This window comes from Nicotiana tabacum, chromosome 20 (genome assembly GCF_000715075.1).
Source record: "Nicotiana tabacum cultivar K326 chromosome 20, ASM71507v2, whole genome shotgun sequence".
Taxonomy (NCBI): Eukaryota; Viridiplantae; Streptophyta; class Magnoliopsida; order Solanales; family Solanaceae; genus Nicotiana; species Nicotiana tabacum.
The window spans coordinates 89,437,573-89,491,808 of NC_134099.1; the positions used below are offsets into that span (position 1 = coordinate 89,437,573).

Genomic DNA, 54,236 nt, shown 5'->3' on the forward strand with positions numbered 1-54,236 from the left:
ACTATATCATCAGCGAACAACATACACTATGGCACCTCTCCTTGAATATGGTGTGTTAACGCATCCATTATCAGGGTAAGTAAGAATGAGTTGAACCCTTGGTGCAACCCAAGTCACATTTTTTGCAAATACCATTTATAAGTCCAATATTAAGTCACATTTAGGTGATGCAATATAGCAATGTATAAGTCGCATTTATATATTGTGATATTTGTGTTTATACGTCGCATTTATCTGTTGTAATTTATAAGTCGCATTTTGAATTGCAATTTATATGTCATATTTATTTACAATTTAAGTTATGATTTATAAGTTGCAACTACATTTGTGCCTATTGTCAATTAAGATTTATAAATCCTATTTTTTCAATTACGATTTACAAGTCGTATTTTTAATGGTGATGATAAATTTTATTTTTTATTATAATTATAAGTCCCATTTTCAATCGTGATTTATAAGACGCATTTTTTAATTGTGATTTATGAGACGCATTTCTTGAATATGATTTATAAGTTGCATTTCTCAATTTCGATTTATTCACAAACTACACGATTTTAAAAGGCAATTTAAGTTAACTCAAGACGCATGTAAATCGCACTTCACTTATGTAATTTGCATATTTTTGGAATTTTTACAAAAATTACCCACTAGAAAAGAATTTTTCAGCCAAATATCTCGCGTTTGGGGAAAAAACTCCATGTTATTATAAATGAGATGAATGCATGTGATTGAGATGAATGCATTTATCTGCTCATTTAATATATTTTGTATTTATGTACTCAATTAAGAAGTACATTAACTTATAAACTTTGAATGTATTTGTACCTTTATAAATAGGGAACTTTTGACATTATAAAAAACACACTAAGAAAAGAAATATTAGAATCATTCTCCCCTCTGTCTCTTGTCTCTATTGCTTGTTCAATATTATTATATTTATCTTTTATCTTATAACACGTTATCAGCACAAGGTTCTAACCAACTGAGGTTATCTGCTTCATCCGAATTTTATCTTCTTCCAAAAAGAGATAGTTAATTTCTTTTCTGAATGTATACATTCTTATGTTTATAAAATTTCTATTAGGATCTTCTTTAACCTGCAATTTAATTACCATATGCATAGCTTGTTTGATATGATTATAATAATTGCCTTGATATGAAAAAACAATAAGCTTCAGTTAAATTGTTATTTAAACTATGAAGAAGTTTAAACCTACACATAAATAGATAAGTATTAAATTGAATTACAATGATTAAACTAATTAAGCCCACATCCAAATATTCTAACAGAACATGCATTTAGAAGGAATTCTTGCAAAATTTTCAAAAGGTTTAAACATGTCTTCAACTTTAGTTTATGACCTAAGTGTACAAACTAATTAAGGACTTTAAAATTAAGGACTTAACTTATTAGATGAATAGTATTCAATGTTAAAACTTGGCAGAGTTGATATCATCTAGTTTTATGCCTATTTAACTTATTGAAACATTTTCTAAGTAGAACAAATATGCCAATACCTATTAATGAGATTACTTCAAATTATTTATTCCCTGGTTATATATCTACATTTCTAAAGTTCTTGTGTGTAATATTAAGCACTAGCTTATCATCACACTACACATACTTGTTTATTCTAACAATTATATATAGAAAATACTAATACACGATTATATTCTACATTGAAATTTTTTTCATTAATAATAATTATTATCATTCTCATTCACTTTTTTTCTATGATAGCTTTCACTATGTCGAATTGTCAAAACTTGAATTTGTGGCGCTTGACATCTCTAGAAATAATTATCTATCATGGGCACTTGATACTGAAATTCATCTTGACGCTAAAGGTCTTGGTGACACTATTAAAGAAGGAAATGAAGCATTAAGTCAGGATAAGGCGAAAGCCATGATTTTCCTTCGCCATCATATTGAAGAAGGGTTAAAAAGTAAATTTTTAACCTTAAAAGATTCATTTCAATTATGGACTAGTTTGAATGAACGATATGACGACCTAAAGGCCACGTTATTGCCAAGAGCCCATTGTGAGTGGATGCACTTGCGGCTACAAGATTATAAGACTATAAGTGAATATAATTATGTTGTATATAAAATAATTTTCCAATTAAAATTATGTGTGGAACCTATGAATGATGAGGGCAAGTTGAAAATACTTTTTTCACTTTTCATGCTTCAAATATGGTGTTACAACAGCAATACCGTGAAAAGGGCATTAAGAAATATTCTGAGATAATTTCATATCTTTTGGTGGCTGAACAACATAATACCCTTTTAATGAAAAAATATGAAGCCCGCCCAAGTGGATCAGCTCCAGTTCCAGAAACGAATTTGGTAGTGATAGATCCAAAGTGTGAAAGAAGACAAAATAATTATCGTGGCAATACAAATATACGTGGGCTTGGCCATGGTGGTGGTCGTTATAAACAAGAGAACAATAAGGGTTCTCAGAATAATCCTTAAAAAGGCAAAGATAATATTTGCCACCGATGTGGTATGAAAAATCATGGGGCACGAATTTGTCATACGCCTGAATATTTTATCAAACTTTATCAAGCCTCTATAAAAGAGAAACAAAATAAAGTTGAGACTTACTTGACCTTTCAAAATGATGTTGAGGCGGGTCCTATGAATAATCATGATAAAGTTGAAGCGAATCTTGCATGTAATGATGAAATTTTTGAAGGTCTTGCACATATTATTCATTTAGAAGCTGAAGACTTCTTTGAGCATCATAACTAAAGACTTATTACTGGAAAAAATTATAAGAATAATTATTTTTTAATGAAGTTCATATTTTGAATAGAACATTTAATGTTGTTAGCATTTACTTACCTAAGTTTAGTTTCTTTTGTTCTTAAATTTTTCAATATTACTTATAATGTATTTTTTTCTTTTTCTTTATGAAGAATATAAAAACTTTCCAGTTTTCAGTTGGCCGTATGAATAATAAAGAAGAAATATGTCTTTTGGATAGTGCTATGATGCATACCATATTAAAAGATAAGAGATAATTCTCTTGTTTAATTATGAAAGAAGACAATATCATAACAATATCTGATAGTACAAAATTAATTGAGGGCTCTGGAAGAGCGACCGTGTTACCTAAAGGAACTATATTGGTTGTCAATGATGCATATTATAGTAGGCCTCAAAGAAACTTGTTGAGTTTTAAAGATATTCGCTAAAATGGCTATCACATTAAAACCAGCACTGAAGGAAAGGTTGAATACCTTTATATTACTACAATAAAAGCGAAAAAGAAGTATGTGCTTGAAAAACTTCCCGTATTTTCCTCCGAATTATACTACACTAGTATTAATTTAGTCGAATCGCATGACATAGTAAACAAAGGGTTTACTAATGATTTTATTATTTGGCATGACCGGTTGGGTCATCTCGGTTATAATATGATGCGCAAAATAATTAAAAATTCACATGGTCATTTATTGAAGAACTAGAAGATTCTTCAAACTAAAGAATTCTCTTGTGTTGCATGTTCTCAAGGCAAACCGATAATCAGACCATCAGTAATTAAAGTTGGAGTTGAATCTCCCACATTTTTGGAACGTATGCTAGGTGATATATGTGGGCTCATACACCCTCCATGTGGACCATTAAGATATTATGCATCTACAAGATGGCCACATGTGTGCTTGTTATCAACCCGCAACTTGGCCTTTGCGAGGTTGCTGGATCAATTAATAAGATTAAGAGCACAACTTCCAGATTATGCAATTAAGACACTTCGTCTTGATAATAATGGTGAATTTACGTCCCGGACCTATGATTATTGCATATCAACTGGGATAACAATTGAGCATCCAGTTGTTCATATTCATACTCAAAATGGTTTAGCAGAATTATTGATCAAACGCCTCCAATTAATTGCTAGACCAATGCTTATGAGAACAAAACCTCTCATCTCGATATAGGGGCATGTTATTTTGCATGCAACAGCTCTTGTGTGGATCAGGTCCACACGTTATCATAACGTCTTCCCATTACAATTAGTTTTTGGCTAGGAGCCAAATATTTTCCATCTTAGAATATTTGGGTGTGAGGTATATGTTCCAATTGCTCCACCACAACGCACAAATATGGGTCTCTAAAGAATATTTGGGGATATATGTTAGGTATGAATCTCCTTCTATTATAAAATATTTGGAACATATAACCGAAGATCAATTTATGGCAAGATTTGTTGATTGCCATTTTGATGAACCAATATACTCAATATTAGGGGGAGAAAATAAGCAGTTGGAAAAAGAGATAGGGGTAGGGGTGCAGAGACAGCCAGAAGGTTTGCCTAGAAGCAGCCATCTATCGTTATGTCATTTAGATCCTCGAGCAAATCAATGTGAACACGAAGTTCAAAAGATAATTTATTTGTAAAATATTACAAATCAACTGCGAGATGCATCCACTGACCTACCAAGGATGACTAAGTCACATATTCCAACTGCTAATGCTCCTATTCGAATTGATGTCCCGGCTAGAAAATATATAAATGCAAATGAGTCTAAGCCACACTTGAAACGTGGTAGACCAATCGGTTCCAAAGATAAAATCTCCCAAATAGAAAAGGATCAAATGATCTAGGGGGTCATAATATGGAAGCAATTGCTCAAAAAGAGCCATGTGACATAACAAATGATAAGACCTCAGATGAAGCCCAGGTACCTGAAAATAATAAGACTGAAGAGATCTCAATAAATTATATCTCTACTGAAAAAATGTGAAACCGAAATAATATTATTGTTGATAATAATTTTTTCTTATAATGTTGTTGTTGAAATAATGCAACAATATGAGGATCTTGAACCAATATTTGTTGATGAATGTAGACAAAGAAATAATTGGCCACAATGGAAAGACGTTATTCAGGCAGAATTGACTTTACTTGAAAAACGTAAAGTATTCGGACGTATAGTCCGAACACCTGAAGAAATAAAGTCAATAAGATACAAATGATTTTTTGTGCGAAAACAAAATGATAAAAATGAAGTCGTTAGATATAAAGCACGACTTATGGCACAAGGAATTTTGCAAAGGTTCGACATTGATTATATGGAGACATATTCTCCTGTGGTGGATGCAATCATCTTCAGGTATCCTATAAATCTGGTAGTCCATACAAAATTTGATATTCGTCTGATTGATGTTGTCACAGCCTATTTGTATGGCACGTTAGACACCATCCCTGAAGGGTTTAAAGTATCTGAGACTTATAAAAGTTTCCGAAAAACTTATTCAATAAAGTTTCAAAAATCCATATACGGATTGAACAATCAGGGCAAATGTGGTATAAATGCCCGAGTGAGTAATTGCTGAAAGAAGGGTATAAGAATGATCCAATTTGTCCTTGTGTCTTCATAAAAAGGTCTGGATCTGGGTTTGTTATAATCGATGTGTATGTTAATGATCTAAATATCATTAGAACTCCTGGGGAGCTTCCAAAAGCAGTAGACTGTTTGAAGAAAGAGTTTGAAATGAAAGATCTTGAAAAAATAAAATTTTATCTTGGTCTACAAATTGAGAATATGAAAGATGAATTTTTTGTCCGTCAATCAATACACCAAAAAGATCTTAAACCATTTTTATATGGATAAAGCACATCCACTGAGTACCTCGATAGTTGTGAGATCACTTGATATAAATAAAGATTTATTCCGACCTCATGAAAATATTGAAGAGCTTCTTGGTGATGAAACTACATATCATAGTGCAATTGGGGCACTAATGTATCTTGCAAATAATACTCGACAAGATATAACTTTTGCAGTAAGTTTATTAGCAAGATTTAGTTCTTTTTCAACAACAAGACACTAGAATGGTGTTAAGTATATTTTAGATACCACCGAGGGAATATTGATATGTGATTATTTTATATTTATGAATCTGATTCATAAATGATTGGTTATGCATATTATTTGTCTGATCCACATAAATCCCGATCTCAAATAGTCTATCTATTTATTTGTGGAGGTACGTCTATTTCATGGCGTTCAACAAAACAAACTTCAGCCGCTATATCTTCCAATCATGTCTATTTTATGGCGTTCAACAAAATAAACTTTAGTTGCTACATCTTCCAATCATGCAGAGATAATAGCTACTCGCGAAGCTAGTCGAGAATGTGTATGGTTGAGATCAGTGACTCAACACATTCAACAACTATGTGGTATTTCTTTAAAAATAAAGACTCCAACAATATTGTATAAAGATGGTACCACTTGCATTGCTCAACTAAAAAGAAGATATATCAAATGAGACAGAACAAAGCACATTTCACCAAAGTTATTTTTCACATATAATATTCAAAAAATGGTGAGACAAAATGTTCAACAAATCCATTCAAAATGATGATCTGGCAGATTTGTTCAGTAAGACATTACTGTCACGACCCAAGTTCTCTCTTTGTGAACTGTCGTGAGCCTAACAAATTGCGGAAAAAAGAAATGAAATACGAAACTAGCAAGTTGCGGGTTAAACATAATAAAAAAGTTTAAAATGTCGCTCGGCATATACAATACACACTTTCAAAACTGAATCAAAACTCCCAAAACCCGAAATCTCATGAAATCACAAGCTATAGAAAACTATATTGTGTTCTAACTCCAGAATGTCTAGTCAAAAGTAAATACAGGAAAGTCTAAAGCTAAAGGGGAGAATAGAGAGGGACTTCTAGGTTTGCGGACGCGACAGATATACTTCGAAGTCTCTGATAACACCCGCCTCACTAATAGAACGGATGAGCAGAAGAACCTAGATCTGCACATGAAAAATATGTGTAGGAAAGGGCATGAGTACACCACAGCGGTACCCAGTAAGTGCCAAGCCTAACCTCGGTCGAGTAGTGACGAGGAAGGTCAGGGCCCTACTCGTTATATATATATATATATATATATATATATATATATATATATATATATATATATATATATATATATATATATATGTACCCAGTAAGTGCCAAGCCTAACCTCGGTCGAGTAGTGAAGAGGAAGGTCAGTGCCCTACTCGTTATATATATATATATATATATATATATATATATATATATATATATATATATATATATATATATATATATATATATATATAACAAGGTAAAACAGTATGAAGTGTGACAGTATAATTAAAATACTAACAGTAGATAAGAATAAAATCATAGAAAGAATATAACTCAGTACACAGAAATAGCAACAGGGGATCTCCCAGGATGTCGTCCCGTAGTCCCAAACATAAATGTGTAGAGGATCTCCCGAGATATCGTCCCGTAGTCTGAATCATAAATATACAGAGAAATCTCCCATAATACCAATCCGTAGTCCCAAAGTAAATATCCAGTACAGGGGAGTCCCCAGGGATGTCGCCCCGTAGTCCCAAATACAAATGTGCAGGGGGATCTCCCGAAAATACCGATCCGTAGTCTCAAAGTAAACATGCATGGGGATCTCCTAGGATATTGTCTCGTAATCCCATAGTAAACACACAACAGTCTCAAGAAAGAATCTACATTTCTATTCAAGTTTGTACAAAGAAAGCAAAGATTTCAATTCTAAACATGCTTCATAGAATTCAATTAAACAGTTTAAGCAGATAGAACAACTAAGTCACTTAAGCATGCTTTCCTAAGCTAAATAGTAGGCTTTAAAATACAAGTAGTGTTCAACAAAAAGAAAACACATATATTTACTTAATAAAAATGGGGTTTTCCAACAATTAGCACGTGTACACACTCGTCGCCTCACGTACACGGTATTCATATAACAACAATATCAAATCCTAAGGGGAGTTCCCCCTCCCTCCCACAAGGTTAGGCAAGCCACTTACCTCGAACCAACTCAAATTTTGATCTCACGCTCTTGCCACGAGTTTCCAACTCCGAGTGGCCCAAATCTAACCAAATCAATAGCATAACGTAAATAAAACTACAAACAACTAATTTAACTAATGAATTTAAAGCTACAACGAGAAATTGGAAAAAAAATGCTCAAAAATTCTCCCCGGTCCCACATCTTGGAATTGGGTAAAAATTATGGATTATGAACACTCATTCACTCACGAGTCTAACCATACCAAAATCACTCAAATTCGATATCAAAACCTCGATCAAAATCCCAAAACTCGGCCCAAGAACTTTTCCTCAATTCTCCCAATTTTTCACCCCAAATCTAAAAATTAATTGATGAATTTAAGTTTAAATTAATGGGATACAATCAAAAAGGGGTTAATGATATCATTACCCAATGGTCTTCTCTTCAAAATCCCCACAGAATCGCCTTCCCCAGAGCTCCAATTTGATTTTTCAAGTTATGAACTCAAACCTTCGATTTTTCATATATCTGTCGAGCGATTTTCGCTTCTGCGATCATGGGGCCGCATCTGCGGTCTTGCTTCTGCGGCTGTGGACCCACACCTATGAGATTTCATTAAACGCCCAGGAGCCGCACCTGCGCTCCACTCTTCGCAGATGCGCTCCCGCTTCTGCTATCCCTGAGCCGCATTTGCGACCTATTGCCCATAAGCCTTAGTCCGCACCTGTGAGTTCCAAACCGCTTCTGTGGAACCGCACCTACGGTCCTAGCTCCGCAGGTGCAAAACCAACAGGTTCAGCAAAGTTCAGAAATTCCTAAGTCCAATTCAACTTCCATCAAGCATCTGAAACTCACCCAAGGCTCCCGGGACCTCAACCAAACAAACCAACCAATCCTAAAACATTACACGGGCTCAGTCCAACTCTCAAATCACATCAAACAACGCTAAAACCACGAATCACCCTCCAATCCAAGCCTAATGAACTTGAAACCTCAAGAATTCGACAACCGATGCCGAAACCAACCAAACCATGTCCGATTGACCCCAAATTTTGCACACAAGTCACATTCAACACTACAGAGCTATTCCAACTTTTGGAATATGATTCCGAACCCGATATCAAAATCTCACTATCGATCCAGAAACTTCAAAAATTCAACTTTCGGCATTTCAAGCCTAAATAAGCTACGGACCTCCAAAACACAATCCGAACATGCTTCTAAGCCAAAAATTACCCAACAGAGCTAATGAAATTGACAGAATTCCATTCCGAAGCCGTCTTTACACTGCTCCAACTATGGTTCAAATTCTAAAGTTTAAGCTCTCATTTAGGGACTAAATGTCCCAAAACACTCCAAAACTCAAAACCAATCTTTCCGGCAAATCATAATAGTAGAAATGAACACGGGGAAAACAACTATTAGGGGATCGAGGCGTAAATTCTCAAAACGACCGGCCGGGTCGTTACATCCTCCCTTCTTAAAACATTAGTTCGTTCTCGAACGAGCATAGAGACATATCTGAAATGGTAAAAAGATGAGGGTAACGACTACGCATATCTTGCTCGGTCTCTAAAGTCGCCTTCTCGACCCGCTGACCCCGCTAGTGAACCTTCACTAAAGCAATATTCTTTGACCTCAGCTTTCGAACCTGCCTGTCCAATATCGCCACTGACTCCTCAACATAAGATAGATCCTTGTCCAACTGGACTAAACTGAAATCCAACACGTGTGACGGATCACTGTGATACTTTCGGAGCATCGAAATATGAAATACCGGATGAACTCCTGCCAAGTTGGGAGGTAAGGCAAGCTCATATGCAACCTCCCCAGCACGCCTCAATAACTCAAAAGGACCATAAACCTCAGACTCAATTTTCCTTTCTTCCCAAATCTCATAACGCCCTTCGTAGGCGAAACTCGAAGCAAAACTCGCTCTCCAACCATATAGGAAATGTTACAACCCATGTTTTTGTACCTGAAAGTACGTCGTGAGTCAATTGATGTAAGCTCAAAAAGAATAAAATCCTTTTACAAGGACAAGAAAGGTTTGCCGAAGTGTTAAGCAAGATAAGATGAATATGAGACTTTTTAATCATGATTTAAATGATTTTAAAGCCATGATATGACTATATATGATGTTTGTATATGAAGTATAAAGTTTGAGAAAAATCGGATTTAAGTTGCAGAAAAACCGACTAAGGATTTGCCTTGTAATGAAGCTTTTTGAGTAATAAATTTCGTGTGCTATATGAGGTCTTTTTGGGACATATTATATACCAAATTGAAGGTCTTGTAATGTAGTTTCCAATGCTCTTAACCATTCGTTTATGCGACAATCGGATAAAAAGATATAAGTATTTGAAAAGGGGCCAATGAGATGGTGCCAAGTAGCACCTTTTTGACTTTTCAACAAAATGGGATATTTACATCCCTTATCTCGTTTCTTTCCCCATTTTTTCAGAGAGCACGACCAAATAACACCCCTAACCTTTCCCTCAAGCTCTACACAAGGGTTTCCAACAAGATTATCATCCGGGGCACGAAATCAAGTAGCGATAACATTAAAACGATCCCTATGACGTAAATATTGCTATATTGCCTCTCTTTTTCTTTGTAGTTTGAGTTTTGGAAGATATTTAATATTTAAGAAAATGCCTTATTTCTGTATTTAAGCTTTTAAATATGAAGGAAGGTTGATAAATACATTTTGTAATAGCTAGAACTCACGGGACAGTGATCGGAAGCCATGAGTTCGAATTATTCGACTTGTTTCGGGCTATTTTTGGGCTGTTTCGTGTAGCTTTTAGGCTGTATATTTTGCTGCTATTTAATGGAGTTTTTGGAGGATAAATGGCGTGGAGAAACACCACGTAATGGCAAAATGATGGATTAGTCATTTTTTGTAATATTTTCGGGGTGTTGGACACTACTATAGTCGTCGTTTTTTGTATGAATTGATTGGGGTGTGTTGGGTTATTGTAAGATAAATATAATATGGATTTCGACTTGCATCTACTGTATGAGGTAATTATATTATGTTCTTACATGTTCTTAAGGTTATCTTGGCATTGGTTAAGTTAAATGGATGAACTAGACATGAACTAGTGAATAAAGTTGCTAATTAAGAATAATTGGAGTTGTGGATCATTTTCTATGTTATGGATATATGGTATAAGGCTGAAATTATTGATGAATGACTTCATTATCATGTTAATGATACTATTAAGTTAAAGTAAAAAGTCTATAAGGAATGATATGGGGTATATGAATTCCAATTGGAGCTTGTCGCTCGTCGTAAAATAGTTGTGACTTATTGTTGTTTTATGGTGTCTTGTTATTGATAATTATGTATTGATGGATTTCTCTGGTAATTTTTATTGGTATATGATATTGGAGGAGGATCTTGTTATAGGGGAGATGCTGCCCGAATTTATATAAATGAGCTACAAGTTTAAGTTACAGACTTAGCTTTTATTCAACACTGATTTTGAATCTCCTTATGCAAAGGTAGATTGAGTTGTGTTGTTTGAAGAGTATCTTGGGAGGTATTAAGGACTCACCATGGTTAAGGTATGTTAAGGCACTTCCTTATTTCTTTTGGCATGATCTAAAGTGAAATGAATACGCTATTTCATAACGGATCTACTCCTAGAAACTAAGGTTGCCCATGTTGTTCTTTCCTTATAAAGTTATTTTAAGCAAGTATGTATGATCCTTGAATCCTATAGAAGCTCATATTGATGGTATGATGTCCATAATGTTAATCGAAGGTGCAACGACCATAAGTCACTCCAAAAGGTTTGGAACGTGATTCCATGAGTCTAGCATGCATTATATATAGTATATATTTTACTCTACCGAACCGCGCTATAGTAGGCAGGGTACTACACCTATTGTGCAACAACTGATTAGTTGGATTTACCGAGCTCCACGTGGCCGGGTACGATTCTACCGAGTTTTATGATGGCCGGGTACGTTTTTACCGAGTCCTCTTTGAGGCCGAGTACAATATGATGATGATGATGCCTACAGAGGCGTATGTTTTTAAAAGTTTATGTATATATATGTATTATGCATTTCATGTCAGTAGCCCCCAGAGGCACGCAGATGTTACAGATTGTATCTCCTATATCTCTCTTTAATTATTGTTCTTGTTTATGCTTTCCTGCCTTACATACTCAGTACTTTATTTGTACTGACGTCCCTTTTGTCTGGGGATACTATGTTTCATGCCCACAGGTCCCAATTGATCGGTTGACATTCCTCCGAGTAGGCTATTAGCTCAACGGAGGTGTTGGTACACTCCACTTGCTCCGGAGTTGCCTATTTGGTTAGTATGCTTTGGATGTGTATTGATTGGTACTGTGGGGCCCTGTCCTGACCTTTATGATTTTATGTACTCTTAGAGGCTTGTAGACAGATCAGGTTTATGAATACTTGTATGACCTTGTTGGCCTATGTGTTGAGTTTACAAATGGCCATGCTGGCCTTATAGGCCTGTATGTCACATATATAAGTTTGTATATCATGTTGGGTCGCCATATGTTGAGTATTCCCTTATGTTTTATTCTTGTTATCTCATGATGGGTTTCTATCTCATTTACTCAAGATAGTATAATAAGAAAGATATGTTATGTTGGTACTCGGTTGAGTAAGGCACCGGGTGCCCGTCGTGGCCCTTCGGTTTGGGTCGTGACAGAAGTGGTATCAGAGCAGTTTTGTCCCAGGGAGTCTACAAGCCGTGTCTAGTAGAGTCTTGTTTATGGGTGTGTTGTGCACCACACTTATAAGTAGGAGGCTACAGGGCATTTAGGACTGTCACTCTTTCTTCTTACTCTAGATCGTGTTGTGGAGCTCAATTGTAAGAATTCAAACTTCTAAATTCTATTGTGTTCGTAATACAACGATACCTCATCGAAATAAACAGTTGGTATGAGATTGAATGTGGTTGTGGAAGAGTTGAGTCAGAGGAACTCGATTTTGCATCATGCTTATGATGAGCAAATGTGGGGTCTTCAGCAGATCATGTGTGTTCTAAGATGTGTAAGCTTCTTGATAAAGAGCCCTAAGGCAAGAATATTTATCCACTCGTATAGTAAAAATGAATAAGTGAATCGAAAAGTAGACACAATTTTCAGTAAGTAAAACAAGCAAGATGACGAAGTGTACGAGGTACCTAGTTAATGAAGATTATCGGTATTTACAATTCAGGCAGAGAAATGTAAGTATTGGTGTTACCTTCAATATTAACGGTGATATATACAATTGACCACACCCATCTCAGTTGTGTCATATGGGAGCTAACAAATATAGTTTAAAAGAAGAAGGTGATATCAAGATTCAATTCGGGTTAGAGTAACCAAAAATTATGGATGGATTGTTATCATTAACTAATATATCCAAAGGAAGTGCAAATGTGGTAATAGATCTCCTTGTGAGACACCTAGATGGTGAACTTTAGAATAGTACAATCAGATATGAATACTAGAATATTCAGAAATTTTAGAAGATAGGTAGTGGGATCCTAGAAGGGAAAAATATTTCCCTTAGTATGACTCCAGCCCCGAGTAAAAAAAAAGGAAGAATGTTAGGCATTCCGAAGATCCAGTGAGATAAAGCAAGGGGAGATAAAAGTGAAAGAACATTTTGTTCAAGTTTCAGAATAAAGTGATAGACAAAAATACTATTCGGAGAATAAGAAGAGAGTAAATGAAGCGTCATGGGTAAGATATAATATATGGGTGATAACAGTAAATCAAAATATGACACGATGATAGAGTCTATAGTCGAGTGAAGGAAAATACAAGAGGTGACAGGCCTTGAGGCAATAAATGAGTATAGGCCATAAAGTCATATCCTTATTTCGAGAATGAGTTGGTGACTTCAACGTGATTACCAGGAGGAAAGGTTAGACCCCAGAGTAGTAGAAATTAGTATGGGCTGGTGAACAAGATAAACCGAACATGAATTAGGGACTGAAGGATTTTATAATAGTTGATATCATGTGAATTTCAGAGATAACATTCAGACAATATTAGAATGGACAAGAAAAGAATAACCTTTAAGGTTCATTTAGGAAGATGCTTCCCTAAAGCAAGCACGTGGAGCAAAGTTAAGCTTAAGGGACTAAGTGTGCCAGTTACATTAAGTGTCACCCTTGTGCGTAATAAATTCAATTATCCCTAGTATAGAGAGGTTACCGCAAGGCGAGTAAGATGTCAGTAAAGATGTTAAAAAAATACCAAGATGAAGAGGTAACTATGGAATAGTAAATGAGGAACCGGTAAAAGGGTGAATTGAATGAGATTGCATCTATTCAGATCCTATAGATATGATATGACTCCTGAACAGTATGCAAGCATGACGTCGGAGAGAAGCAGTAAGGGTTACGCACCCGATGATATTGATAAATAAGTGCAAATGAATGCTTGATACATAAGGAGCCAGTGCGAGAGGTATCTTAAGACAAAATAAATAACTAAAGAGAGATTACACGGAATATAGATATGATAATGGACCAACGAGTGGTTTGTAGTTGATTTAGGAAGAGCCAAGTTATGGCTATACAAGAGCTTATAAGCAAATCAGCAGATCATGCAAGATAAATATAGTGAATCTTAATCTAGTAAATTTAGTCTCGCAGATATGATGTTGTAACCTTGAGAAATATTCAGCTAGGAGTTGGGTTACTAAAGGTACCGTATAAGTGTTACGGAAATAATGGAGAGTGCCACTAAGGAGACAATCAAAAATTTGAGTTTAGAAGTAACCCTACGAGCACAAGGGCATGAATGTATGTAACTAAGGATGTTTGTAGGCGAGTAAGAACATCGAAAATTCCTTCGGGTATATAGTATAACAAGATCGTAACTTTACAAGAACCAGAAGGTCTCCTTAAGTACTACAAAGAAAGACTAGCTGAGGAAATAAGGAAGAAGGCTTCAACTTAAGCATAACGATATAAAGAAGAAATGGTCTTGTAACAACAGTCTCACTACAATATGGTATACATTCCATAAGAAAGTGACACCTATCGTGACTAATGAACGGGAAGTCAAAAGTGATATTTGAGATCATATGAGTTATAGGAAATTCAAGTATTGGTGGGCAATAAGATAATCCAAGTATTCATGCAACAAGTGGCATAACGATCAGGAAAAAGTGATTGCTTACATTTAAAGAACACTGAGAAGGCACGAAAGGAATTATTCAATCAATGATCCAGAGTCAATTATGTTATGAATGCACTTAAGACTTTAGAGTTATATCCATGCAGCATATATGTTGACATTCATACAGCTATATGAGACTCTGGTATAAGTTAAGAGAGAATTAAGTCCACGTCACCTATAAAGGCTTGAATTGTTAGAAGATTATATCATGGATGCTACATAGAGTCCATGAAAGGCTAATGTAATAGCTAATACCCTAAACTGAAGATTGGAGGATAGCCTAAGCTTAATTAAAGGCTGAGAAGGAAGAGGAAGCTCGAAAGTTACATCATGAGTCCGATTGTTAGACCTAGATGATTATAGAAATCATGATTCAAACCATAGCAGGAACACTTTTAATAGCATAGGTATAAAAGAGATAGTGCAACAATCATATTCTATAAAAGCTCTACGATAAAGCAATTAGAAGAGTACCAGCCTCATAAGACGTTAATATGAAGCTCCCACCAGATTGTGTATGCACCAGGGTTGCAAGTATTACAGTAGAGCTTTAAGGTATGGATGTGAATTCCACCAATGTAGAAGGGAGGTTATGAAATCGATAGAAGATACGGTGCGAGATTTAAAGGTAAGTATGGTAAATATGAGTGAGAAGGTGACAATAATAGGCAAGGTCTTAGGATTAAACCCGTAAAAACAAAAGGGTTGATGCTCTCCATGAGCTATAAAAAGCTCGGTACACTCTGAATGAACTCAGAGGAGTCTAAGAACAGGAGCAATTAGAAGATATGGAATACTGCCCTGGTAGTAGAATAAGGGTGTAATTGTGATAGTTAAGAGAATGACGTTTGGGCCTTCAATTGAGTAATGATTTAAAGAAAAGGGATTTCATGGATGGCACGGTATTAGAATGACCCCGTAAGATGAATACGTTGGGATGTTATGAAAATGCAGTTATTGAAGTATAGTATTGTCCCTAGGTGCATCAAGAAAATCACTTCAGATCTTCCCCGATGAGACGCGAGCCTTAGTGACAATGTATTACATCCGAGGTGATGGTTGGAGTTAGTAAAAGACTATGATGTTTATATTTTATATAATCCAGGGAAGGCGAATGTAGTAGTCAACGCCCTCATAGCCTATCATATTTACAGGCATAAAAAAGTGAGATAGCTTGTGAGATTCATCTGCTAGCTAATCTTGGAATTTGATTACTAGATGCAGGTGGTACCAGAGTTACTACTTAGGACATAGAAACCTCCTCTTTAGTAACTGGAGTGAAGGAATGCCAGTATGAAGATCATATGCTAGATCATTAAAGAGATGCAACCCCTCAAAAGGAGAAGACACTATTTGAGATTACAGGAGATGGAGTCCTCAGATATCGAGGTTGATTATATGTTCCTAATGTGGCAGGGTGAGATGGAGTACTAGGATATCAAGGTCGATTATATGTTCCTAATGTGGCAGGGTTGCGCCGGCAGGTTATGGGACAAACAATGAGAAAGTAACCTAGAGTTGTGTAGCACACCTCGGTAATAATACCAAGGCTATAAAACGAAATATAGCAATAGTCGTACATTCAGCAAAGTACCAAGCGAAGAGCTTAAGTATACCTATATATGCCCAGAGGGACATCATGTCATAGTTCTATATATGTATTCACAAAGTGAAGCCAGGAGATTGGCAAAAAGCTAGAGGAAAAAGGAGAGAAAAGTCGTGCATAAAAGGACATAGTCATATAGGATACATCATAGAAGGTAGTCAAAGTTACGATACTGGAAGAACTCCGGCCATAATTCGCGAGGTGAGAATAGGCCCAAAGGGGGGGAATGCCCCGGTTTTTAAATTTATTCACAGAACAATTACCTAGATGACAAAGGACAATATTAAAGTATTCATAAGAGCCATATGGTATGAGAATGAGAAGCGCATCAGTCAACATTCGAGGACGAATGTTCCAAAGGGAGGAATAATGTTACAACTCATGTTTTTGTACCTGAAAGTACGTCGTGAGTCAATTGATGTAAGCTCAAAAAGGATGAAATCCTTCTACAAGGACAAGAAAGGTTTGTCGAAGTGTTAAGCAAGTTAATATGAATATGAGACTTTTTAATCATGATTTAAATGAGTTTAAAGACATGATATGACTATATATGATGTTTGTATATGAAGTATAAAGTTTGAGAAAAATCGGATTTAAGTTGCGAAAAAACCGACTAAGGATTTGCCTTGTAATGAAGCTTTTTGAGTAATAAATTTTGTGTGTTATATGAGGTCTTTTTGGGACATATTATATACCAAATTAAAGGTCTTGGAATGTAGTTTCCAACTCTATTAACCGCTCGTTTATGCAACAACCAGATAAAAAGATATAAGTGTTTGAAAAAGGGCCAATGAGATGGTGCCAAGTAGCACCTTTTTGACTTTTCAACAAAATGGGATATTTACATCCCTTATCTTGTCTCTTTCCCTATTTTTCCAGAAAGCACGACCAAATAGCACCCCTAACCTTCCCCTCAAGCTCTCCACAAGGGTTTCCAACAAGATTATCATCCGGGGCACGAAATCAAGTAGCGATAACATTAAAACGATCCCCATGACGTAAGTATTGCTATATTGCCTCTTTTTTTCTTTGTAGTTTGAGTTTTGGAAGATATTTAATATTTAAGAAAATGTCTTATTTCGGTATTTAAGCTTTTAAATATGAAGGAAGGTTGATAAATATATTTTGTAATAGCTAGAACTCACGGGACGGTGATCAGAAGCCATGATTTCAAATTATTCGACTTGTTTCGGGCTGTTTTGGGGCTGTTTTGTGTAGCTTTTGGGCTGTATATTTTGCTGCTATTTAATGGATTTTTTGGAGGATAAATGGTGTGGAGAAACACCATATAATGGCAAAATGATGGATTAGTCATTCTTTGTAATATTTTCGGGGTGTTGGACGCTACTATAGTCGTCGTTTTTGGTATGAATTGAGTGGGATGTGTTGGACTGTTGTAAGCTAAATAGAATATAGATTTCGACTTGCATCTACTATATGAGATAATTATATTGTGTTCCTACAGGTTCTTAAGGTTATCTTGGCATTGGTTAAGTTAAATGGATGAACTAGACATGAACTAGTGAATAAAGTTGCTAATTAAGAATAATTGGAGTTGTGGATCATTTTCTATGTTATGGATATATGGTATAAGGCTGAAATTATTGATGAATGACTTCATTATCATGTTAATGATACTATTAAGTTAAAGTAAAAAGTCTATAAGGGATGATATGGGGTATACGAATTCCAATTGGAGCTTGTCGCTCGTCGTAAAATAGTTATGACTTGTTGTTGTTTTATGGTGTCTTGTTATTGATAATTATGTATTGCTGGATATCTCTGGTAATTATTGTTGGTATATGATATTGGAGGAGGCTCTTGTTATAGGGGAGATGCTGCCCGAATTTATATAAACGAGCTACAAGTTTAAGTTGCAGACTTAGCCTTTATTCAACACTGATTTTGAATCTCCTTATGCAAAGGTAGATTGAGTTGAGTTATTTGAAGAGTAGCTTGGGAGGTATTAAGGACTCACCATGGTTAAGGTATGTTAAGGAACTTCCTTATTTCTTTTGGCATGATCTAAAGTGAAATGAAAACGCTATTTCATAATGGATCTACTCCTAGAAACTAAGGTTGCCCATGTTGTTCTTTCCTTATAAAGTTATTTTAAGCAAGTATGTATGATCCTTGAATCCTATAGAAACTCATATTGATGGCATGATATCCATAATGTTAATCAAAGGTGCAACGACCTTAAGCCACTCCAAAAGGTTTAGAACGTGATTCCGTAAGTCTAGCATGCATTATATATAGTATCTATTTTACTCTACTGAGTCATGCTATAGTAGGCCGGGTACGACACCTATTGTGCAATCACTGATCAGTTGGATTTACCGAGCTCCGCGTGGCCGGGTACGATTCTACCGAGCCTTATGATGGCCGGGTACGTTTTTACTGAGTCCTCTTTGAGGCCGAGTACAATATGATGATGATAATGATGCTTACAGAGGCGTATGTTTTTAAAAGTTTATGTATATATATGTATTATGCATTTCATGTCAGTAGCCCCCAGAGGCACGCAGATGTTACAGGTTGTATCTCCTCTATCTCTCTTTATATTACTGTTCTTGTTTATTCTTTTCTGCCTTACATACTCGGTACTTTATTTGTACTGACGTCCTTTTTACTTGGGGATGCTGCGTTTCATGCATGCAGGTCCCAATTGATAGGTTGACATTCCTCCGAGTAGGCTATCAGCTCAGCGGAGGTGTTGGTACACTCCACTTGCTCCGGAGTTGCCTATTTGGTCAGTATGCTTTGGATATATATTGATTGGTATTGCGGGGCCCTGTCCCGACCTTTATGATTTTATGTACTCTTAGAGGCTTGTAGACAGATGTCAGGTTTATGGATACTTGTATGGTCTTGTTGGCCTATGTGTTGAGTTTACAAATGGCCATGCCGACCTTATATGCCCGTATGTCACATGTATAAGTTTGTATATCATGTTGGGTCGTCATGTGTTGAGTATTCCCTTATGTTTTATTCTTGTTATCTCATGACGGGTTTTTGGCTCATTTACTCAAGATAGTATAATAAGAAAGATATGTTATGTTGGTACTCGATTGAGTAAGGCACCGGGTGCCCGTTGCGGTCCTTCGGTTTGGGTTGTGACAGGAAACATCGCAAACCTTCTGGTCCGCATAACTCTTCTATCTAGACTGGGTTTTACGGAGTCTATCCTGAATTTAACCTTCTGCAAGGCATCCTGAACCAAGTCTGTGCCCAATAATCTATGAACTAGCCCACCGGGGATCTACACCGCCTACCATACAAAGCCTCATACGGTACCATCTGAATGCTAGACTAATAACTGTTGTTGTAGGCAAACTCCGCCAGTGGCAAGAACTGATCCCAAGAACCTCCAAACTCCATCACACACGCATGGAGCATATCCTCAAGAATCTTAATAGTACGCTCGGACTGTCCGTCCATTTGGGGGTGAAATGTTGTGCCCAACTCCATCCGAGTACCCAACTCATGTTGTACGGACCTCCAGAACCATGATGTGAACTGAGTACCTATATCTGAAATGATGGAAACTGGAATACCATGCAGACGAACAATCTCCCAGATATAAATCTCTGCCAACCGCTCTGAAGAATATATAGTACATACAGGGATGAAATGCGTGGACTTGGTCAGCCGATCCACAATCACCCAAATGGATCGAACTTACTCAAAGTCCGTGGGAGTCCAACTACGAAGTCCATGGTGATCTGCTCCCACTTCCACTCCGGAATCTCTATTTGCTGAAGCAAACCATCCGGTCTCTAGTGCTCATACTTTACCTGCTGACAGTTGAGGCACCGAGCTATAAACCCAAGTATATCTTTCTTTATCTGCATCCACCAATAGTGCTATCTCAAATCTTGGTACATCTTCACGGCACCCGGATGGATGGAATACCGCGAACTGTGGGCATCCTCTAGAATCAACTCCCGAAGCCCATCAACATTGGGTACACATACCCGACCCTGCATCCTCAATACCCCGTCATCACTAATGGTCACATCTCTTGCATCACCATGCAGAACCTTGTCCTTGAGGACGGGCAAATGATGATCATCATACTGACGCTCTCGGATATGATCGAACAAGGAAGACCGAGAAATCACACAGGCTAGAATCTGACTAGGCTCCAAAAGATCCAACCTCACAAACTGACTGGCTAAGGCCAGAACATCTATCGCCATAGGCCTCTCTGCTGCTGGTAGATAAGCCAAACTCCCTAAACTCTCCGCCCGACGACTCAAAACATCGCCCACCACATTGGTCTTGCCTAGTGATACAGGATAGTGATATCATAGTCCTTCAACAGCTCTAACCACCTCATCTAGCGCAAATTAAGGTCCTTCCACTTGAATAGATGCTGCAAACTCCGGTGATCAGTATAAATTTCACAAGGAACACCATACAAATAATGACGTCAGATCTTCAAGGCGTGAACAATAACAACTAACTCGAGATCATGGATAGGATAATTCTTCTCATGTACCTTCAATTGTCTGGACGTGTAGGCAATCACCTTACCGTACTGCATCAATACTGCTCCAAGGCCAATACTCAAGGCATCACAATAAACAGTATAAGACCCCGTACTTGTAGGCAATCGATACTGGGGCTATAGTTAAAGTTGTCTTAAGCTTTTGGAAGCTTTTGGAACTTGTAGGCATTGAGAATATAGTTACTTTCTTTGGGCCAGCAAATGCGTCCAGCATACTTTGCAATATATTGCAGATGAATTATCTTTTTATGAACTTTAAGTTCATATTATCGTATTCGAGGATCTATATATACAAACGATAATTCATTCCACGTGACTTTTTCTCAATTGTTTATCTTGTCTCCACTCATGTTAATTTCTTTCCCAATTTTGGGAACTCATCTTTGTGCATTATGGTGTTAATAAAAACATGCACCATATATTATTCATAATAAGATGAAATTATTTGGTTCCTGACTCTGAACCACTTGTGAGAGGAGAATGTAATATACTTTCGTATATAATGTATATCAAACTGATATAGACAACTTTGTTCTCATAAGTAATAGTTTAGCTATTAAGTGGAGGCACTCAATAAATCATTTTGCTAAACCAACTTATTAAGATGAACTATCTTGAATAAAAAATCTGGAATATGCTCTAAATTAAATTATTGAGCAAGTTATCTGGCAAACACCATGTTGCATGTTAATAATAATCGCACGTGTAAGCATCCCATAGATGCATCTTATGTGATATACATAGCAGGTGAATGAGCCCATATTCACTTTTGATATTTCCAGAATTCATGGTATTTAATCCCAATTTTAGTTAGTCTATTAGTTAATGAGAACAAGCAACGTAAGAAAATTCGTAAAGAACTTTGTAGTTCTTTAGTATTTACCCATGTGAATTCTCTTTAATTTTTGCACACCATACTTAAATTAACATGGCTAAACCAGTTTGTGTGAACTGAATAAATTATCAATATTGATAAACTTTAGGTTTACACCATGATGTGTGCAATTATAAAAATACTCCAAGTTTATTATGATATGAGTTTTTGTATCAATAAACATCCACTTTATTGTGGTATTCTTTTATTTGTGTAGTACAAATTGGAGAATAAAGCGAGTAACTTTTCACATACATATTACCCCGTTACAAATTGTAGTAATAAAAGATATTAAATCTTTCCTTTATTTATAGTCTCAATTTAACCAACCGCTTTCGCAAATACTTTAGAAACTCAATTAAGTTTCTTTGAGACTTACTACAACACAATGTTTTATTGATAATCAATTTTATTCCTCCAAAATAGTAATAATTGGCTCTTCTAGAGCTCTCAATTAATTTGGTACTATCACATATTCATCAATATTCATACGGTGAATATCTCTTTCAAGTAGAAAGTTATACCATTATGGTCATGGTCAAAATCATTATAGGCAAGATATGTTGCTTCTATTACTTTTGCCATGCAATAATCGCATTGCCATAATATTTTGGCTAATCACAATAGGTACGTGATCAATGACCATTCATGCCATAATAATGAAATTATTTTCTTATTTTATCTCAAACCTCTTTCTAGAGGTGAGTGTGACATATTCACTACCACTAGCACGTTCATATTCTTCCGGGAATGAATATGTATTCATAAATCACATGTTATCACATTCAAATCATGAATGGGCCATAATCATCTGTATGTGTTTTACAAAATCTCATATCAAATCAATGACAAACATTACTTTCACAGAGTGAAGGATTATTTTGAGAACTCTTATTGTTCTCATCACCACAATGATGCCGATTATAATTTCGTCTATTGCCACTTCCACATTCATTGATACCTTTACGGTAATAATTTTGTCATCTTTCAGACTTATCACATATTGCTAGCACATTCTTTTAAGGGAATGAGAATGAAGCAAATTCAATGGGACAGGTTTCCATTTTTTTGTGTTGATAATCATATATGAATTTGATCATGACAAGACATAGAAATTTTACCACTTCGGGTGGTTATAATTTCTTACTAACTTTTATTAGAGTTATAATCAAAATTTATTGTATTTGCTTGTATTTAAAATCAAATTATAGAATTTCAAGTATTTGAAAGAGAAAAATAAAGTAAAATACTTACCTTAAATTCAGAATTTAATTAGGAAGGAAGTTTATGGAACAATTGACAATCATTATGCTCAATCCCAAAGCTGCTACTCAATTAGTTAGAGTCTCGTGCTGATAACGTGTTATAAAACAATAAAAGAAGAAGAAGGGTATTGTAGAGAAAAGTAGAGAGGGGGGGGGGATTCTTATTGATTTGGAATCAATTACAATGGAATAGAACCCCTCTATTTATAAGGAAAAATGACTTAACTACCAAGTAACAAACCCTAGAATCTCTCTAAAATATAGACATTCACCATAAATAAATATTATTTATAACATGAATGTATTTGTACCTTTATAAATAGGGAATTTTTAACCCTATGGAAAACACACCAAGAAGAGAAATACCAAAATCATTCTCCCTTCTATCTCTTGTCTCTATCGGTTGTTCAACATTATTATATTTATCTTTTATTTTATAAAACATGTTACCCTTATTATTTTGTTTGTGTCATTTTTATTACTTGTGCCTTCCTTCCTTAAATTGAATCATCACATCATTATTGCTTTGAATTCAAGTATATCTCTAATATGAATCTCGGTACAGAACTTTGGATGATAGGCAATACAACATATATATACTCAATATTTTCTTTTTTACTTAAACCAGCGAAAGATACCCAAAAAAAAAAAAAAAAAAAACACAGTAGGAGTCCAAAATTTGGAGTTTTTGGAAGTTTGAGTTAGCTTATGAGCTTGTTTGCTGTGGGGGTGTACTTATGACATAGTAATTGTTTTTAAAAAATAAAAAATTACAAGACATTCCACCTGGAGTTCTAGGATTAAAATTAGGTGGTTCAATTGAAAAGAAAAAAAAAAGGTTTTTATAACTAGCTAGTGAAAATTATTAACTTAAAAGAAAGAAAATATCAAATTCCTTGAAAAAGACGGGCTTAAGTAATAATTTACTTTGTTTCAGAAAATTCAAAATATTAAATTGATAAGTTTATATTTTATTTTGGTGCAATTAAGTAATACATCTAGAAAGTTAAAATTCCGTAGAATTGATGTGATGAAAGCATAGTAACCTCCTAAATCAAACATTATTAGATCTGCATAAGCATACGTTTAATTACATGATATGTTTGAATTGCAACAAAAGAAAAGACAAGGTCAAGAGTAAATCCAAAAAGTACAATTTTTATATATAAGACAATATAAGTTTATAATACAATTACTGAAATACTATTTTATAAAATGTAATACATTTGAATTATAAAATACTATTTCGTAGAATTTCACTGTAGTAAAATTTATATATACATTATAAACTTATAAAATATGATGCTGGAGTTTATTTTATTTATGATAATAATATCTGGATATTAAAATGAAAGATAGTAATAAGATTTGTAATAAAAAATCATGTCTTCTTAAGAAAATCAAATTAATTATTTTTTAGCAATTTAAAGAAACCAAATACTATTACTATTTAAATAAAAATGATATATGTGCGTCCAATAATGTTGACCGAGTTAAACGTTAAATTCTCGATTCATTACTTACTTGTGTGTTGACGAAAACGCCGTCGTTTGTGGATCCATCGGCCAAATCTCCTGCTCTTCGCGGGTTCTCGGATGTTGCTTAGTAGTAGTGTATTTTTACCACTCGTATAAAAGACTCACGAATTGATTGAATCGAAATACAGTAGAAGAAAATGGAGGATAGAATTCTAGAGAGAGAAAGGTACCAAATGGAGCAGATTCGCCAGCTGGAATCTGAGGAATTGCAAGTTGAAGAAGTGGATGAAGAAGAATCATCAGACGATGAATTAACGTAAAATTTTACTATTTATCGTACTCTGATTTTCCGTTTCAATTTCGATGCGTCATTAAAGTTTTGATTTAGGGGTTTTAGTTTAGAGTAATCGTTGTGCTTGGAGAGTCCAAGGGAAGTTGTTGGACAGATGGGTCTAGGTTTTGTTTTTGAGATTTATATCATTTATTTGCAAATTGGAAACGGAAAGTGAAAGGAATAGTATATGAAGCTGATAATTTTGTTTTGTTGAAAATTCCATTAAATTATATATATATTTTGATAATGGGGTGTTGGGCCAGCTTGCGTGCACTCAGACTATTCCACAGGTACTTGCTACCTCCTAACAGCACAAGTATCGAATAACTTTTCCTACTAAGGAATTCCTTTAAATTATGTTCTTTGCTTGGCTACTCGATAAAATGAGAGAAGTGAAAATGTTGGAAATTGGATGACTTGGGAAATTAGAAGAATGCCTACTCTCTTGGAGTATTTGGGAATAGGTTTTAACTTGGATGGTAGGTATCATCGTAGTAGTAGAAGAATGCAAGAGGATCTTTGTGCCTTATTCAGTCACTTCTCTTTTTGCCTCTAAATTTGTCACCTATAAACTTGTCTTTCTAATGCTACACAATTCTTCAAACCTAATGGAGGGATACATGTTTAGCTGTTTTCCTTTTATAACCAAGAAATCCCCGAGGGCTTGTGTTGCACTGTTCAAAACTCGGTGGATAATGGGCCCGCCGTTCTACCATTCTCAGCTTAAATACTAGGATTTTGTCTATGGTAGAATTCTAATCCGTGACATGCGCCTAACCAACGCATCCATGCGCTGAGCTCTTAGCACTAGACCAAAGCCATGGGGGCAAGATACATTTTTAGCTCTTCTTAGATCTTTTAAAACGGACACATTTTTCATGTTACCCGCACAGCTTCATCTCTTAATAAGTACATTAATGTATTCTCGTATTAGTTATGTTGGTTCAAACTTATATTGATAATAAAAAATGGAAATTTATAAGAAATTTGAAAATTTATAAGGGTGTGGCTTTGCAGTCAATGAAGTGGGATGAAAACCATAGGAGATCATGTTCAAATCATAGCAGAGACAAATAAGTGCCAAGTGATTTTGTCCTATCTACTTAAGCTTTGGTAGGTAGAGTTACTCGGCAGATTTGCTGGTGAGAAATAGTAGGTACCCGTTTGTATAGTTAAGGTGCGTGGAAGTTGTCCCAAACACTATTATGTTCAAATCTGAGTTGGAGGCCAGTCAATCTGATTCTTCTGACATAGTCCCAATGTGCTGATCGATATATTCAGTCTCTTATTTTTTAAAATGATGGTGCTTGATTGGGCATGAAAATTAAGAAAGATCTTTTGGCACATAGCAAAAGTATCCCTTTTTTTAATAACCCACGTAACAAAAGTATCCTTGGAACTTGTAGTCTTAAACATGCCATGATATTTCTATGGCTATAAGAACATTTTATAAGGGTAGAATGAGAGGTTTAAAATTAAAGAATTTCCAAATAAAGAAAGTTGCCATGCTTTTTGGAATAGACTAAAAAGGAACGAGTGCCATATAATGAAACAGAGTGAGTAACATTTTTCAGCTATGTGATCGAATGAAGTTTCATCTCATTACAAGTATCAATTAAGAAATTCCTTACCAAAAGTACCAATTATGAAATGATCTTTTTTTGTACTTGGCGGCTGATCATAGTTATCGTACTTCGGCGGGAGCATCCGCATCTGGTGGATTTACTTATGACACCTCTTTGGCTGCCTTACATTCTTACCTTGGTGGTAGGTGTATTCTACTTTTCAATTTTCATTTTTCAATTACTTTTTCAGGATGATGTATTTCTCCATGCTGTTTGACTTATTGTTTTTACATTTTCTTGTGTCAGATGTCGAGGATACTCATAACAGGCTGGCCTTCTTGGACGGCGGAGCTGTCTTAAATGTTCCTCTATTCTATCTTGAAGGTACTTGTATTATTTGGTTGCCTTGTTGCTATGCCTTTTTTCTATTAAAAAAAAATATTTATGGAGGAGAAGGAAATATGACCACAAAGTGTTTGACACTCGCTGTCTTAGTTGTGCAATTCTTGATGTGAGGTATGTTACTATATGATGTTTGTGAAGTTCAACTAGATCCTATGCTGTCTCAGTTTCTTCTTGAGAAGTGGCTGCAGTTCATGAGTCTTTTACCATAAATGAATTTCACTTTTCCTTTTTTAATTTTTTTTTTAAATTCGTGTGTCTTTTATATCTAACCATGATTTTCTAGTGATTATTTAGATTAACCATTTCAGAAGTTTGAAACCCTAAATACTTAATTTAAGATTCATGACAGTGGTTTCTCTACCATTTTCTAGTTATCTAGAGAAGCCCATATGGTGTCAGCTTGTGGAGATCAATTAGAAACCTTTGGCCAAAAGTGATTAACAAATCAAAGTTCAAAGTAGGAAGTGGAAGTAAAGTGTCTCTGTGGAATGACAACTAGTTAGGACAAGGAACCCTGGAGGGTCTCTTCCCTGACATTCATGAAATAAATCAGCAACAACAAGCAGTTTTAGCAGAGGTTTGGACTGCCCAGGAATGGAATCTTACTTTTAGGAGAATGCTAAACGATTGGGAGATTGACAGATTGACTGAGTTCTATAGGGTCTTGGAACAGTTCTCTGGAATCAATACAAACCAAGACCTTATCATGTGGCAAGGGAATGGGCAAGGAAAGTTCTCAGTTAGGAGTGCGTACAAAGAATACAACCTTGCAAACAATCAAATCGGATGTTGGCCATGGAAGATGATATGGAAAGTCAAAATTCCATACAAAGCTGCTTGCTTCACATGGTTATTGGCAAAAGGTGCAGTCCTAACACAAGATAACTTAACAAAAGAGGATTTCAACTGTGCTCTAGGTGTTACTTATGTGGGGAGCAAGCAGAGACAATCAACCATCTTTTTTTGCATTGCAAGTTCACTATTCAGATATGAGGATCTTCATTAGTCTAAGGGGAATCCCATGGGCAATGCCCGGAAGAATCCTTGATATTCTAACTAGCTGGAATAAAGAGAGATTTCTTTCGAGAGATAAAGAGAGATGGAGAATTGTCTCAACTTGTATTTGGTGGTCGGTATGGGAAGAGAGAAATCAAAGATGCTTTGAAGGAAAGTGCAACAATATCCAAAAGATAAAGATGAAATGTGTAGCTCTGTCTTATTTTTGGTGTAAAGGAAAACCTTTGGAGGATCATGAATCCATCTTAGATGCCCTAGGTTCATTGTAAGAAGAACTAGGAGGAACAGTGTCCTTTTTTGTGTGTAGTTTTATATGGACACTCAACACTGTATTATGGGTGACTTCACAGTTTCAGTGAAGTCTTTATATTAATATACAAATTGTAACCTTCTCAAAAAAAAAAAAAATCATTTCATTTCCTTCTGATACTGACAACTTTAAGTTAATTCTAGATGGTATCTATGGAGTAATATCTTAAGCTTTCATTCAGTTAGCACTAGTAGAGCTGTAAAATGGTCAAATGCTATTTTTCCAGCTAATTTTATGGTATGTTTGATTAGTTGTTCCCAAATTAGCATGTAAGCTTTTCTTTCAGCTCAACAATTACTTCAGAGTTCAGATTTCTTGGCAGCATATGTTAAGTTCCTTATCATAATTAAAAAAAAAGGCAGCAAATATTAATTGTGTGGGTTTGCCTTGGGTAGTTTAACATTCATTATAGTGTCTTATGTGCTTTATTTTACTCATCTTCTTAGGAGTTGTTTTATTTCCCGAGGCTACACTTCCTCTGCGAGTTGTTCAGCCTAATTTCATAGCTGCTGTTGAAAAGGCACTGAGGCAAGTTGATGCTCCTTACACTATCGGCGTGGTAGGTGGACGCCTAATGGCTCTGATATTTTGTTCTCTTTCCCTAGAATTTGTTTCTCTTTTTGACTTTTGAGTGCGATTGCTGGTAAATTTTTTTTCCAGATTCGAGTTCACAAGGATCCAATTAATGGAAGGATAAAATTAGCAACCACTGGTACAACTGCTGAGGTGTGGAACTTGAATCCTCTGCCTTTCTTGATAGTTATTTTTTTGAATACCTAGTCGAGTAGATTATATTTCTCTGATAAAGTAATAAGTGACATGAATTTTGACTGTTTCTGATGAAGAAGAAGAAGAAAGTTCATGTGGGTTTTTGTGGCATTGCATCTTGTTACGATATTTGAATTCAGGTCCATTTATTTCCCAAAACTGTTATAAAGCTCAAAAGTTTCTGGTTCTACATAATCTGAAGTAAAACATAAGGGAGAAAGCTTTCTGTTTTAGTTTATTTGAATTTTGAAAAAAGACATGCTCTAGAAGCAGACTGAATTTGTATTGTCAACTTTTTGTTGGTAATACATCCTTTTCTGACTTAGTTGAAACTAATGAGGTGCATACAGTTTCTTGATGGCAAGTTCAAAATGGTGAAAGCAATGTCTAAAGTTCTTTCTTTCTGTTGTATGTTAGTTGCATGAGCTAGTTCTATTTGTTTCTGTTATTTCCTTTGGGCTTTCAATGTTGCAACTCATGGTTGCTTGGGATATTTAAGCTAAGAGTTGAAATGTGTTTTTCTTTTCCCTCTACATTAGCTAGAGATTGGTGGGAGAGACAATTTCTTTCTTTATTTATTTTGGGACTAAAAGTGATCCCATACATAATATTCAAGGTGATGTGTGATCAATTGATGAATTTTCCTTGAGGTTGTAAATGTTTCCAACAGCCCCAAGGTACCAACCAAGACATTCAATGTTGGAGAATATTAGAAACTAGTGTACTTGCTCGCGCTTTGCGCGATCATAAAAAAAATTAAAATAAATTTAAACATGTAATTTTTTTAAAAGAAAACCACACTCTATAATAATCAGTTAAACTTGCTATTACATAAAAACATAATTTATTTATCCCTTGATATAACTTGATCAATAATCAACTAAGCATCTTAAAAGAAAAAAAAACTATTTAAATTATGACCCCATAGAGCTCATGCAACAAATTCCTAAGAGATATTATTGTGACTACAATTTAAACTTAGAATCCACACTTCATCCCTTATACGTACTAAAACGACAAAATTGATAGTAAATGCGACATGAAATATTTGCATAAAAAAATAAAAAATAAACCATTACAGTGAAAGGAAGAAATGACAAAAAAAAAATTATGAAACGTCTCTAGCATCTTCATAATGTTTATTCCACTACCATCTTCCCATAAGGTGATAGTAATACCAGTTTTATAAAACCATTTTAGAAAATAGCAAATGAAGAGGTGAACCAATTCTCAAATTGCTCATATACAATATAATAACTTGCTCTAAGGTCCTTTGAATATGTCACTATGTTCTTCTGCTAAAAGAATTTGCCAACGACTATATGGATGAATAAAATCGGATAAAGTAACTTCATAGAACTCAGAGTTCTTGTAGAAGCCAGGATCACTCTAGCTATCAAATCTCATCCACAACTTGATCAAGATTCCTATTTGGTTTCATAACCTAGAAACAGAAAAATAGAGAAATCATGCCAAATGTTGACAATTAAAGTAGAGTAGGGGAGATCAAAAGTTTATTAAAAAAAAAAAAAAAATACCACATTATCAAATACAATGTACATTATATATCCAATATTAGAATAGTAAAAGAGACTTTACAATAAAGGTAGTTATTATAACATTAGTATATCACCGTGATTATTAGCTTTGCAACATTATAAATGATCTTGACTCTTTCTCGTATCTTGTATTAGTCACTTTTAGACTTTTTGGATAAGGTAATAACAAAATAAGAAAAGTGCAAAAAAAAAAAAAAGAGAGAGATAGAAAAGATCCAAAGTTTTTCTGGTCTAAAAGATGTGTCATTTCACTTCTCCTTAAGAGTATGATACATAAATATACGACCCCAGTGCCTTCTCCAGAAATATATTAGTAACTCGTAGAGACTAAAAATTACAAAGTTTTAAAGCTTTTTATTCATCAAATGCTCATATATAAAGGGAATAACGGTTAAGGAAGGTCAATGTTATGAAATATCAAATTAAAAAGGGATAAAAAAAACTTAGAGAAATGTCTAAGTGAATGAAGCTACTATCAAATGAAATTCGATCATTTTATTTATGCGTTTATGAATTTCAAAATAAGAACTCAGCAACCTCCTCGGGGCATTGCCTATGCTAACTCTTCCCTTATTGAGTTTGAAGTTTGAAGAAGAAAGTTGTTCATACATACTATTAGAATGTTCTCCAAAGTACATGAATTTTTACTCGAAAACACATGGATTTGTGATCTCATTTAAATTGCTACACTAATTTTTTATCCTATAATTTTTTCTATTTAGCTTCTTATTTCTTATATAATTTAGCCAATACACTATTTGTAGAATGAATTAAAATTGAGATCAGCAACATTGAACCTAAATGTCTTCTAATATCCAATATCTAAAATACTTATAAAATATATAGATAAATAAAGATCAAATAAATAGTACCTTTTGTTTGGATGAAATAGTACGGCTTTCAGTCAATTTATATTCCAAAAATATTTAAGCAAAATTAAGAAAAATAGTACCTTGATTGAACGAATTCTCGAAAATCCTTTTAATCAACAACTAAAAGTTGAAACTGCATTATGTAAGTCATCCATTGTTTCGACAAATTCTACTTGCTAATCTTCTTCCACTGAAACAAACAAAACCAAAAGAAAGTACCTGGAGATTAGGTAGGGAACATGAATGCCTCAGGTTTCATGGATAATTTATATAGGCATATGTAACTCCCGTATTGATAATATTGGATGTTATTGTATAGATAAGAGTTACATAATTTACATTATAAATTCAGAATGAATATATCACATTTATGATTCATTGAATTCAATCAATTGAATACTACATTCATCCACAATGAAATGGTTACTTGATTGAAATTGATAGGCTTCCTCGATAAACCGTTGAAATGAAACAGTTACTTGATTGAAATTGAATTTTGTGTAAGAGGAAGAAACCATTAAGTGGGTTTGGTGCCTTTTCAATTAATGAGGTAAATAATTATAATAGAAGAAAAATCCAAAAAAAGGAAAAAAAAAGATAAATACAATTCCTAGCTAATGAGAGATGCCGCATTACTTTTCTCATTCCCACATTTATATATATATATATAGAGAGAGATAGATAGATAGATTTTAAGGATATCTGTATATCAAAGATGATCCTGCCTTTATCTAAACGAAACAACTGAAAGATATACATCCTTCAGATGAAAGCTGTTTTGTGTGGTGAAGTTTTAGATATGGGTGTTTAACGGGTGGGCCGGGCTGGGAAACAAGGTAACCGGCCGGTTTCCAATCCGGGCCGGTTACGGGTTAATGAAAATCGGACTTAACGGGTCCGGATCCATCCGGGTAAAAAATGAACCGTAAGGGTTACGGATCCAAAGGGCCGGGCCAAGCCGGGTTAGTGTTTTTTTTTTTTTGTATTTTGTATAACTATCGTAATTTATATTAATATAAAGTAATATAACCGTAAGAGTGTTTGAATAAAAGGATGCAAAGGCTTTAAAATCTTTATATTTGAAATTTTGAATATTTCATTAAGAATTTAAGATAATAGAATACAATGAAGATGGAAAAAAATTGCACTTATAAATTGCAAGTGCTTTTTTATTTCAAAATTCAAACTTACAAATTGAAGTTTACATTTAACAACAAGTAAATTAACGAAAAAAGAGTAAGTTCAAAGGTTTTGCATTGCCTTAGTAAGTTCTTCATAATCAATATGAACTTCTTGGCCATCTTCTTGCGTGTGAAATTCAGATAGGTTACCATGTGTTAATATATCTCCAAGTTCCTCGTCTTCTGGTCTATCAACTTCTTCACATCCCTGATTTTTTCGTTCTGATCTAATTCAATCTCTGAAACATACTAAAACTTCCAAAGCATTGCTTCCCAATGAGTGACAGGTGTCTCCAAGTTGTCTTGCTTGACTAAATGCACTCTCTGGTGCAACAGTTGATATTGGCACATTCAGCACGTCCCGAGCCATAGCGGAAAGAATAGGAAATTGTAGTCGAGGCTATAGGTGGTCTACTACTAGCACCACGACCACCACCCCTGCTACCAACTCCAACACTACTAGGTGTAAGTGGTGTCTCATCTTCAATTTCTAATTCATTATCTTCTATACCGAAATCTTCCTGTAATTGTTCATAATCTATATTATTATCAGGTAATGTTTTAGAAACATGTGTAGAATCATTTAAATTACTACCAAATGTTGAAATAGTACCTCTTTTTCTATTTCCCCGATTACCCCAATTAGTAACTTTATTACAAACTCTTTTTGCAGCATTAAACATATTGTAAAAATTTAACTACTAGCAAAAATTAAATATGCAAATAAAATAGTAAATAAGAGAAAGAGTTGGAGGAAGTGCACCGAATTCGGCAATAAATTGAACACTTGATGATTTCACAACTCCAATGTTACCACGAAGAAATGTCAATTGTTCAAACTTCAAATAATAAATAATACAATACATTAAATTCCAAAAAAAATGAGAGCCAAATAGTTGATTGCACTTTAGGTGAAGAATGAGAGAATGATAATTGAGAATATGAGTTTGAGAAATGAGAGATGAGTGAAGAAATGAAGGAGAGGGGGGTGGGGTGTATTTATAGTTTTTCAAAGGGCTAAATTAGTAATTACAGAAAGTGTTACTCCCTCTATTCCAGTTTATGTGAACTTATTTCCTTTTTAGTTCGTTCCAAAAAGAATGACACATTTCTAAATTTGGTAACAATTTAGCTTAAACTTACAATTCTACCCTTAATGAGAAGTTTTTATAACCACACAAATACTCTGGACCCCTTTTTAACTTGTTTAGGACCACAAATTCCAAAAGTCTTCATTTTTTCTTAAGTTCCCTGCTCAGTCAAACAGGTTCACATAAATTGGAACGGAGGAAGTATTTTTTCTTAAAAAAATGCCCATAAAAGGGATATTTGTGCAATCCAGTCGTTGGGCAACGGCCAAAAGGCAGCTGACCATTGCCAATAGTCATAAAACGTTTAAAAAAAAATTAAGAAATCTAGCCGTTAATCCGGTCCTGGCTGGTCCGGGCCGGGCCGGTTAACCGGTTCAACAGTAATTTTTGTTGACCGGGATTGACCGGACCGGTTAACCGGATCTATTTAGGTGAACGGACCAACCCCTAGCCCCCTAACCCAGCCCCCTAACTACCGGTCCTGGGCCGGGTTTCAACCGGTCTGGGACGGTCCGGAAACGGGTCAACTAGGCTTAGTCTTAGATGTGGGTTACAAAATGTTAAGCATGTCGGAACGTGGAAATGATTTAAGTATGACCTTGGGACTATGAAACGGTGCTCCATTATGAAAGCGATGCAAGTTAGAGAAGGGGTGAGCATTGCCACAATTATGATCTAAAAATAGCTAGAATCACGGCCGACTCTAATGGTTTGAGTAGTAAGGCTTGTGCCTTAGGCCCCCAAATTTGGGAGACCCTATTTTTTAAAAATAATAGGTTTATAGGTGTTTAAAAAAATTATTTACGTAGTACTTTTAATACAGAAGTTGAGTTTTTAATAAAAGGAAAGAAAACTCTTTAGATATAAATAAAGTAATAATTTGACTTACTTAAACATGAGTAGATGAATAGTTTTTCCGACGTTTTAATTTTTCACTTCTTACTCCATCATTAGATAACATGTAAAAATTTTACTCTCCTTTTCTTAATTTGTCCAAGTTATTCTTTCTTTTCTTCAATATTTCATATATCACAAACCCTTACATATTTTCTGTTTTTCTCTTATATATTCTACTCACCTTCTTCCTCCAAGAAATTTAAGCTTCCAATAAATCTATACTTCTATTGCTCTATAAAATTTTATCTAAAATCAACAATATCTCAAGAAAGATTAAATGGGTTGGCTATATTATCAATTGAAAAGGAATTATTAGAGATATTCGATTATAAAAAGGATTATTAACAACTTTGTATCTCAAAAAGCTAGAAGAATAGACTTTAAGTAAAAACATGTCTTATAACTATTTTTAAAAATTTTAGGCCTCATATTAAACTTTGGCTTTAAGCCCCGTATATACTTGGCTGCCCCCGGCTAGAATTTGACACTATGATAAGCTTGTCCTGTTACAGAATGAATGTAAGTTCAGATACAGGGTAAGTTTTAATACAACAATAAGGTTTCTCCATTACGGAATTGATTTGATATATAGGGACCTTGTTGCTTGATGTGCTGCTCTGAGTTCACAGGTATCGTTAATTTTTGGGAATTCTCAGTTTAAGATATTGCTAAGTTTTTACATTTGTCTCTTGTCGTTGTAGTGGAACATGCTTTCTTGGTAGCACTTGTTGTCTTAATTCTCAAAAAAGAATTAAGGGTAGACAATATCTTATTTCCTTTTAGATTCTTTCTCACAAACCCTCGTTCCACGGTTCTGCCTTCTTTCACCGAGGAGGAGAATAACATTCCTACGGGATGAAGACTTTGCATTACATTCATTATTGAGTAGCAAGATGATCAACCCGAGAGTATTAGCTCAACCGTAACTTCTTTTTTAAACCTTTAACTGAGAAAGTACTTGATAAACAGAAAACTTTATGACAAGTGAGGCTTGCTCAGTTGGTAAAAGCACCTCCACCTACGACCGTTAGGTCTTGGGTTCGAGTCACCATGGAGGGGAAGTGTGGAAACACTATAGATCCTCCTAATTTGGGAGGGGTTTAAAAAAAAACAGAAAACTTTACGAAAGTAAAAACACTAAGTACAAGAGTCATACTAGAGATCCTATTTTAGAAATAGAATTTGCTATTAGAAAGCCTGCGGAAAATTAACCATATACTACCTGGTCAAATATTGTCAAGAACCGGCGTCAATGCATTACTGATTTGGATGATTTCAGCTTTCTGAACATAAGACATGATGATATCAGCTGATATAATGATTTTTGTCACGTATAAGTGATGAAATTATTTCCACTCTTTAAGTGTGCAGCAGAGAAAAATAGTATGGTTGTTTGCCTTATGTATCCTTGAAACATGACAATGATGAAATTGAGATCTGAAATAGCATGCTATGTCCTGTACATGATGTTTGTTCCTGTCAAAGTGACTTTGGTTGAAATCTAAATTGTATTATACGATTGGCATCTTGTTGGTAATATTTATGCCTATGTTTATGGATCAGTAACATGCACTGTAAAATGCTTGATGTCCATTGGGAAATCAGTACATTTTATATGACTCATAAATTTAAAGTTCATGTTTATGCAATTTAATTCATGACCATTGTCACTATGACATGATGTTTTTGGTACTAGTCCAACGTTTCCAGAAGAATTATTTCTTTTCCTACTACCAATATATGTTAGTCAAGTTGATTTCTTAATCACCATGCCCTTTCAAATTGACATGCAAAAAGAGTAGGTGCGTTGTATGGAGAGTTAATGTTTTTATATTTCAACAACACATCGAAAGATGGCTTATTCTATGACGTTGATCCTGGGTAGTTATGTTTATACTGTTTTAGATTAGGCAATATCGGCACTTGGAGGATGGTTCAGTGAATGTTGTAACTCGTGGGCAACAGCGTTTTCGTTTGAGGCGCCGCTGGATGGATGTGGAGGGATCAGTAAGTGTACAGCGAATACTATAATATCTATGAAAAATAGGATATCCTTATCTTTAAATCCTAACAATTTCATGTTCTGTTGCACCTTTTTATCTAGCCTTGTGGGGAGATACAAATCATCAACGAAGATTTGCCATTGAGAACACCCAGGGAGGCTGTTGGAAGATTGCCACCATTAAGTATCCTTAGATCTGGTGTACATAATCAAATGCCACCGATAAATGGCTCTCGAGCTGACCAATATGGCCTTGGGAATGAAAATGATTCGGATGCAATGTCCGAGGAAAGTTTTGAGAGTGAACTTTCACCCACAGAAAGGAGGTTGCACCAGTCTGCTCTTGTTTCTTGTGATATGCTTGACGACTCAACAAGCAGTGATGATGAGAATATTGAGCAGCAGTCTCATATTCAACCTGCAAGATCTCCTTTTGATAATTTTCGGTCATTCGGCACAGGAAAAAACAGAGAGGCTGTTGGTGTGAGGCTGGCTTTAGGGAAAAGGTCTATGCCAACTCACAAGAATGACACATGGAAAAAGTGTTCTTTAAACCAGTTTCGTGAAGTTCCAAGGGCCTTCTGGCCCAGTTGGGTTTACCAGATGTACGATTCATACTCTCTTGCTCAAAGGGCAGCAGGTCGTGTGGTCTTCACTTTCTCTTGTTTAGTAAATTATGGATGATTAATGTTCCAAATTGGATCACACTAGTTTGGATTCTACATAGCTGTTCTATGACATTGAAATATTGGGTGAAAAAATCCTTGCTTCCCTTTCTCCTCATCTGTTAAAATTAGTTTAGAAAAAAGACCAATAGGCTAAAAGATGGGTATTTTAATTGAAATTTACATCATGCTGTATGTGATTTATGCTATTCATGCGAGGGACTCCTCTTTGCTTAGCACTGACTCGCTGAGCTATCCACTTGTCTTAGATGGTAATCGCCTGATTTTTCACAACAATCATGGCTAGACTGATCTATAAAAATCTGAACTGTTTTCTCTCTGTTATCTCTGTACTTTTGTGGTCTCAATTGCACTTCGATAATTTTATTCTTCTGGTGTTTTCTGTCTTTGATTCCAGTGGATCATTTGAATAAGAAGTTAGATTCTCGGTCGAATTGAAACGGTTTTGAGTACATCGAGTTGAAATTTTGCAGGCCGATGGAAACAGATAGTTAGGGCACCAAGCATGGACAGTTACGTAATGAAGCCAGATCTTCTTTCATTTCATATTGCAAGTAAGATGCCCGTGTCAGTATCAACAAGGCAAGAGCTTTTGGAGATTGATGGAATATCTTATAGACTGAGACGAGAAATTGAACTCCTTGAGAGTTTTGACTGCATTCGATGTAAAACTTGTGAGGTAATGCAGAAAATGACACTAATGCTATTCTGCTGTTTTAATAACTAAATATTGTGTTGCCAATTCTTGTTTCTTTTCCTCCTTGTAGCTTCTAATTGCCAGACGAACCGATATGTTGGTGATGTCTAGTGAGGGTCCTCTCGGAGCTTACGTTAATCCACATGGTTTTGTGCATGAGATAATGACACTGTTTAAAGCAAATGGGTTGGCTGTTATTGGCAATCCTGTTAAAGAATACAGCTGGTTTCCTGGGTAAGTTTTTTCAGTTGTCTGATTTTACCAGTCAATCATGTCAATTATTTCCATAATTGGACCTTGTTTGACCAGAATGCATGAGTAAATGGGTGTTTCTAATCCTCACTAAGGTGTCAAATGGGGGCAACTTTGAAGACATCAGTGCCCAACATCTTTTGTGAGGTGTAACCAGTAGTTAGAGCCATCTTTCCTTAAACTTAATCATTTGCTTATAGCTTCTTGTTCACTCATAAGGACTACCTTCCTGCATTTATTGGAAATCTTTCTGCCGGATATCGATAATGAAGTATGGGGATTTGTTCTTTTAAGGGTAAATTGCAATCATGTCTTCATACTTATTCAAGAAGGAAATACTCTGGTTTCTGCTTAAAACCCTTGCAATAAGATATGATATGTCGGTTGCTAGATCACACAATCTCTGTGTGAAGAGATTTGATAAGTAAGAATTGATATTCTTGTAGGTATGCCTGGTCAATTGCTGAATGTGCCTCTTGTGAAACTCAATTGGGATGGCTGTTTACTGCTACGAAGAAGAAGCTTAAACCCAGGTCATTTTGGGGCATTAGGAGTTCTCAAGTTGCAGATGAGTCGCATTAAAATTATAATGTGTTGTTTACTTATAGCTATTTCTTTAGCTAGTCTTGTAAATTTGGAAGCCAACTTTTCATGTAGAGCTTTTGTACTTAGATAATAGCTCTTTCCTTGCCAATCTGGGATATAACATTTTGTTTTTTCTTTAAAATATGTTCCTAATTCTGGTTGGGGGTAAAAGTTGACTCTTGTCTTGCATATTAGAAATCAGGACCTCAGGTTTGAATGTTTGGAGCGGTATTTGTCATTATTACAACAAGACATATTGAGAGATGTAGCAAGAATTTTGGATAGATAGAACTATTCGTTGTTTGGATAGATGTAGCAAGAATTTTGTCTTTTTGTTTTCTTGAGCCGAGGGTCTTCCGGAAACAGCCTCTCTACTCCTTCGGGGTGGGGTTAAGGTTTGCGTACACACTACCCTCCTCAGACCCCACTAGTGGGATTTTACTGGGTTGTTGTAGAACTATTCGTTGTACAACATGAACTCTTCTACCTTGACGTTGTGGATGTTATGATGAGTAATGTGATTATGGAGTATAGCAGCAAGAGTGAAGGCTATTTATGGAGTATTGTGCGAGTAATGCTTTTCTTATGAAAAGCTTACCAGGAAAAATCTATTGAGGAAACATTTTAGCAAAGGGAAAAGATTACGTGAGTCTTTAGCAGACTATGCGATTAATTAGTTTCTAAATAAATATTTTAAATGATTAGGGGAAAAGGACTTTACTACAGTAAAAGATATCATACAATTGAGATCTTTTAGTTTTCCATATTGCTTTTCTTGTACAAATGTTTCAAAACCTAGAATAAGTTGTCAAGACGAAACTCAAAAGTGCACGTGGTCGTAATAGAGGGAGTAAAGCTACTGATGATGAATTTGGATTCTGGTAACTTAAGATGGGCATAATTTTACTAGGTCCGCCTATCAAATAGGAGAGCACAAGAAAAGTATACAACCAAAAGCAATATTAAATCAGGAAAGCCTGCAGGGTTATAGATCTCTTATTTAACCATAACATTCTCTCGTTGGACTGAGATGATTACGTTGAATTTGGCAGGTGAAAAGAGTAGGAAAACTATGTCACCTGATGTCTTTTCCATTGCACAGAACTATATGCCACTGGGATTATACAGGTAACGCTCATATTGGCGATTGTCAAACTAAACTGCAATACAAAAGCACTTTAGAAATCCATTAGCAAAAGCTAAGTTAATAACTCCGGATTTACAACCTACGTGACTAGTCTTATCTGTTGATATCGACAGTTTAGTTTAGATCCAACATGTTAATCAAATGTTTCTGTTTCTTTGTAGGAGTTTGTCAACATAATCAAAATCACTTGTAATACCCTTGCGATACTTGTCTGTAGCCATATTTCGTAGATAAAGGCGTCAAAACTTGTACAATCAAGCGTGAGTTGAACGTGAATGTTAAGCTGCCTATCCTGGTTATTGACCTAGCTCAAAGTTTCCAAATACATGCTAGCCACAAGATATTAAACCCCCCACCCCACCCACCCCACAACCCCTCAAAACCCTTTTCCTAATAAGGGAGAATTCCACCGACTACCTGCTACCTCCCACCAGCACAAGTAACAAGTAACTTTTCCCACCAAGATCTAAAATAATCACCTTTGTCTATGCTAGGAGTTGAGCCCTGATCTCTGAGTTCTGCATCTACCTCATTAACCACTAACCCCCACCATTTGGTGCAAAAAGACATTTACCACTCAACAATCAAAGTGCAATAGCAATTGATCATAGCTCATCAAAGCGTGTCCACACATTGAGTTGAGGCAAAAAAAAGTATCAGATAAAAAAATCCATATTATGATACCATATCCTTCACCGCAAGTATAACGGAAATTACTTTGACCCACGAAAATATTCTGCTCAACAGAGGAAACCAGTCATACGTAGATTGGAGAAGGATCTATGTAGACCACAGAATAGCACGTACCATATTTGGCATTGGGTCACCCAATAACAAAAACATACACCACAAAACTACAGGGGCCAAGGATTGCATTTGCAAGCAGGGCCACCTTCATACAAAACACAGGTCAGCAGGTAACAATTTTAAGTTCAACCACAAGTACAGATCTCATCGGATTAACAGCTATCATTCCCACATTACGCCACAGGCAGGCAAACACCCACCACCCAAATAAAATTGGTAAGTTAGTGGACTGTGGAAAAAATATTACATCGCAATGTTGCCACAATTTTCTGCAATCTCTTGGTCTATAACCGAGACACACTAAATATAACCTACAGAATATAGAATATCCTGCAGACAGCATAAGCATATAAAAAAGAACTAGTTATTGACAGCAGAATTCTCAAATCCTGCAACAAAAGAATGCAACCAACTGCCATTTGCATTACCTAAAAACCCCTAGTCAACAGAGTCTGGACTCCACATGCTTGACCAGCTGATACAATCTTTTTGAAAAAGCTTACTTCCATTTTGCCAAAAAAGGACTACAGCTCCAATGGGAACTCAGCAGATCCCAGAATCCTTGGTATCACCACCAAGAATCACAAGAAAATTTTAGATCCATATGGAGGGGTAATATCAGTTTGAAACAAAGATCTGATAGTGAAAAACAATCCTAAGGAACTACTAAAGTTAGACCTCTCTATAATAGCATCGCTATATAACAACCATTCACTATAAAAGCCAAGTTTCTTTGGAACCAATTTCCATGCTATGTTATAATATATGTTCTTTATAACAGCACTTCGCTATAACAACCAAAAAAATCTGGAACAGATGAGGTTGTTATAGAGATGTTTGACTGTAATTAAGGAGACAAGCAAGCAACAGCCGATCAAGAGAACATCCCTGGAGAAGAGAGAACTTGAAATCACAGTCATGATTAGTTTGTCATTTCCTGAATTAGCCTAACTTAAAAATCAATGTTAAGCTGATCACTTTCACGTGAATTTAGACAATCTGTTCTCTTCTCTAAAGATACCATGAATACCAACAAGGTGTACAAGCGCAGGGAAAATTCAAATTAATCAGTTAACTACATATTTGACCTTGACAAAGCCAGCCAGACACAAACAGTGTTCTAGATACCGTGCAGAGTCACAGATACAATAAAATGAGAAGTGCAATAAGCCTATTGGAGCTTATATTTTCAAGGAACTAAAGTAAGAAAAATCTGAGCATTCATCATCAAGCAACGCTTATAAGCTGGAAAGGAGTCCGCATACTTTTATAGAGTTCATGTCAAAGATAGACATTAACTCTAAACATCTTGTCACAGGGAATGGCAACAAAACAGAAACTAACAACAGCTGGAAATATTGGATACTGTTTAAAAAAGAAGTAACATGGGCAAGAGGCCAACCTTCCACCAGAATAGTTGCTTCTGAAAAAGCCTTAGATACTCAAAATCCAATTAGTTGTAACAGACTGGTAACTTACACATCTTAAGTGACTCTCGTGTTGCTATGTGATAATAGACAATCTTCTGCAGCTCCAGTTATGCAACCATGTTGCAAATTTCAGAAGATAAACTATTGAGTACACACTTCAGTATGGTACCTCAAGTACTTGTTAGAAGTTTCTCACCTGCAAAGACTTCACTTGCAGGCAAATGTACCGGACATGCCTATTACATCACTCTAATGCATGCTAATGTCTTCATATCCTGAAATTAAATGAAGGGAATGAAGACAGAACAACAACTAACAAGAGAATGGAAATTTTGGAACTGCTAGGAAACAAATAAAGGTCCCGCTTGGAAGGAAAACCAGGTGAAAGAAGTCCTGGCCAACAACTTTTCACATTGTTTTCATTCCAAACGCCACCTGAATATCTGGAGATAACCACCCCTTTTCCGAGGCTAATAGTTTATAAGACAGCCTCAGAAACTTAAATATCCAATAATTCGAAACTGGTAATTTGTACTCTGAGATAGACAACAATTCTGTATTATGTTCATATACTGAGACAGAAATTGGAAAATATCAACTAATTAAGATATCCAAGCCAAAACAATTATATGTATATATATCCAATAATTCGAAACGGGTAAGATGTACTCTGAGATAGACAACAATTCTGTATTATGTTCATATTCTGAGACAGAAGTTGGAAAATATCAACTAATTAAGATATCCAAGCCAAATGGCAATTTTTTTGGGTGGGGGGTGGGGTGGGGGGTGGAGGGGACACATGCACTAACAGTTGTCCGGTAACCAAAGTGTCAAGAAGGTCGCGACTTAGCAGTGCTAAGAAACAAAACTTAACAAAGAGTACTTGAGGATAAGAGTTTACTGTAGTGTAGAGGTATGACAGGGAGGAGAGAGACCTGTGCTGAACAAATTATAATTTCCAGCGACCAAAGTGCCAAAATGATCATGAATGCACATAAAGAGTGATAGAGCTAACATATAAAGCAACAGGATCTATACAGGTAAGTTAAAATTCATTTCCAGGACAAACTCAACCAATGTAATATACGGACTGAAATGGGACCAAACCAGGAAGAGGGGCAAGAAAGATAGAAATAGAAAATGAGATCGACTCCCAGTGTTCAAACTCCTTCATAAAACTTTAAATTGCAGGGTTCATAATACTACAAAATATACTTGCCTAAGAAAAGTATTTATTGTTCAAGCTGTACAATCTTTAACCAATATGTAAATTACTCCCATCCTAGCTCATGAACTGCCTATGCTAATAATCACATACATTGATGGCAATGGATTTTGAAAATAGCCTCTCCAAACAAGGAGAAAAGCCAGCCTGATAAGCACGAAACGGTGTCGTCTATTTTCTCCATTAGTTAAAAATATAAGCAGGAAATTGCTGAAGGCACATTAAGGGTATGTCATGGCACCCAGAAAAGTTACCAACCAAACTTTGGTGCCTCAAGAAACAGTACGCCCATAACAGACAGATGCAAGGTAAAGATTTTTTGCCCATTTCTCCTGCAGCGAGCAAAATCAATGGTTAACTCTGTAACCAGGAGGCCAAAAAACGAGAGAATGACAAAAGGAGTGGAACGTGTCAAGAAAAGCATAATTGATTAAATAAACAACCTTGACATGAGTGCTAGGAAAAGCAGAAGTACGAAGTGTCTCTTGTGTTTCATCTGCAGGTTTCCTTCTTGGAACACTTAGAACAAGAGCAGCTTGATCCCATGTGGCTGCAGTCGATGTGATCCTATAACCAGCATCCCATCTCCTATGGATCCCTTCACTAGGATAAAGAAAATCTAATTCCACGACCTGCAAATTATATAAAGCATAAATATACCCAACTCCAAATTTGAAGAAAATAGCAAGTGACCCTATAAATAAAAAATAAAAATAAAATCCATTATAAAAACCTGATCAGAGAACCCAGCTCCACGAGACATAACAATTGCCCATCTACTTCCTGCAGTTGCCATGGCAGTGACATAAAACCCCTCTTTCCATTTTTTGTTTATCCACTTGAATGGAAAAGACTCACTGACTTTGTATGATTGCTGCAGATACTGGGTACCTGACATATTACCAACAAAACTAGGTTTAGTCTGCTCTAATTCACAGATTATGGTGCAAAACATGTATAGCATGTTATCAGAGATACACTAACCCTTTGACATGATAACTAACGAGCTCCCATTATTAGCTCCTGCTATGGCACTAATATAATAATTCTTCTCCCATTGCTCCATAATCCATTCCTATGTTTAAACATAAACAGAGGGAATTAGCTAAAGCCTGAAGGAGTAAACTGAATTATGCATAAGTTTACTATAGGTATAGCACATTAGACATGCAAAAACGCAACATAATTTAATTTGAACATGCTTCAAGATTAACCACTCTTTGGGACATGAGAGACCTTGTGAAGAAAAAGAGGTGACAGTTCATAGACTTGGGCACTGAACCCAGTCCCCGCATCCATGATTAGGGCCCACAAGTTCGAACAAGATGCCACACTGCTGATAAATAGTCCGTCCTCATTTCCTTTCTCAATGTGCTGAGCTAACCTCATATCAGCAACGTTATAGTGATACCTGCAAGCCCAAACAGTGCCACTGCATTGTTCACAAGCTCAAATCAAAGATATTTCGGCCAAACTGTATATACCTTTGCTTCATTGGGCGACGAGCATTGTAAACACTGATCCATTGTGTCGCAGGCATTCCCATGCGAACCTTCTTCTTTGGCTGTTCATCATCATCTTCTTCCAATGTCAATCTTCCTCTTTTCTGCCCAACTTGGTATATAAGCTTTAGAAAATGAAAAACACGTTAGCAAAATTCTACTTCTGCTGCTGATTCTTCAACATATAGAGAAGCTTGCAATAAAGATATATGCAAAAAATACCTACCTTCTGTGCACCATCAGTGTTGATTGGCCTGATGTCCGGATTTGGACCTACTACTCCATCAAATAAGGAGATATATTTAGCATAGTTAGGCTCCTCGTCAAACTTCAAGTTCACAACATATTCCACAAACTGTCTAAAAGGAGCAGGGCAGAAGCAGCAAAGAGTTTCTGGAGAAGTTGCCATCTTTTTCTTACAGACAAGGAAACCTTTGTTCTCACCCTACACAAAAAAAAATGGTGTCATCGCAAGGAGATATTTACAAGTAAAATGCCGCTATTAAGTTGAGAAAAATGAAAACCTGGTATCCCTGCCAAGGCAGCCGGCCTCGGAGAAGAAAGACGAGAGTGTAAGCCAGCGACTCTAAATCATCCCTCCGGCTTCCAGTCCTTCCAAGGTGAGCATGCACACTAGCATACCTTACAGTTCCTCTGAGGCAATGGTTCTCTTGATCGTCAGTGGCCACGGACACAAAACAAATGTACCCAAACATATAGAAGTACTGAATATTGTACCTAAAAACATCAGGCCGTTGATCATATTCCACATGTAAGCCAGTAGAAGTATCACGCCACCTTGTTGCTGGAGCATTCAAACAGGTAGATCAGCATGACCATATTATGCAGAATAGAGCATGATGAAGATTCCAAATCGAAAGACAAAATTCTTCTTTCTAATTTTAATTTACTCACCTAACCCAAGGTCAACAAGAAACAATTTTTTCTCATCAGGAGTTCCAGGTGTTCCAAGAAGAAAGTTTTCAGGCTTTACATCTCCATGCACATACCTTCAAAACAATATCAGTGAGACAAACCAATCAGGTCAATAAACACTGTTTACCTGTTGTGCCTCTTGTTTTTTTGTTTTTCTTTTCGAGGAGGTCAGAATAGACCGTGTAAGCCATAATGCCCAGAATTTGTAATCTATCGAAAGATAGAAAACAGCTTCCTATATGTAGTATGCAAGAAACTATTGACCTAAGCATGATGTACTTACCCTCTGGAGTGCAATTTCTCGAGTATGGAAATTGCTTCAATGGCAATGCATGCTACCATTTCAATAGACATCCTAAATCAAAAACAAAACCAAAAAGGCTGGCGTTGAGGTCCAAGGAACAGCAATATGTTTAAAGATAAGAATGTTCTATAATACTATAAATAATAAATAAAGAAATAGATCTTACGCATGGGAATTATTGTTCCAAACATCCCACAAACTAGGACCAAGCATATCCATAACCTGCAATTTGATTACAGGAATTCAGCAGTTCAAATGGAGATAGGAATCAACTGCAACTTGAAACGAATGATAAAATAATCCCATTACACTGCAGATGACATACCATAATATAGTAATCACCTTGACGTCCCTTGTAATGTACACGTGGTATACCATGACTACCACCAAGGGCACTAGAAGCAACAGCAAAGGGCATCAACTCTTAGAAAATCTTTTGTTACCAGATATCAATAATATAAGAAGACAAACAGAAGGAACATGTGTTAAATGACCACATACTTGTAGACCTGCCACTCATAAGGTGGTCCATAGTTACAACCTTTGCTGCTTCTGTGCTCGAATTTCAAGGCAACCTAGAACCAGAAATGATAATATCATCATATGCATAATTAAGAGAATCATCTTCAGCATACAACAAATAAAACAGTAAATAATAGGAAAAAGTAATGTTGTACCTCGAAAGCTCCTGGGCCAGTTCTTTCATGTGGATTTGGTGGGTTTGCACGACGACCCACATACACTTGACCAAATCCTCCTTTACCAAGTTTCCTATCAATCCTATAGGCTGGTGATCCACCAACCTGGACCTATTGCATGCAAAAGGAAACAATGTAATACAACAATCAAATCAAATGTTTCAATGTAAAACCAGGGAAGTGAACAGCTGGAAGAAAAACAGTATAATAACTCCAGCAACCACAAACAAATATATCAGAACCAAAGTTAGTGACTAATAACTAATAGAATAGAAAAAATATGTGTCTATTTGTGTGTGTGATGTCACAACCCAAACTAGGGGCCATTCCCTGCACTCAGTAGGCTAGACCCTACCAAAGCATCTCGACCCAGCCCATACTCAGCCTATCCTTCAATTACCCCAAACAAAACTTTCAAAACAACAAATTCTCACTGAGAAAACTGATGATGAAATTCAAAGGAGGCAGAACAAACACAAGGTACAAACCAGTAATCTAAGTAAGTGCAGTCCCAAATACACCCTAAAAGACTATCTTTCCACAGAAACACAATATTACTGCAAAACTTCCTGCACCAATTGCAGATAGAAGTTCAATGCACTGATGGTGCAAAAAATAATGAGACAATCAAGTCACTTTTAGATAATTACAGGTAAATCACTTAACTAGCATTAATTCATAATCTAGTAAAAAAGATAACCAACCTAATTTCACAAGTTAAAATTCACTATCTTTACATTGTCAGTATATATAACTTAAAATCCTTTTTAAAAAGCTATAAACTAGAACTCGGACCTAGAAATCTGCAACCTCGTGACTTGCAGAGTACAAACTGAAAATTACAAGGTCAATTTAATGGATATCTACAGGTAAGCCACCTTAAAATGTGGGATTTGCAATCATTAATACAAGACAGGTCTGCTAAAATAGGTAAAGGTGACTTAATAGCGTAACACTTACTTATACTGATACTGCATATAACTTAAACTATTCCCTCAGTTTCAGTTTATATGAACCTATTTCCTTTTTGGTACGTTCCAAAAAGAATGACCTCTTTCTAAATTTGGAAATAATTTAGCTTAAACTTACAATTCTACCCTTAATGAGAAGCTCTTATAACCACACAAATTCTCTGGGGCCCTTTTTGAGGTTGTTTAGGACCACAAATTCCAAAAGTATTCATTTTTTTCTTAAACTTCGTGCCCAGTCAAACAGGTTCACATAAATTGGATCTTCTTTTTTTTAAAGCTATAAACTAGAATTCGGACCCAATCTGCAATCTCGTGACATGCAGAGTACAAACTTAAAATTACACCCAAAAATACACAATACAATTATCTAACTTAAGAGACAAATTTGTTAACGAAAACAGAGCATAAATAAAATAAAATACCCTTTCAGGCAATGGAGCAGTGCTCCCTTCATCCTCAGCAGCCAAATTCTTATCGCCGCCGCTTTGGCCGCCTCCACTATCATACTCATCCATCTGTTTTTCTCCTACTTCTTCTTCCTCCTTCTCTACTTCCTTCGTCTCCTTATCCTCTTCACCGCCAGACGCTGTTTCCTTTACAGCATTCTCATCATCTACTGGTAAAATTACCTCTTTAACCTCCTCGTTATTTGTATTTTTGTTCGTCCTTCCTCCTCCTACTCTATTTCCTGGCGCTCGCCTCTGTCTCGTAGTCCGTGCGACAGTCGCTCGCCTTGTAACTCTCTTGTTGTTGTTGTTAGGTTCTGGTTCGATCGGTCGACGGCCTCTGCGCACTCCACTACGCAGTTGAGGCATATCGATCATCCATCAACTTGACAAAACCCTAAATCGACCTTCATCAATCAGGCTGCCTTCGAACTTCTAGAATCTTCCACTACCTCACACCACCACCAACGGATCTTCGATGTATAATCGGAATTACAGAAATTGAAGCTTTAGGAGATCTGTGGAGAGAGATGATGAAAACAATGGCTCCAAAACAACGTGCTTTGCCTCAAGAGAGACGACGAAAGTGATGAACAAAGAGAAGATGAACAAAGAGAAGGCAAATTCTGGTGGTTCTCTTTGATTTTTGTAAATTTATTACTCTTATAATTTTATTTTGTTTCCCTTTTTAATTACTCTTTTAATTTTATTACTCCAATTGGCCATAAGTTTTCTCCACTTTTTCCAAAAAAAACAAATTGAAAATATTGTTTGGTTATAAGGATGATTTTTTTAAGTTTCAAAAAGTAATTTAACTTCTTTTCAAGTAAAATACATGTCTAAATATAATTTTAATTTTTTTAAAATTGTTATTTTTATCTTATCTTCAAAGAAATTTCAAGCCAAATCTATATTCAAACTCTAACTTAGAAGGTATTTGGCTAAACTTATAAGTTGGTCAAGCTTATAAGCACTTTTTGGCTTATCTATGCATTTGGTAAAGTTAAAAGTGTTTATAAGCTAAAAATAAGCTAAAAGTCATAAGCTAGTCACCCCGGCTTATGAATGTTTAGCTTATAAGCACTTTAAGTTTGACCAAGATTTTTACTATTTTATCCCTAAAATATTATTTTTCAAAATAAAACTCCTACACCGATACTCACTGCCTCACTTATTTTTTCAACCCTCCCCCTTTCAACTCTACGATTCTTATTGACTATTTGAGGTAAACAAATTCTCAATTCCTTTGCATAGTTGTATCTATGTGATTGTATATTAATCTTTGATCTGTATGTAATAAACGAGAACATATCAAATTTTTGATGTATTGCTTTTTAAGTGTTGTGGTGACGAAGATAGTGTTTTTCTTTAAATATTTTATCTTATTTAGGTTTATTTTTTACTGAGAAAATTTTGTCAATTTATTAATTATTAGAACTTATGATTACATGCTTATCATAAAAAAAATTATATTTATCATAAAAATTATCTTATCTAAACAAAGTTGTATTTAAAATAAAATGACAAAAAAGATATTTTGTATTTGAATCGATCTCTAATCTAAAATTATGAATAAATTATGCCCTTATAAGTGTAAACAGTTCTAAGGTTATTCAAGTCGTTTTAACATAAAAATAGCTTATTAGTATTTTTTTATCAAATACTGCAACACCTTATCATCAATTTCAACACTTATATCCAAATACGTAACTGCTTATTTATTAAATCAGTTTCAGCACTTAAAAGTGATTTTCAACACCTAATAATGCTTATCAGCTACTTCAAATCAACTACTCCAAACGGGCTCTTGGTAGCTCAGTTAGTTGGCTACCTTAACTATAAGGTAATTTTCTCCTTGTAATCCCCTCTCTCATTTCCCTCCCCTAACCTTATTTTTTTTTAAAAAAGCACAATATATAGTTTGAATTAGCATATATTATAATTATTTTTAAAATTTATGATAAAAATTATATAATATTTATGTGCTTATAAGGTTTTAAAATTATGGTTTTAATATGTGATAACATTTATATAGTTATAAAATCTTTTCATCAAAGATAAAAAATACAAAATTAGCTATTTTCATTTTTAAAAATATATCATTCTTTTTGTAATATACTAAAAAGAAAAATATACTCCACAACTAAAAAGGAAGAAGTAATTATTTTGTGCACTCAAAGAGGTTTTATTATGCGGACCCGTTGAGTTCTCATTAACCTCTACTAGTAGTCGTACCCGTGCGATGCGCGATCAATATTAAAAAATATTAATTAAATTAAATTATGATCGGACATGTTTGAACAAATTAGATCGTATTAATTTAATAAATTTCAATTGTCATCTTATTTGTCAATGTGATATAGCCAATAATAAAATCGCTATTAAATTAAAGGGACTTATATAATCATTAAATAACTTTTTTGTTCTATATTTTTCTTTATTCTATTATCCAATATTTAGTAATTTTTACATTGTTATTAGAAGTTTTTATGAGCATATTACTTTATTTAATATTTTTGTTTGCTCGCTTTCTTTTTGTAATATAAGAGAGGATATATATATTTATTAATCTTTAAATATTTTTTATTTTAAATTTATTCTGTTATTGTCAATAATATTATCTGAATTTTAATGATAATATCTCTATAAATTAAAGGAACTTATATATTCATAGAAAAACTTTTTTGTTATGTATATTATCCCATATTTAATATAATTGCATTGTTAATATAAATTTTTATTAGCATATTACTGAATTTAATATTTTTGTCTACTACTTTTTTTTGTAATATAATAAAAGATATATATTTTACTATTCTTGAAATATTTTTTTATTTTAAATTTTATCCTATTGTTCTCAATAATATTATCTGAATTTTAATGAATAAAATCTCTATTAAATTAAAGAGAGTTGTATAGTCAATGAATAACATTTTTGTTTTATATTTTTCTTTATTATATTATCCAATATTTAGTATTATTGCACTGTTAATAAAAACTTTTAGTAGTATATTACTTTATTTAAATTTTTTATGCTACTTTCTTTTTATAATATAATAAAAGATACATATTTCTTTATTTTTTATTTTTTTCTTTTATTCTCAATAATATTTCAGAACAAATAATTTTTTCGTTTTAAAAAACAAAAAATATTTAAAAAACAAAGAAATTTTAAATTTCTCAGTTTTTTATTATATGGTAACTTTTGTTTTATTTTAAAATATATTAAAAACTCCAACTTGAAATTTCTCTCAATTTGAATGGACAGTTTTTTTTTAAAAATTTCGTTTTCTATGATAAAATATTTTATTTTATTATTTTATAGATATATACATTCAAAAACAATAACCAATAAGTAATTATTAACTAAATAACTAATTATAAACTACTTATGCCATGAGACTTTTTCTAAGCTGCCACTTAGCTTAAGAAGAAGGCATTTTTCTCTCTTTTTAATAATATAATAATGATAATATAGATATAGATATTGATATAAATATAAATTTCTTATTCATTAACTTCTCGAGTAAACTACTTGTGACGATCAGGGCTTTTGGTTTGTATTCCGCAGTGGGGTTATGCGTGGCGGTTGGCAAAGATAAGTGGTTCTTTTGTATGTACTTCAAATTTGTACTCTTTTGTCAACTAAACCTAAGTTTAACCTCTAGAATTTTCGAAGTGCAATAAGGTACGACCGACGTATTTTGTGGGCTAAAGCCAAATTTTATGAGGGGCTTAATTTTTTTTTTTTTATTATTTATTTGAAGTCTATTTTTTTTAGTTTTTCTTAGATATAAAGTTATTAATAATTTTCTTATTATCAATAACTCCTAATAAGTATTTCTAAATTTACAATATAGCTAATCCATTTAGCCTTTCTTTTGACATTGTTGTTCTTAAGTAAGGTTTTATCAATTTTAATTTTGAAAACATCTTTCCGCTGAAGCAACGGTAGCATGAGTTATGAACATTATTCCATAAGCAATTTAGGCATTTGGAAAAGAACTAAATCTTTTTGTTTGATTAAGTGTATAATTTTAACTATTATGTTCTAATTGTACTATTTTCCTTAATGCTTTTAATTCAGAAAATAAATTTAAACCATCAATATCGAATTGATTATCATGCTTCAAGGAACATACAATATTAAGGCAATATTTTTTCAAATTTTCAATATCTAATGATTTTAGTTTTTACTGCCAAATTGAAAACTAAAAATTTTCATATGCTTCGAATTGTTCAAATCTATTTTGAAGTAAAAAAATAGCCTTGTCTATTATGTATAAAAGTAATCAACTCTAAAGGACCTTTCGAAAGATTTTGAGATTTCATTATCAACATTCGTATCAAATTGTTACTTCCTATATATCACACGTTTCTTACGAAATTTCGATTAGATATTCATTTCAAGTGCAATTTCCTTGGTAGAAATCATAGTAGTTGCAAATTCTTCTTCTCCATATTTGTTAAAGAAAGAAATCAAACTTTTTAACTTTACAGAACTCTTTTTTAAACTTATATATAGTCTATTAGGTGTAACAAAAAATGGGGCCCCCACAAATATGGGGCCTAAAGCGGTTGCTTTACTTTCTGTAAAAATAGTACGATATAGCAAGTTTTCGGACTGGTCATTCAAAAATAGTCAGCGTTTACCAAGTCAATGAAAAATAGCCACTATTTTGCTGCAACAGAGACCGGTCCAACAAAATATACAGGAGTTCGGTGCACCTGTGTATGAACTCCAGCATATTATGCTGGACCGATATACTTTGCTGGCTCCAGTATAATATACTGGAGACTGGAGCACTGGTGCTCCAAACTCCAGTATATTATGCTGGACCGGTATACTTGTTGGAACTCCAGTATATTATGCTGGAGTTCTAGTGTACTGCTGGAACTCTAGTATAATATGCTGGAGTTCACGTATACTTATGCTGGAACTCCAGCATAATATACTGGCGTATTTTTCGGGTTTTGAACAGTGTTTTCACTCAGATTTATCTTTACATGAAAAATGCCTAAATTTCAATTACTTTTAAAATTGAGCTATTTTTGAACGACCAGTTGTAAATCTGGCTATTTTTGAATTTCATCCTTACTTGTTTTATGAAAGGACCGCCCCGAGTGAAATAGTAGTGTAATATGACATAAACACATTAAAATTCGTTAGAAACAGTAAATAAGCATTCTCTTGTTTGAACAAAATAGTAACTTGACAAAATTCCTGTCCAAGTTCTTACGCTAATTTACGCAAATGTCTGTTTCCAACATTACTATTTAGATTTTACCCTTATTTTCAAAAACATTGTGCAAACATAGCCCTTATAAAAAATTACCCTTCTAGACAATCTTAGGCTTAGGTCTAATGTTTGTTCACATATTGATCAATCTTACAAATGAAGTATTAGATTGTCATCTTATGTTTGCAATAACTTATAAAAATTTCAAATTGTCGCTAATGTTTCTCATAAGATTTTTAATTTGCTCCAAGTGAATCTTTAGAAATTAAAAAATGGTCATCTCTAGACAACTGTCCCAAAAGGGACAATAATTTCTGAAGTTCTTGCATCCACCACTCCACTTTTCTTTCACTACGTGAACCATTTTCTCTTCATTTTCTTCAAAACCCCAAAATTTCAGAGAGGACACTCTCTTATTCGAGAGGTTAGTTATGTAAGACAAGAACTCTTATAAGAGTGTAAGTTTTTTTTTTTTTTTTTTTTTTGAAACTCAAGAAAAATCACACCAGGGATGTAAACCGCACTAGGCAGGGCCCTGTAAGACAAGCTTGACCCA

The 54,236-nt window shown here is 34.9% G+C and overlaps 2 protein-coding genes and 1 long non-coding RNA gene across 6 annotated transcripts; 2 read left to right on the top strand and 1 right to left on the bottom strand.

Moving 5' to 3' along the window:
• Positions 1-17,501: 17,501 nt before the first annotated feature.
• LOC142174840 (uncharacterized) lies at positions 17,502-19,586 on the top strand. Its single transcript, XR_012703919.1, has 3 exons — positions 17,502-17,618; positions 18,550-18,608; positions 19,282-19,586. It is a non-coding gene; the product is annotated as an uncharacterized LOC142174840 (long non-coding RNA).
• Positions 19,587-24,881: 5,295 nt separating this feature from the next.
• Positions 24,882-39,281, top strand: LOC107779828 (uncharacterized). The gene is made up of 10 exons (XM_016600324.2): positions 24,882-25,066; positions 26,769-26,851; positions 26,956-27,033; positions 28,828-28,940; positions 29,042-29,107; positions 36,655-36,756; positions 36,854-37,391; positions 37,911-38,116; positions 38,205-38,368; positions 38,833-39,281. Exons 1-10 carry the CDS (start codon positions 24,948-24,950, stop codon positions 38,966-38,968), a joined length of 1,605 nt encoding a protein of 534 aa, XP_016455810.1. The 5' UTR covers positions 24,882-24,947; the 3' UTR covers positions 38,969-39,281.
• Positions 39,282-41,049: 1,768 nt separating this feature from the next.
• Positions 41,050-49,099, bottom strand: LOC107779829 (casein kinase 1-like protein HD16). Of its 4 annotated transcripts, XR_001646696.2 has the most exons (19): positions 48,417-49,099; positions 47,003-47,134; positions 46,827-46,900; positions 46,651-46,720; positions 46,492-46,547; positions 46,305-46,376; positions 46,001-46,095; positions 45,824-45,890; positions 45,610-45,739; positions 45,312-45,530; positions 45,068-45,210; positions 44,820-44,994; positions 44,568-44,658; positions 44,317-44,474; positions 44,027-44,215; positions 43,842-43,915; positions 42,552-42,630; positions 41,354-41,486; positions 41,050-41,255 (listed from the first exon to the last, which is right to left on the bottom strand). XR_001646696.2 is itself a non-coding variant. In XM_016600326.2 (17 exons), the coding sequence occupies exons 1-16, from the start codon at positions 48,816-48,818 to the stop codon at positions 43,856-43,858; spliced, it is 2,133 nt and encodes a 710-aa protein (XP_016455812.1). In that variant the 5' UTR covers positions 48,819-49,099; the 3' UTR covers positions 42,080-42,630; positions 43,842-43,855. The 4 variants fall into 4 exon arrangements, 2 of the variants coding, with proteins under 2 accessions (XP_016455812.1, XP_016455811.1); XR_001646695.2 differs by lacking the exons at positions 41,050-41,255; positions 41,354-41,486 and adding an exon at positions 42,080-42,450; XM_016600326.2 differs by lacking the exons at positions 41,050-41,255; positions 41,354-41,486 and having other exon boundaries at positions 42,080-42,630.
• Between the last annotated feature and the right edge of the window lie 5,137 nt (positions 49,100-54,236).

What these genes read in the sequence shown, in the direction of transcription:
- LOC107779828 (XM_016600324.2), top strand. Translation starts at nt 24,948, where the DNA reads ATGGAGGATAGAATTCTAGAGAGAGAAAGGTACCAAATGGAGCAGATT. An exon ending in CTTACATTCTTACCTTGGTG is followed by an intron (nt 26,852 to 26,955) that starts GTAGGTGTATTC and finishes TTCTTGTGTCAG; the next exon opens with ATGTCGAGGATACTCATAAC. An exon ending in TCCTCTATTCTATCTTGAAG is followed by an intron (nt 27,034 to 28,827) that starts GTACTTGTATTA and finishes TCATCTTCTTAG; the next exon opens with GAGTTGTTTTATTTCCCGAG.
- LOC107779829 (XM_016600326.2), bottom strand. Translation starts at nt 48,818, where the DNA reads ATGATCGATATGCCTCAACTGCGTAGTGGAGTGCGCAGAGGCCGTCGA. An exon ending in TATGAGTGGCAGGTCTACAA is followed by an intron (nt 46,721 to 46,826) that starts GTATGTGGTCAT and finishes TGTTGCTTCTAG; the next exon opens with TGCCCTTGGTGGTAGTCATG. An exon ending in TCTTGTTGACCTTGGGTTAG is followed by an intron (nt 45,891 to 46,000) that starts GTGAGTAAATTA and finishes TGAATGCTCCAG; the next exon opens with CAACAAGGTGGCGTGATACT.